This window comes from Hyla sarda, chromosome 2 (genome assembly GCF_029499605.1).
Source record: "Hyla sarda isolate aHylSar1 chromosome 2, aHylSar1.hap1, whole genome shotgun sequence".
Classification (NCBI taxonomy): domain Eukaryota; kingdom Metazoa; phylum Chordata; class Amphibia; order Anura; family Hylidae; genus Hyla; species Hyla sarda.
This window is the reverse complement of record NC_079190.1, coordinates 292,255,560-292,327,648: the sequence shown is the minus strand read 5'-3', so window position 1 is coordinate 292,327,648 and position 72,089 is coordinate 292,255,560. Positions and strand designations below refer to the sequence as shown.

The 72,089-nt window shown below is 43.9% G+C and overlaps 1 protein-coding gene across 1 annotated transcript; it reads right to left on the bottom strand.

Moving 5' to 3' along the window:
- Positions 1–27,935: 27,935 nt before the first annotated feature.
- LOC130357449 (pancreatic secretory granule membrane major glycoprotein GP2-like) lies at positions 27,936–43,883 on the bottom strand. Its single transcript, XM_056560144.1, has 10 exons — positions 43,835–43,883; positions 35,083–35,274; positions 34,863–34,964; positions 34,335–34,555; positions 31,787–31,941; positions 31,408–31,650; positions 30,145–30,301; positions 29,970–30,036; positions 29,835–29,864; positions 27,936–28,072 (listed from the first exon to the last, which is right to left on the bottom strand). Exons 1-10 carry the CDS (start codon positions 43,881–43,883, stop codon positions 28,008–28,010), a joined length of 1,281 nt encoding a protein of 426 aa, XP_056416119.1. The 3' UTR covers positions 27,936–28,007.
- Between the last annotated feature and the right edge of the window lie 28,206 nt (positions 43,884–72,089).

Sequence of the window (72,089 nt, the reverse complement as noted above, 5' to 3'; positions counted from 1 at the left end):
GTCTTGCTAATTGCCTATAATTTCCACCTGTTGTCTGTTGCATTTGCACAACAGCATGTGAAATTGATTGTCAATCAGTGTTGCTTCCTGAGTGGACAGTGTGATTTCACAGAAGTGTGATTGACTTGGTGTTACATTGTGTTGTTTAGGGGTTCCCTTTATTTTTTTGAGCAGTGTATTTTATATTGTTATATGCTTTATCTCTAGCACAATATACATTCAATAAAACTAAAACTTAACTTCACTAAACCAGACTGACTACACAAGTTCATACAGGTAAATGATAAAAACTGTTAAAGCTTTGGTACAATTTACACCAAAAAAAAAAAAAAAAAACTGGCTCACATGAGTTGCATCAAATTTTCATTGTGTTTTAGACACTTTTTACATACTTTTATACCTATTTGGCAAGGGGCAATTGTATGCCAAAATTAGGCATGGCTTCAGTTTAAAAGAGACATGACTTAAATGCACCAAAATGTGGTGACCACGGGGTGTTGCAATGGATGTAGCAGGGTCTGGTGGTATTAACCCTGGGGGCAAGATGTTGTTAACCCCTTAGAGCTCGTGACACCAGGATGTGGTTGTTTTGGTATAGGGACCGCCGACAACCAGCCCAAAAACGTCATGCAATGAATGATTGTCCATACCAAGGGTTTTGAAGTAACTGGAACTTTTACTTGCAATATGCAGAAAACAGTCTTTACAATAATGCAGTTTCCTCATAGGTAACCAGGACACAGGGAACCTCGCAGGCTTGCTTGGACTGTTATGGTGAAAATGCAGCAGGCCACTGTGCTACTAATATATATATTTAGCTGAGTAGTAATCAATCACTTGATTTGTAGAGATAGAAGTGGCTGCTGGACTTTACGCTTTGGCCTAGATAAGATGAATTTGCAGTATACAGGACTTTGTGCTTTCTTTTAGGTCCAGGTCTTAAGAGAGGGAGAATATATACTTATATACTAGGGGGCTGGACTAAAGCCCATTGGTTGCTAGTGCCTGGGGTTCCTGTCCCCATGGAACTCTGGGTATATCACATGACAGTAATTCACATGACCAACACTTTATACACTTCTGTACAACTTTACACATATGAACAATAGATATACATCATAAGGCAACAAGAGGGGGGGGAGCCTTGCAGGAGAGCACTATGGACCTAAGGGACTCTTCCTGAGGGGACTTACGGATGGTACAGGACAGGTCCTGTACCGGGACACTACAAACCCCCTTACTTAATGAAAGTCGCCCTCGACGTCGGTCCCCTTAGGGAGAGGAGCAAAGTGGCCATTAGGCCGGATGCAGTCCTGAAGCATTTATTCATAACGTCCAATTTCAGGCTGATGAACGAGAAAACAATGAAGAAGTGAAAAGTCTCTGTACACATGAAAATGTCCATACATGCTCTACAACTTTACGAACAGGATGATATTGGATAATTTTAGCACTTACAGGATAATAGGAACTTTTTAATGGTTAAGATAAGGTTACTTAAGTATACAAACATGACAATGGTAACATTACCTTTGCGCTTTATAACAAAACCTTTCTTTTTCTTTTTTTTTTTGTAAGTAGACCTATATATTATCCACATCTAAGAACTATGCATATATTAGACTATACAGCAGAAACTGACTAGTACATTTTTGTTATGACTATAGCATATTTTATGAGTACTATCACATTTGACTATGACTGACATTTTTATTGACATTTGACTATTATATATGGTATGCATGATGACTGCAATGCTTATACATACTCTTGACATTATCTCACCCTTGACATTAGATCACTGTTACTGTTGCTGATAGACATTTGACATTATACCACTAGTTATTTCTGCTGTTATACACTGGTCGTGGATTGGGTTACCTGAGGCTTTCTGCTCAATGCCTTGGCTACTAGGGTCTATCGATACTACACACTTGCCCCTAGAACACTTTATTCTACAGTAGATAACATTTGACATACTGTTACCTTACTTTAAATACGTGCCTTTGGTTAGCAACAGGAATACCTTCTGGCTACAAAAGTACCCTGGACACGCAAAGACAAGAAGAAATAACATTAATTACATGACATTTAGTGCATAACAGTAGTGTGTACTGGCATAGAAAGGTTACAGACCCTGAAATACATTTAATTAAATGTTAGTGTGACATGTACATGAATTTAATGATCTATGTGTACTAGACTTATGGATGTACACTAATAAAGTTTTATGTGTACTGAATTTATGTGTACACTAATGGAGTCAGTCTTGGTATCTGATTGTTAGGCGTTAGTGGAAAGGTGGTTTTCTTGTTTCTCCCAGTGGAGCTGGGACAGCACCTAAGTAGAATTACTACAACACCTTTAAACAACTTTGTACTTGTGCACAGTAAACCATTTTCACTTTGTTAACCGTTGCTGATGGTCCTTTCTCATGCTGAGCTAACAAAGTCACGATTCTGTGGAATAGTTATCATTTCGAGTGCTCAAGGATGAGAAATGTCGAAAAGGTCTCATTCAGCCTCCTTTGCTTGATTTGTTACAGTTTGGCTCCCCTTTGTTTTTCTTCAGCAAGCACAATTCTTCAAATATTCGTTCTAGTTTGGTTAAGCAGTTTCTTGGATCCATCATTGGGATCCTTGGCATTATATAAGACATTGCCAGCTTCTTGACTGAAACAGCTGATGACTGATAGTTTGTTTCAAATGAAGATGGTGTAAAAACAAACCAAGAACCTGACATAAGGATAGAAACTTGCTGCCGATTATATCAGTTACTGTTGAACCAAGAAGGTACACTTCAGTTTTAGATCTAGTTTCTGCTGCTGCCATAGTTAATCAGTTTGCAAAAATTATCAACAATGTATTATGTTATGTATTTGAGCAGTTTCTGGTTTATATAGTCTATGCATCTGATGATATCAGCAGTCCTTCAGAAGCAACATACCTGAAATTGTCCATACAATAGGTGCTGATGTAAGCAGTATATGAGTCAGCCTCAGTCTAAAATAGGGAAAAAAATTGCAGCAAGACTTGATGATGTCAGCAAAATAATGATCACGTGTCATGATAGAAATTAATGTTGTGGGGATTTCATACAATTAATGTGTGTTTGTTATACTGGTTTATTTATTTAGATGATCAACTACAGTTTTACTCAGATGGATACATTGTGGTTCAAGTCTGTGGTTGCCCTATGCTGATCCTTGCTATTTGGAACCTATATAACTTATTTTTATAGGTTTAGCTACCAGTGAATATTTACCAATAGAGTAGATATTTAACCTGAAATTTTTCTTTATATATCTGAACAAAAATAGAGGGTAGGAGGTTCACATTTATATAAATTGAAAATAAGCTCCACCTTATTACCAATAATACAACTAAATACAGTGGGGATCAAAAGTTTGGGCACCCCATGTAAAAATTTGTACTAATATGCATAAAGAAGCCAAGGAAAGATGGAAAAATCTCCAAAAGGCATCAAATTACAGATTAGAAATTCTTATAATATATCAACAAAAGTTAGATTTTATTTCCGTCATTTACACTTTCAAAATAACAGAAAACAAAAAATGGCGTCTGCAAAAGTTTGGGCACCCTGCAGAGTTAATATCTTGTACTGCCCCCTTTGGCAAGTATCACAGCTTGTAAACGCTTTTTGTAGACAGTCAAGAGTCTTTCAATTCTTGTTTGAGGTATCTTTGCCCATTCTTCCTTACAAAAGTCTTCCAGTTCTTTGAGATCTCTGGGCTGTCTGTCACGCACTGCTCTTTTAAGGTCTGTCCATAGATTTTCAATTATGTTAAGGTCAGGATATTGTGAAGGCCATGGCAAAACCTTCAGGTTACGCCTCTTGATGTAATCCCCCGTGGATTTCGAGGTGTGTTTAGGATCATTATCCATTTGCAGCAGCCAGCCTCTCTTTAACTTCAGCTTTTTCACAGATGGCATCAAGTTAGCATCCAAAATTTGCTGAAATTTTATTGAATCCATTTTTCCTTCTACTCGGGAAATGTTCCCTGTGCCACTGGCTGCAATACAACCCCAAAGCATGATTGATCCCCCCCCCCCCCCCCTCATGCTTAATAGTTGGACAGAGGTTCTTTTCATAAAATTCTGTTCCCCTTCCTCTCCAAACGTACCTTTGCTCATTCGGGCCAAAAAGTTCAATTATAACATCATCGGTCCACACAACTTGTTTCCAAAATGCATCAGCCTTGTCTATATGTTCATTTGCAAAGTTCAAGCGCTGATTTTTGTGGTAAGGATGTAGAAGAGGTTTTCTTCTGATGACTCTTCCATGAAGACCATATTTGTAAAGTATCTCTTCATAGTGGAATAGTGTACCACAACACCAGTGTCTGCCAGATCTTTCTGGAGGGCTTGTGTAGTCAAAAGTGGGTTTTGAATTGTTTTTCTCACAATCCTGCAAACTGTTCTGTCTGATATTTTTCTTGGTCTTCCAGATCTTGCTTTAACTTCCACAGTTCCTGATGACTGCCATTTCTTAATTACATTCTGAACAGAGGATATTGACATCTGAAAACATTTTGCTATCTTCTTATAGCCTTCTCCAGCTTTGTGAGCATAAACTATTTTCAGTTTCAGATTTCTAGGCAACTGCTTAGAAGAACCCATGGTGCTGATTGTTGGGGCAAGGGCAGATGAGTCTGGGCATTTAAAACCTCTTAGATTGACATCACCTGGTCTTCTCAGATGATGATTGAGAACAATCCATGACACTGGCAGATCTTTGCAAAGGGGGCAGTGCATGCTATAAATTCTGCAGGGTACCCAAACTTCTGCAGACGCCATTTTTTTGTTATTTTGAAAGTGTAAATGATGGAAATAAAATCTAACTTTTATTCACATATTATAAGAATGTCTAATCTTCAATTTGATGCCTTTTGGAGATTTTTCCATCTTTCCTTGGCTTCTTTATGCACATTAATACAAATTTTAACCTGGGGTGCCCAAACTTTTGATACCCACTGTAAGGCTCACGTAATGCTACAACACCAGGAACATTACCATTACGACTAAAAAGTTACTGAATAATACATCCATACTGAATAAAAACACTATACACTGACCCATAGAGTGGTAGATACCAGCTCTACACAGTCCCTGCAGACCTTATAGATGAGTACATTGCAGTGACGCCTTCTCTTAATCATTAACTTTCCCATTTCTTCTTTATCCAGCCCAGACTGCCACGAAGACTTCTCCCAGCCATTATATTACAGCCATATAAGGTCTTTTTTGTATGATTAACTGTACTTCATTTTGTCATAAAATGTACATAAAAAAAACAACAAAACAGGAAATGGGAAAAATGCAATTTTGTGTGTGTGTGTGTGTGTGCGGTGTGTGTGTGTGTGTGTGTGTGTGAGGGGGGGGGGGGTTGTTTTTAAGCAATGCTCTTTAGAATGCTTTAACAAATAGCCTAACTTTTTTGACAAATAATTTCTTAATTCTGACCTCCTCAACTTTTAAAATTTTCTGTATAATGGACTGTATGAAGGCCCATTTTGTGCACCATGATCTGTAGTTTTTATTAATACATTTTCTGTGTTCTATACAGGACTTTGAAAAAGCTCCTGTCTTCAACATATTAAGTTATTTAACCCCTTAACGACGCAGGACGTAAATATACATCCTGGTGACGTGGTACTTAACACACCAGGACGTACATTTATGTCATGAGCATAACCGCGGGCATCGGAGCGATGCCCGGATCTTGCGCGGCAGGTCCCGGCTGCTGATCGCAGCCAGGGACCAGCCGGTAATGGCGGACACCCGCAATCCCGCGGATGTCCGCCATTAACCCCTCAGATGCCGTGACTCAATACAGATCACGGCATCTGCAGCATCGCGGTCACTTACAGGGATGATCGCATCGCCCGCAGCGCTGCCGCGGCGATCCTATCATCCCGCACGGCAGACGCAGGTTCCCTCACCTGCCTCCGCTGCCTTCCGGGAGTCTTCTGCTCTGATCTGCCTTCCCGCAGACCAGAGCAGAAGATGACCGATAATGCTGATCAGTGCTATGTCTTATACAAAGCACTGAACAGCATTATCAATCGAATTATTGCTATAAATAGTCCCCTATGGGGACTATTAAAGTGTAAAAATAAAAGTAAAAAAAGTAAAAAAATGAAGTAAAAAAAATTTGAAAAACCCCCTCCCCCAATAAAAACGTAAATTGTCCAATTTTCCCTATTTTACCCCCAAAAAGTGTAAAAAAAAACATTTTATATACATATTTGGTATCGCCGCGTGCATAAATATCTTAAATATTAAAATAAAATGGTAATGATACCGTACAGTGAACGGCGTGAACGGAAAAAAACAAAAAAAATCCAAAATAGCTGCTTTTTTATAACATTTTATTCCAAATTTTTTTTTAAAGTTTTATATAAGCAAATATGGTTCCAATAAATAGTACAGATCACGGTGGAAAAAATGAGCAATCATACTGCCGCTTATACGGAAAAATGAAAAAGTTATAGGTCTTCAAAATAGGGGGATCTTAAACGTACTAATTTGGTTAAAAAGTTTGTGATTTTTTTTTAAGCGCAACAAAAATAGAAAATATGTTATCATGGGTATCATTTTAATTGTATTGACCCAAAGAATAAAGAACACGTGTTCTTTTTACCGATTGCGGTTTTCTTTTTAATTTCCTCACACAAATAGCATTTTTTTGGTTGCGCCATACATTCTATGGTAAAATGAGTGATGGCATTACAACGGACAACTGGTCGCGCAAAAAACAAGCCCTCATACTAGTCTGTGGATGAAAATAAAAGAGTTATGATTTTTTGAAGGAGAGGAGGAAAAAACGAAAACGTAAAAATAAAATTGTCTGAGTCCTTAATGCACAAATGGGCTGAGTCCTCAAGGGGTTAAAGCCTCCAGCAGCTCTTTTTGACTTTTATATGTAAGGACTTGCTTACCAGTTATATGTAAGGACTTGCTTACCAATCAGATTTAAAAAGTTGACTCGTCTAGGATATTTTAGGTCACCAAGTAGTAAGTGTGTTAGCTGATTGATAAGAGAAATAGCAATAAATTATACAAATAGTGCATGTATGTGATACCTATTTACCAGGGGTCAAGTCCTGGAAAAAAAAGTTTGGGAACCCAAGATTTCTAATACGCCTCCCGGTTTGTGCAAAAAAAACCCCCTCCAAACTGAAACTTGACATCCTAAACAGTTCCAGACTTCTTACAGGCCGCTGGCATATAGCTGTCTATGGTCCATAAGAGTTTAGTAACAGGGCAAGACTCATTGCTCAGTGACAGATTTTATCTGTATACACATTTTTTTTAATAACAGGTTAACCCTGTGTGCTATCCTACTAGGGGGCTGTTTACATCACAATTTAACCTTACGCTTAGAATATACAAGAGGGTTCGGCAATACACACTGTGGTGTACTGGCAGTGGTATATTTCACTTTCTTGGCCTAAACAAAGTCCACTAGTGATTATGTTTTAGTGATTATGTTTAGATCCGATCATCCCTTTTACCGACCGCACTGCCGCAGATGCCATGATCTGTATTGATCTTGGCATCTGAGAGGTTAACGGCGGACATCAGCGCAATTGCTGATGTCTACCATTACTGGTGGGTCCTTGGCTGCTGATAACATGCGGGACCTCCAGTAATCGCAGTCATGTACAGGACGTAAATGTACCACCGCACCAGGACGTACATTCACATCCTGTGTCGTTAAGGGGTTAAAGTAAATGGGAGCACTGCCACTACAACAGTATACGTTGGCATCTCTGTTTGACACGTATCAACTTTTCAACATAATCAGACCACAGGTGTGCACGTAATGGGTGGCTTCCCTATGTCTATCTCAGGGCTCCGTCTCCTGAGTGTAGTAAACCATACGTATAGAAATAGACATAGACTGGGAATTGCACTTAAAAAGTTCTTTATCACCAAATTCATCCATGTACAAAACAGTAGAGAGATATACAGAGCATAATCACCCGGTGCTCAATAGACTGCTCAGAGGTTATTCCACTCGGTGTCTTCAGAACCTTCCATCCCAGACTTGCTGCTTGCTGGACGGTGTGTTCCTGGCCATGTGGACGCTAATTCTGAGGGGGTGTGGAAACGCTCGCTGGCATGCGAGCTGCTGGACGTTTCAGGAGTCTGCTCCTTTTCTCAACATAGTTCCTGTGCACCCACCACCATACATTTATACAGGTACGTTCTCTCGCGAGAATTCATTTCTACATACAAAATATAAAATAATTAAAAACAGGATTCTGATCGGACAGTATTTATAGAAAGACATTAAAATTACAGCTTTCATTAATTCCCTTAGGTGCTAAAGAATCGAGACAGTGTATCCCAAAAACTTCTCTTTGGTTTAGTTTTTTCTTTATCTGTTCGCTATTCATACCCTCTATTTCTTCCAATATCAACCATTTTAACTCACTTATCTGATGTCCATTCGTGACGAAATGTCTAGCCAGACTTGTTTCCCCAAATTTCTCTCTACTATAATCTTCGAATACACTATCTCCACTCTCTATTTTTTTCTTAAACAACCTGATAGAGCTTCTATGTTCATTTAGTCTAATTTTCATTGCACAAACTGTCTGTCCCACGTATGCCATTCCACATGGACATTTTAACATATAAATAACTTGTTTCGAATCACATGTATGAAAACCTTTTAATTTAATTTTATTCCCACGTGAAGGATGTATTACATTATCACCCCTAATTATACTGTTACAATTTTGGCATGACTTACAAGGAAATTTCCCCACTTTCTGTGTTCTTAAAAATGATTGTCTACTCTGCTTTTTCTCTGCTATATCTGCTCTAATCAAATGATTAGCTATGGATCTATTTTTTCTATATACAAATCTTGTTTTTTGTCTAAACATACTTCCATACTTTTCATCTGCTTTAAGTAAATCCCACTATTTGTTTACCACCCTCTTTACCAATTTAGAGTGACCGTCATATGTCGACACATACGTAAAATTTTTTTCTTTATTTTTCTTCATCTTGATTTTCTTCCTTAGTTCTTCCCTAGGAATTTGATCTACCTCTACTGATGTATCAATTAATTATTTTTCCTCGTAACCTCTCTGTACGAATTTTTTAATTAGCATTTCTTTATTTTTAACATATTCTTCTTCCGTACTACAAATTCGTTTAGCCCGTATCATTTGGCCTTTCGGTATTCCTCTGAACACTTGTGGAGCATGGCCACTATTTTTATGCAACAAATTATTACGGTATTCCAGCACACCCATTATCATCTCACGTTAAAAAATGGTTAAGATATGTGGACGATTGTTTTGTAATTTGGACAGGGACCCCAGAGGAATTAATGATATATATACAATTTTTGAATAGCTGCCATCCGCTAATAGAGTTCACATGTGAATATAGCCCAAACCTTATACACTATCTAGATGTTGAGATACGTTATGATAAAAATGGGTTTGAAACCACCTTCTTTTCCAAGAAGAGTGACCGTAAAAATTTGTTGCATAAAAATAGTGGCCATGCTCCACAAGTGTTCAGAGGAATACCGAAAGGCCAAATGATACGGGCTAAACGAATTTGTAGTACGGAAGAAGAATATGTTAAAAATAAAGAAATGCTAATTAAAAAATTCGTACAGAGAGGTTACGAGGAAAAAGAATTAATTGAGACATCAGTAGAGGTAGATCAAATTCCTAGGGAAGAACTAAGGAAGAAAATTAAGATGAAGAAAAATAAAGAAACATTTTTTATGTATGTGTCGACATATGACGGTCACTCTAAATTGGTAAAGAGGGTGGTAAACAAATACTGGAATTTACTTAAAGCAGATGAAAAGTATGGAAGTATGTTTAGACAAAAACCAAGATTTGTATATAGAAAAAATAGATCCATAGCTAATCATTTGATTAGAGCAGATATAGCAGAGAAAAAGGAGAGTAGACAATCATTTTTAAGAACACAGAAAGTGGGGAAATTTCCTTGTAAGTCATGCCAAAATTGTAACAGTATAATTAAGGGTGATAATGTAATACATCCTTCACGTGGGAATAAAATTAAATTAAAAGGTTTTCATACATGTGATTCGAAACAAGTTATTTATATGTTAAAATGTCCATGTGGAATGGCATACGTGGGACAGACAGTTCGTGCAATGAAAATTAGACTAAGTGAACATAGAAGCTCTATCAGGTTGTTTAAGAAAAAAATAGAGAGTGGAGATAGTGTATTCGAAGATTATAGTAGAGAGAAATTTGGGGAAACAAGTCTGGCTAGACATTTCGTCATGAATGGACATCAGATAAGTGAGTTAAAATGGTTGATATTGGAAGAAATAGAGGGTATGAATAGCGAACAGATAAAGAAAAAATTAAACCAAAGAGAAGTTTTTTGGATACACTGCCTCGATTCTTTAGCACCTAAGGGAATTAATGAAAGCTGTAATTTTAATGTCTTTCTATAAATACTGTCCGATCAGAATCCTGTTTTTAATTATTTTATATTTTGTATGTAGAAATGAATTCTCGCGAGAGAACGTACCTATATAAATGTATGGTGGTGGGTGCACAGGAACTATGTTGAGAAAGGGAGGAGACTCCTGAAACGTCCAGCAGCTCGCATGCCAGCGAGCGTTTCCACCCCCCCTCAGAATTAGCGTCCACATGGCCAGGAACACACCATCCAGCAAGCAGCAAGTCTGGGATGGAAGGTTCTGAAGACACCGAGTGGAATAACCTCTGAGCAGTCTATTGAGCACCGGGTGATTATGTTCTGTATATCTCTCTACTGTTTTGTACATGGATGAATTTGGAGATAAAGAACTTTTTAAGTGCAATTCCCAGTCTATGTCTATTTCTATACATATGATCTCTGTTTGACAGACTGCATACCCTAAGCGTATGGTTAAATCATGAAGTTATTATATAGGACCATATACACTAGCTAGAGAAGGAGAGAATACTGGGGTTTAAACCATTCTCACAACCAGAGAACGCTTTAAACCCGGTGGATCCCGACTGCTATCATCAGCCAGGACCCAGGATTAATGCCGGGACAAGCAGGATTTCTGTACACTGAGGACAAGCAGGGCTCTGTACACTGAGGACAAGCGGGGCTCTGTACACTGAGGACAAGCGGGGCTCTGTACACTGAGGACAAGCAGGGCTCTGTACACTGAGGACAAGCAGGGCTCTGTACACTGAGGACAAGCAGGGCTCTGCACTGAGGACAGCAGGGCTCTGTACACTGAAGACAAGGGGGGCACTGTACACTGAGGACAAGCAGGGCTCTGTACACTGAGGACAAGCGGGGCTCTGTACACTGAGGACAAGCAGGGCTCTGAACACTGAGGACAAGCAGGAATCTGTACACTGAGGACAAGCAGGACTCTGTACACTGAGGACAAGCAGGACTCTGTACACTGAGGACAAGCAGAGCTCTTTACCTGAGGAGAAGCAGAGCTCTGTACCTGAGGACAAGAGGGGCTCTGTACCTGAGGACAAGCAGGGCTCTGTACACTGAGGACAAGCAGTGCTCTGTACACTGAGGAGAAGCAGGGCTCTGTACCTGAGGACAAGCAGGGCTATGTACCTGAGGACAAGCAGGGCTCTGTACCTGAGGACAAGCAGGGCTCGGTACCTGAGGACAAGCAGGGCTCTGTACGAGCGAGCAGCCAGGGCGGCGGGCGCACTGATCGGTGGCAAAGTGAACTCTGACGTTGCGCTACTGTGCTTAGATGTGCGGTCACGTCACCCCCACAGCGACGTGACCTCACGTCTAAGCGCAGCAACGCGCCACGCCGGAGTTCAAAGCGCCTCTCCAGGGCAGCCGACCACCCAGGGGCGTAAGTAAGAAGCAGGGCTGGCCTGGGACAGTGCAGGGCCGGCCCTCTTTATCGTCGGTGCCAGGCGGCCTATACGGACCGGCTGTGCAGCCCATTGGACCTATTTTCATGTAGGGGCCTGGAGCCCCTACGTTAATCCGGCCCCGAAGCGGCCCCAGGCCCAGCGGCCCACCGGGATAATTCCCGGTATCCCCGTAGGCCCGCTCCTCGCTGACCGATTGGTGATCTATTGCTCCAAGCCTCCATGCAGGCCGGAGCAGCAGAGCACCAATAACACTGATCAATGCTATGCTATGGCGTAGCATTGATCAGTATATGCAATCAAAAGACTGCATGGTATAGCCCCCTAAGGGGGCTTAAAACAATTGTAAAAAGTGTTAAAAAAAATAAGTTAATAAATGTGAATAAGCCCCTCTAACAAAAGTTTGAATCACCCCCCATTTCCCATTTTTTTTAAATAATATAATAAATAAATAAAATTAAATAATCATATATGGTACCACTGCATGAGTAAATGTCCAAACTATTAAAATATGAGGGTAGCTAAACTGCACAGTCGATGGTGTACATGTAAAAAAAATACCAAAAAAAAGTCCAAAATTGTGCATTTTTGGTCACTTCATATACCATAAAAAGCAATCAAGAAGTCTCATCAAAACAAAATTGGTACCAATCAAAACTGCAGACCATGGCGCAAAAAATTTGCCCTCATATAGCCCATATATGCTGAAAAATGTAAAAGTTATACCGGTCAGTTTGGTGCATGTAGTTATAATTTTTTGATGCATGTAGTTATAATTTTTTGGTGCATGTAGTTATAATTTTTTCAAGTAGTAAAATAAAATAAAACCTACCGTATATACTCGAGTATAAGCCGACCCGAGTATAAGCCGAGACCCCTAATTTTAACCCAAAATCCCAGGAAAAGTTATTGACTCGAGTATAAGCCTAGGGTGGGAAATACATCATCCAGACCCGTCATTAACATCCTCATCATCATCACCGCCTGTCATCATCCAGAACCTCATCATCATCACCTGTCATCATCCCCTTGTCATCATCCCACACATCCCCCCCTCATCATCCCCTTGTCATCATCCCCACCCCCCTTCATCATCCCCTTGTCATCATCCCCACCCCCCTTCATCATCTCCTTGTCATCATCCCCACCCCCATTCATCATCTCCTTGTAATCATCCCACACACCCCCCTTCATCATCCCCTTGTAATCATCCCACACCCCCCCTTCATCATCCCCTTGTCAACATCCCCACCCCCCTTCATCATCCCACACCCCCCCTTCATCATCCTCTTGTCATCATCCCACACCCCCCCCTTCATCATCCTCTTCTCATCATCTGCCCTCAGTGGTCATCTGCCATCGGCTGTCCGGGCTTGCTGGGAGTTGTAGTTTTGAAACCTCCGGAGGTCCGCAGGTTGAAGACCACTGCGGCCTTCGACATCATCCAGCCCCCTCTCACCCCCCTTTAGTTCTGTACAGTACTCACCTCCGCTCGGCGCTGGTCCGGTGCTGCAGGGCTGTCCGGAGAGGAGGTGGTCCGGTGGGATAGTGGTTCCGGGCTGCTATCTTCACTGGGGGCGCCTCTTCTCCGCGCTGCGGGCCCGGGATAGAGGCGTTGCCTTGACAATGACGCAGAAGTACGTTGGCAATGAACGTACCTCTGCGTCGTTGTCAAGGCAACGTGACTATTCTGGGGCCGGGCCCGAAGCGCTTAGAAGAGGCCTCCCCGGTGAAGATAGCAGCCCGGAACCACTATCCCACCGGACCACCTCCTCTCCGGACAGTCCTGCAGCACCGGACCAGCGCCGAGCGGAGGTGAGTACTGTACAGAACTAAAGGGGGGTGAGAGGGGGCTGGATGATGTCAAAGGCCGCAGTGGTCTTCAACCTGCGGACCTCCGGAGGTTTCAAAACTACAACTCCCAGCAAGCCCGGACAGCCGATGGCTACCCGGGCTTGCTGGGAGTTGTAGTTTTGAAACCTCTGGAGGTCCGCAGGTTGAAGACCACTGCGGGTGGAGAGTTCACTCGAGTATAAAAATCGTGCTGAAAAACTCGGCTTATACTCGAGTATATACGGTACATAAATTGAGTATCCTTGTAACCGTATGGACCTACAGAATAAATGTAAGGTGTCATTTTTACAGAAAAGTGCACTGCGTAGAAAAGGAAGCTCTAAAAACTAGCAAAATGGCATTTTTTTTTTTATTTCACCCAACAAATAAGTTTTTGTTTTGTTTCGCTACAGATTATGTTATAAAATAAGTGATGTTATTACAAAGTACAATTGGTGATGTAAAAAAAAAAATCCCTTATATGGGTCTGTAGGTGCAAAATTTAACGTGTTATGATTTTTAGAAGGGGAGGAGGAAAAAAACAAACATTTTTGAGTCCTTAAGGTGAAAATGGGATAAGTCCTTAAGGGGTTAATATATATCTCTCTCTCAATGTCCTTAAGATGTTATCATTCTGATAATTCACAGTAACAAAAACCTTCTTATGTCACTAACATCATGATAACAAACTGTAACAAACCTCTTCCTCATGCAAATACCTTACTACTGAGGTGACACACTGTAACAAACCCTGTCCTCATGTAATCTCCTTACTACTGGGGTGACACACTGTAACAAATCCCCTCCTCATGTAATTATCTTACTATTCGGGTGACACACTGTAAGAAACCTCCTCATGTAATCTCATTACTACTGAAGTGACACACTACAACAAACCCCCTCCTTATGTAATTACCTTACTACAGGGGTGACATACTGTAACAACCCCCTCCTCATGTAATCTCCTTACTACTGGGGTGACACACTGTAATAAGCCTCCTCCCCATGATATCACCTTTCTACAGGGGTGACACACTGTAACATATCTCCTCATGTAATTACCTTACTACAGGTGTGACACACTGTAACAACCCCCTCCTCATGTAATTACCTTACTACTGGGGTGACACACTGTAACAAACCTCCTCATGTAATCTCATTACTACTGAAGTGACACACTGTAACAAACCTCCTCATGTAATCTCATTACTACTGAAGTGACACACTGTAACAAACCCCCTCCTCATATAATTACCTTACTACAGGGGTGACACACTGTAACAACCCCCTCCTCATGTAACTACCTTACTACAGGGGTGACACATTGTAACAAACCTCCTCCTCATGTAATCACCTTACTACTGAGGTGACACACTGTAACAAACCTTATAAAATTATTACTTTTTGTACAAAAATTTGTACCCCATAACTTTTATTTTTCTGTATACAGGAATTTATGAAGTGACATAAAATATGCAATTCTGGACTTTTTGTTACGTGTACATCATTGATTAGAGATGAGCAATTTTTTAAAAAATTCTATTTGGCTGATTTGCTGAATTTTCTGAAAAAAATAGTTTCAGTCTGAATTTATTCGCAGTTAACCGCCATTAAAAATGGCTATTTCTGGGCAACAGAGAGCCTCAATAGGGGTGTAGAACACTTTGCCTTGTCATAACACTCATAGGGAGTGTGCTGTGAAATAATATTGTTATTCAGTATGACATGCAGATTACAGGCATTGCTATTAGAATCACTGTCACAGAGCAGCACAGTGACAGAGCCTGGAGGTGGCATCAGTATGAGGAGACCATATGGCATCAGAATGACACAGCCTGGAGGTGGCGGCAGCATAAGGAGACCATATAGGGGCTGAATGACCCAGCCTGGAGGTGGCAACAGCCTGACGAGACCATAGGGCCTCACAATTGAAAAGATTAAAGATATTTTTTTAACATTTAAAATGAAGATTTCAAATAGATAAACCTAAAAAGTTTTATTTAATGTGCCAGCAGTATGAGGAGACCACATGGCAGCACAGTGACACAGCCTGGAGGTGGCAGCCGCATGAAGAGACAATAATCTGGCAGAATGACACAGCCTGGAGTTGGTGGCAGTAAGAAGAGACCACATAGTGGCTAAATGACACAGCCTGGAGTTGATGGCAGTATAAGGAGACCATATAGGGGCTGGATGACACAGCCAGGAGTTGGCAGCAGCAAGAGGAGACCATATAGTAGCTGAATGACACATCATGGAGGTGGGGGCAGCATGAGGAGAACATATAGTGGCTGAATGACGCTGCCTGGAGGGGGTAGAAGCAAGAAGATACCATATGGTGGCAGAATGAGATAGCCTGGAGCTGGCATCAGCTTGAGGAGAACATATGGTGGCAGAATGAGACAGCCTGGAGCTGACATCAGCATGAGGAGAACATAGGGTGGCAGAATGAGACATCCTGGAGCTGGCATCAGCATGAGGAGAACATAGGGTGGCAGAATGTGACAACCTGGAGCTGGCATCAGCATGAGGAGAACATAGGCTGGCAGAATGAGACAGCCTGGAGCTGGCATTAACTTGAAGAGAACATATGGTGGCAGAATGAGACAGCCTGGAGATGGCATCAGCATGAGGACAACATATGGTGAAAGAATGAGACAGCAGCCTAGAGGTGACATCAGCATGAGGAGAACATATGGTGGCAGAATGAGACAGCCTGGAGATGGCATCAGCATGAGGAGAACATATGGTGACAGAATAAGGCAGCCTGAAGGTGGCATCAGCATCATCAGGAGTCCAGAAAGTGACCCGGTGACAGAGTGGGGCGGTGGGTTGCAATACCAGAACCCAGTGACGAAGGTGGGTGAAAGAAGGAGAACTTGGCTTCAGGTGGGTGGCAGGATAGAATAGTAGCTGAGGCAGGTAGGCAGAAGAAAACTGTCTCTCTTGGAAAAGTGTTAGTGTGCACAAGTAAGTATTGAGGATATGCATTACGTAAAATGTAACTTTTAATAATATTCTTAGAAGTATCAAGAAGAACATTTTCCAGGGAATGTTTTTTATTTATTTTCAACATAATAATAATAAAAGTGGTTCAAGACAATTAGTGAACACATAAACAAAGTTGCTCAGTCTGCAGCCAAGGATAGAGTCAGGTGGGGAAGCCTGATCTTATCCCTATCTGATATGCCTGCCTGTCAAAACTCTAGGTCCCCTGTCCTAATGACCTGGGCCTACACCAGAACTTCCTAGTTGGCCCTTGGTTTTGTTGGGGATATATATAGTAGATATGGTATACAGTTATGATTGGCTGCAGCAGGTAAATACCCCTAAATCATAAAATATCAATACAGACGCACAGATTTGATTACATATATAGCACAGTATTCATACATAAGACATGAATAAATGTCTGCATAGCATAACTTAAGATGTTATTATGCAGATATGAGTAATACCATACACATCCAACACGTTTCACTACTCTGTATTACTGCAGGTAGCTCCTCAGGAATTAATCAGGAATAATTAGAGAAAGGTCAGCAGGACCCATGCACGGCAATCAGTGTGCCTTCACATGTATAACTAAACATCTGCTACTTATCCTCTTCTATAACCAAAGTGAGGATTATCTATTGTACTCACGCCATCAAGCATAATTTAGCTATACATGTGAAGGCACACTGACTGCCGTGCATGGGTCCTGCTGACCCTTCTCTAAGTATTCCTGATTAATTCCTGAGGAGCTACCTGCATTAATACAGAATAGCGAAACGCGTTGGATGTGTATGGTATTACTCATATATGCATAATAACATCTTAAGTTATGTTATGCAGACATTTATTCATGTCTTATGTATGAATACTGTGCTACACCCCTGGGTAACACCCACGGGTACATATTGCTACTTTATCTACCACATATTATTGTCTCCTATGTAATCAAATCTGTGCATCTGTATTGAAATTTTATGATTTAGGGGTATTTACCTGCATACCATATCTACTATCTGTATCCCCAACCTAGCCAAGGGTCAACTTGGAGGTTCCGGTGAAGGCCCAGGTCATTAGGACAGGGGACCTACAGTTTTGACAGGCAGGCATATCAGATAGGGATAAGATCCCCACCTGACTCTATCCTTGGCTGCAGACTGAGCGACTTTGTTTATGTGTTCACTAATTGTCTTGAACCACTTTTATTATTATTATGTTGAAAATAAATAAAATGTTTCACTGGAAAATGTTCTTTTTAATATTTTTATGACTAACATAACATATTTCCCATATTACCTTAGACCAGTAACGTCTATGCAACTTACGTCTATGCACCCTTTAATAATATTCTTAGGATAAAATATATTTATTAGGCACCTCTTTGGGCATAGGATTGTTATGTATGGTATGTCTTTCTTGACACTCGTGCACTTTATAAATATGTCCCTTATGGTTTGCCTGTCTCTTGTTTTACGTATTAACATATTGGGGGACATGTATCATTTCCAGTGTATAATAGAAGTTTTTTATCCCTCTGCCTGTTGTCTAAATTTGGCGCAGCTGCGTTAAATTTATCATTCTTGTGCAGCTACTTTCTTGAATTGCGTTTACATTTAGAATTCTCCTCAGAGCATAAACTTGCACCGCAGCTCTATTTAGTAGGAGCTTTGTCTGCAGCGTATCTGCACCTAAACAGTAAGTGTGTCCTCGTTATTAGTTTTAGAATTTTTTTCTTCATTATATAGAGTTTTAATCTCACAATAATACCACTTTTTGCACCCAATTATAACACATCAATTATACCAATGTCCTTATTCTTCATTTAACATCTGTGACACCCCTGTGCAAATCACCTCAAATGTACTGTTATGATTCGGCTAGCTGGATGTGGATCCAATGTGTCAGCGAGGGATTGGTGTGGACCGTGTCGGGGAACCGGTTCTAGGGTTGCTACTGGTTTTCACCAGAGCCCGCCGCAAAGCGGGATGGTCTTGCTGCGGCGGTAGCAACCAGGTCGTATCCACCGGCAACGGCTCAACCTCGCTGACTGCTGAGAAGACGTAGGACAGAAGGACTAGACAGAGGCAAGGTCAGACGTAGCAGAAGGTCGGGGCAGGCGGCAAGGTTCGTAGTCAATGTGGATAGCAGAAGATCTGGAACACAGGCTTTGGACAACACTAACGCTTTCTCTGGCATAAGGCAACAAGATCCGGCAAGGAAGTGCAGGGAAAGTGAGGTAATATACACAGGGAGCAGGTGGAAGCTAATTAGACTGATTGGGCCAGGCACCAATCACTGGTGCACTGGCCCTATAGATATTAGAGCGCTGGCGCGCGCGCACCCTAGAGAGCGGAGCCGCGCGCGCTCCGGGGAGGAGCAGGGACCCGGAGCGCTAGGCATAACAGTACCCCCCCCCCCCCTTAGGTCTCCCCCTCTCTTTGTCTCATTGTCCCTTTAACTGAGAAGAGAACATAGGGGGCGTCTCTTGAGTTTCCTTCCGGAACAAAAAACAGTCCTGGGTAGCTACATCAGCGGAAGAAGTGGGAATGGGGAGGGGAGGCAGAGGGTGAAGCTTGTCACGGGGCAGAGTGTCACCAGGACAGGGGCTATGAGGAGGCACTGCACAGTCCTGATAGGCCTTGGGGAGACCAGGCACAGGAGGAGACACTGAGGCCCAACAGACAGGACTGGGAGCAGATGTGAGGCATTTCTTGCTGCTAGCAGGGCCCCAATTCTTGATCTCCCCGGTGGTCCAGTCAAGGGTGGGAGAATGATGCTGGAGCCATGGCAGACCGAGGAGGACTTCAGAGGTGCAGTTGGGAAGGACGAAAAATTCTATTTTCTCGTGATGCAGTCCAATGCTCATAAGCAAGGGCTCTGTGCGGTAACGCACAGTGCAGTCCAACTTCACTCCGTTGACCGAAGAAATGTAGAGCGGCTTGACGAGACGGGTCACCGGGATGCAGAACCTATTCACCAAAGAGTCCAGAATAAAATTTCCAGAAGCACCAGAGTCCAAGCAGGCCACGGCTGAGAAGGAGGAGTTGGCAGAAGGAGAAATCCGCACGGGCACAGTGAGACGTGGAGAAGCAGACTTTGTACCAAGAGACGCCACACCCACGTGAGCTGGGTGCGTGCATGCGTTTCCCAGACGTGGAGGACGAATAGGGCAATCCACCAAGAAATGTTCGGTACTGGCGCAGTACAGACATAAATTTTTATCCCTACGGCGAGTCCTCTCTTCATGGGTCAGGCGAGACTGATCCACTTGCATAGCCTCCTCGGCGGGAGGCACAGGGGTAGATTGCAAAGGATACTGTGAGAGAGGTGCCCAGAGATCAACGTCTTTTTCCTGGCGGAGCTCCTAGTGTCTTTCAGAAAAACGCATGTCAATGCGGGTGGCCAAATGGATAAGTTCTTGCAGGTTGGCAGGAATCTCTCGTGCGGCCAGCACATCCTTGATGTTACTGGATAGGCCTTTTTTAAAGGTCCCGCAGAGAGCCTTGTTATTCCAAGATAATTCGGAGGCGAGAGTACGAAATTGGATGGCGTACTCGCCTACCAAAGAATTACCCTGGACCAGGTTCAGCAGGGCAGTCTCAGCAGAAGAAGCTCGGGCTGGTTCCTCGAAGACACTACGGACTTCAGCAAAGAAGGACTGGACTGTGGCTGTGGCAGGATCATTGCGGTCCCAGAGCGGTGTGGCCCAAGACAAGGCCTTTCCAGACAGAAGACTCACTACGAACGCCACCTTAGACCGTTCTGTAGGAAATTGGTCCGACAACATCTCCATATGTAGGGAACATTGAGACAAGAAGCCACAGCAGAGTCTAGAGTCCCCATCAAATTTGTCCGGCAGGGACAAGCGGAGGCTAGGAGTGGCCACTCGCTGCGGAGGAGGTGCAGGAGCTGGTGGAGGAGATGGTTGCTGCTGTAGCAGTGGCAGAAGTTGCTGTAACGTGGCGGTCAACTGCGACAGCTGCTGTCCTTGTTGGACAATTTGCTGCGATTGCTGGGCGACCACCGTGGATAGGTCAGCGAGACTAGGCAGCGGCACCTCAGCGGGATCCATGGCCGGATCTACTGTTATGATTCGGCTAGCTGGATGTGGATCCACTGTGTCAGCGAGGGATTGGCGTGGACCGTGTCGTTGGACCAGTTCTAGGGTTGCTACTTTCACCAGAGCCCGCCGCAAAGCGGGATGGTCTTGCTGCGGCGGTAGCAACCAGTTCGTATCCACTGGCAATGGCTCAACCTCGCTGACTGCTGAGAAGACGTAGGACAGAAGGACTAGACAGAGGCAAGGTCAGACGTAGCAGAAGGTCGGGGCAGGCGGCAAGGTTCGTAGTCAATGTGGATAGCAGAAGATCTGGAACACAGGCTTTGGACAACACTAACGCTTTCTCTGGCACAAGACAACAAGATCCGGCAAGGAAGTGCAGGGGAAGTGAGGTAATATACACAGGGAGCAGGTGGAAGCTAATTAGACTGATTGGGCCAGGCACCAATCACTGGTGCACTGACCCTTTAAATCTTAGAGCGCTGGCCAGAACATGACAGCCGGGGCCCGGGACGGGTAAGTGGCTTGGGATGCGATTCGCGAGCTGGCGCGTCACGCTATGCGAATCGCATCCCCATCGCGAATGTCAGTGCAGCGCTCCCGGTCAGCGGGTCTGACCGGGGCGCTGCAGAAGGGAGAACGCCGCGAGCGCTCCGGGGAGGAGCAGTAACCCGGAGCGCTCGGCGTAACATGTACATGGTGCACTCTACCTTATGGGCCTTGTTGTGCGCCCGCAGAGCACTTTGCGCCCCACATATGTGGTATCTCCGTACTCTGGCTAAATTGTGTCCCAAAAAATGGGGATCTTTTTTCCCCTTTACCTCTTGTGAAAATGTAAAGTATGCGGCAACACCTGCATGTCAGTGTAAATCATTTTATTTGTATACACTAACATACTGGTGTAGACTCCAACTGTTCCTTTTCATAATGGGTAAAAGGAGAAAAAGACCCCCAAAATCTGTAAGGCAATTTCTCCCGAGTACGGCGATACCCCATATGTGACCCTAAAATGTTGCCTTGAAATACGACAGGTCTCCAAAGTGAGAGACCGCCATGCGCATTTGAGGCCTAAATTAGGGATTGCATAGGGGTGGACATAGGGGTATTCTATGCCATTGTTTCCCAAACAGGGTGCCTCCAGCTGTTGCAAAACTCCCAACATGCCTGGACAGTCAATGGCTGTCCGGCAATACTGGGAGTTGTTGTTTTGCAACAGCTGGAGGCTCCATTTTGGAAACAGTGCCGTACCAGACGTTGTTCATATTTATTGGGGAGGGGAGGGGGGCTGTGTAGCAGTATGTGTATATATAGTGTTTTTTACTTATTTTATTTAAGTGTAGTGTAGTGTAGTGTTTTTAGGGTACAGTCACACGGGCGGGGGTTCACAGCGAGTTTGCTGCATCTCAAACTTGCAGCACTCACTGTAAACCTCCGCCCATGTGAGTGTACCCTGTGAGTGTACCCTTGTATTTCGGCAATATTTGAAGGGTCAGATGTTGACGAACTACAACTCCCAGCATGCTTGGGCAGTCTGGGCATGCCTGGAGTTGTAGTTTTGCAACAGCTGGAGGTCCACAGTTTGTAGACCACTGTACAATGGTCTCCAATCTGTGGTCTTCTAAATGTTACAGAACTACAACTCCCAGCGTGCCTCGACAGAGTGGGCATGCTGAGATTTGCAATTTTGGAACATCTGGAAGAGCACAGATTGGAGACCATTATACAGTGGTCTCCAAACTGTGGCCCTCCAGATGTTGCAAAACAACAACTCCCAGCATGCCCAGAAAGCCAAAGGCTGTCTGGGCATGCTGGGAGTTGCAGTTTTGAAACTCCCAGGGGCAGCAGTGAGATCGCTTTACGGCGATCTCACTGCTGCCAATGAAGATGCCGCCCTGCTGCAAGAAACTCACCACCGGGACGCACCACCTCCGGGACCGCCTGGAGGACGTCGCTCGCACCGGGACCGCTCTGGACACCGCATGGCCGGGTAAGTGACGCCGGGGGATGGGTAAGGGACAGCAGAGCGGTGTGTGTCCCGTTCCCCGTGATCCAGACTCACACACCGCGCTGCTATCAGCTAGTCAGCTTTGACTAGCTGATAGCAGCGATCGCTGGGGATGAAACCCCCCCGTGGTCACATGGTAAGATGGCTGGCTATCAGTGATAGCCACCATCTTACCGGGCGCTGGGGAAAAGTATAACGGAAAGCAGTAAATTTTAAAAATAAAAGGAGAATGATCTACAGTGTTAAGTGGATTACAAAGCTATTTTAATGTGACGGAGCTTGTTCAATGATAAGTTATCAAACATTTCCTATGTAAATGTATTACATTGTTGGATCATAAAATAACAATATACAAGTGATCTAATGAATAACTGAACTGTAAACAAATATTCTATATGCAAATTATTTTAAAAGTGCTTTGGAATAACCAAGGAGTAAAAAGCAATATAAAGCAACCAAATGAGGAATTGAGATAGGAAAGTAAAAACATTCTGGTGGTTCCTTAGTAGAACTTTCCTTCAGAAATAGAAAGGATTGCTACGTGCAGTTAAAGTTGGCTTATATTTGCTGGGAAAAAGTCGCACTTGCGTCAAAATTTTTGGTGCAAAGGAAAAGTACGCAGGTAATAAATCCATGTGTACTATATATGCAGCTCCAAGGTACCCTGATTCAGCCACATCTGGACGACATGCTCTACCAAAACGTGCGCAAAAAAATGTGCAAAAAAAGGGCTTGCGCAAAATTTTGAGCAAAAAAATACACACAAAACAGGGGTAAAATCTTTGATACATGTCCCCCATTGTGTATATATCAGTGACTGTCTTTTATTTATTTGTGCAATATTTAGACCACCTATTAGAGAGTCTTTATTTATCTATGGCTGGCCATCTGCATGTTCCTGCTCCTGTAGTGTTTTAATATGTCTCATGTTACATGTTTTTTATGAGATCTGTTTGGGGTTTTCATTTTTTGTCTTCATCATTTGTATCAATAAAGATTTTTAATTCTTTTCATGCTATCAATAGTTTTTTGGTTGTTATTACAAGTGAGGTCATTTGTAGGATTACATATATATATATATATATATATATATATATATATATATATATATATATATATGTGTGTGTGTATTGTAAGGATTCCTCCTTGGGGATTAGCTCCGGGATCGTCCTGGACACTGCCATGGGACACGTTTCCACTCAATAAACCCGCAGACAACGGTTATTCATGCAAGCCTTGCACCTTGCCAGCTTTATTTAGACAGGTTGCAGGTAAAACAAAACATAACTCAGGAACAAACCAAAGTCCTAGACCGTCTGGTCACTGACTACACATATTAGCATGCCCTGACTACTATCTGGTGAGCTACCCTCAGCCAGCATAAAACATGTGCCCCTGCAACCTGTTACTCACAGTTCACACCACTTCTTCACTTCTTGGACCGCTCACAGTTTGCTGTGTGTTTCCTCAACAGGGTCCGTGTGTCTCCCCCTACAGCAACATGCTGTTACCCAGGGAGAGCCCCAACTATTCTGTTTCTTTTCCTTTTAAACACACTTTACCTTCCTGATACCTCATTAATCAGGCCACAGGTGGAGCATTCTGCAGAGATAGCAAGGGAAATACACCCTTTCCTTGTCACACTGCCACAGTATATAAATATAGATAGATAGATAGATAGATAGACATACTCCAAATTTTTTACATAAAGAAAAAAATGTCTGGTAAAGGAATTGTTGGATGGGGTATGGGACAGACTACCCCTGCCATGTCCTCTTCCAGTGAGAATGTTGTTGGCAGTACCAGCACCAGCACAGGTTGAAGCAGCATCCAGGTGCCTGGTGGAAGTAGCAGCAGCTGTGTCAGCAAGCAAAAGGTCTCACTGTGTTCCAGGGGTTGTGTAGTTTCAAAGAATTGTATGGCCCTTGTGAACTGGTTGACTCATTCGAGGTCTTCACAGGAGAAGGAAGAAGAGTCTGACCATATGACATTGAGACTGGTGTCAGTGGATTCCTCAACTGGTAGAGTTACAGTGGAAATGTCAGTCCTAGATGATCTGTTCCATCACATTTGCCTTTGCTCCCCCCCCCCCCCCCAAGTACTAAGTAGAAGGATAGCATCAGGCCAGAGGAGGAGTTATTTTTACAGTCACCTATACATGATACATGATTCAAAAAGCATTTTCTCTAGTGTCTACAGACCGGTTGCAACTCCAAAAAAGGGAAAATTTTGTCTCACTTTTTAAATTTCCTAAATTTATAAAACCATGTCTTTACTGTGTATATGTTCTTCAGTGTCCTGTTGCAACTCCTATATAGGGAGAATTTTCTATCATTCTTAAAAATTTTCAAAATTTCAAAATCCATATTTTGAGTTAATCCTGTTAAAAACTCACAAAAAGGGAGAATTTTATGATCGCTTGACAAAAAACATTGCATCATCTGACACCTTTTAACACTGGCAGGCATCTTTCAACAACCAGGGATATGTTATCCCCCCTCCAGTGTAGCATCAGGGAGAGTGTTCAGTATGGCAGTCGGCTTTGTCACCCCTTTGTGAACAAGATTGTCCAGAAGATATCTGGGAAAACCCATGTTTATTAAAATGTATCAGGCATGGAGTAGTGAGGAATTTAAACCTCTTGTGCCAGATGCCACTGATTGGACAGTACTCTCACCACTTCTGCTGTCCGCTGTCTACTACAGGTCCCAGCACTGCCTGCTGTCATGTCCACTGTCTAATATAACTCCCACCAGTCTGCCACCTTCAGCTGTATGCTGGCTGCTACAACTCCCACCAATCCGCCACTGCCCGCTGTCCACTAACTCCTACAGCTCTCACCAGTCCACAATCTTCTTCTGTATTCTGAATACTAAAATGCCAACCAGTCCGCCACCTCTTGCTGTACACTGGCTACTACACCCACCAGTCTTACACTGCCTGATCTCTGCTGGGTACTGAAACTCCCACCAGTCCACCACCCTTGCTGCTACTGCCAGTCAGGCCTACACACACACACACACACACACACACACAACCCATGATTCTGAAAAAAAGGGATACAAAAGATATTTCCTCTTTACTATTTTGGGACACCAATGCTGTTGCAACTCTCAAAAGGAAGAATTTTTGGAATGCTTGAAAAAATCCATGGCATCTTTACTTGCCAGACTCTAAAACTGTTGCTTTTCCCAAAAAATGATCATTTTTCGAACTCTTGGAAAAAGCAATTATGTCTTCCAATACCTCAGTCTTCATTTTGACACTGGCAGGCATCAGCCAACATAAAGGGATACCTTATAACCCTTTATTATAATGTTAAAAATTATACAAAATCCGCTAGTGTAGTGTGTTCTTAAAAACTGTTAGTTACCCTGGGTTACAGCATGTCCCCGCAACTTTGACATTAACTTTGCCTTTTAGACACTTTTGCTCTGCGATACTCAAAAAAGAGTGTGGCTTGGTTTAAAGGGGTTATCCAGGAAAAAACTTTATATATATATATATATATATATATATATATATATATATATATATATGTATCAACTGGCTCCAGAAAGTTAAACAGATTTGTAAATTACTTCTATTAAAAAAAATCTTAATCCTTTCAGTACTTATGAGCTTCTGAAGTTAAGGTTGTTCTTTTCTGTCTAAGTGCTCTCTGATGACACGTGTCTTGGGAACCGCCCAGTTTAGAAGAGGTTTGCTATGGGGATTTGCTTCTAAACTGGGCGGTTCCCGAGACACGTGTCATCAGAGAGCACTTAGACAGAAAGAACAACCTTAACTTCAGAAGCTCATAAGTACTGAAAGGATTAAGATTTTTTAATAGAAGTCATTTACAAATCTGTTTAACTTTCTGGAGCCAGTTGATATAAAAAAAAAGTTTTTTCCTGAATAACCCCTTTAAAGTGGGTCTTGTTTTGGTAAAAGGGACAGAGCTTAAATGCTCCAAAAACATGCTACTTTTTGGGGCACACTTTAGGCCTAAAACCTGGTGTGCATTTTCAGACTGTCTAGTCTAAGTTTACACCATCTAAGAATTAATCATTTCAGATCATTTCCTCCAATATTGTGCATAGTAGTAACTATAAAGCAGAAAGCATGTAAATATCTTATCATAGTCTTATGTTGGGCTTCTAGTAACACTGTTCTTTATTTTGTCTAGAAATAAATTATGGATCCTATTAACTTCTCATTTGAGCCTTGTTCAAAAAAATTAAGACAAACACAGTTTTTTATGTTTAAGATTTACTTCACATTACTTTTAAGTCATACTTTAAATTATACATGAGAAGGATTTTTATTTCATTTTACTGTTGTTTTGGACCTTTACCAGCATTCCATGCGACCAGAGGTAATATTTTATGGTCTTGCATGGTCCCCAGGGGGCATGGGTATGCTGCAATGGGTTGGGGGATACTATTACTTCAATAATTCCCTTCCACCTTGCTATTCTCCCTCCTACTGCAACATAGCACCCCTAGAACCATGTGACTTATAACATATTGTCTCTGGCCACATGGAATGCTGAGAAAGAGCAGAGACAACAGTAAAATAGAAAGACTTGCACTACAGCACTTCCAGCTGTAGGTCCCTTGCAGAAAAATGGGACAAATTATATAATACAAGCGTAGTTAATACCTTAGCATCATGGGCTGAAAGTCTGAAGAAAAAAAGCCTGGAATCCCCTTTAGGACTGCTTTTTGTAGTTTAACATTAGCTATGAATTTGCAAACCTACTATCTACTATTGAAATTGTGAGTTCAGGGTTGAAAACTTAAACTAAAAGTTATCACAAATTCAGGGACAAACATATACAGACTATTTGTACTTTTATGCACTCTTTATTTTCTCCACTGATATAATGCAAAGAAACACCACCAAGATTATATATTACAAATGTATTTATTTATACATATATAAGAGCTAACAGACAAATCATATACTTTATATAGACCTAATACTCTTTCAATAACATTAATAGAAATGGAGAGCCAGAGGACTCGTGCTGTCATGGTCTCTCAGAACAATATTCAGTCTACATAATGAACTGCATGGTAAGAGAATTGTGTGACCATAAAGGAGCCATGTGGAAGCCTACAGTGTAGAAATAATTCTAGAAAGCTGAATAAAAATAACTTAAGTTCCTGATCATATAGAATTTATTGTAAATGAATCCCAAGATCACTTTCTTCCTCTTCTCATTCAGTTTGATATTCTCAGAAGAGCTTAACAGACAGATATACCAGAAAGGAGCTGACCAACAAGGCCCTGGAGGACACAACTAGATGGATAAATGAAATAAAGAAGGTTATGTTATGTTTCATTTCCTGTGTTTCTTATTCCTGTCCTTCTAATGCTTTATAAATCTACAAATACATTAAGGCAAGCCCTGTGCAGTAGCTTCTATTGACACCCCCTTATTAAGTAATACAATTATATAGTGTAAAACTAAGAATTTCATACAGTGCCAAAACAAAAGGACTAGATACTTGAATACTTAAGAATCTACTAAATAAAACAACATCTGTAGGATCAAGACTTAATTATGGGATCTCGGGTGAAATCCTAGTCAATTAGGGTCAGTGGACCCCCTTTCACTAGTACTAGGTGATGTGTCTCTATAAATATTTTTCAGTGGTAGAATAGCAAGGGTAGTCAGCTCTCAAGATCCCCAACATGGCTTTGAACTCCAAGGCAACAGCAACAAACAGCAAAGGTAGCCAGTGGTAGCGATGAATACTTTATTCGGATCCCATTAAAACCGCATAAAAAGCTGAGAACAAACAACTCACATTAAGAGTGGACGCGTTTTGGGTAACACCCTTCATCTAAGCACTTAGTGCTTAGACAAAGGGTGTTACCCGAAACGCTTGCACGCTTATTGTGAGTTGTTTGTTGGCTGTTCTCCGCTTTTTATGCGGTTTTAATGTGATCCGAATAAAGTATTCATCACTATCACTGGCTACCTTTGCTGTTTGTTGCTATTTTTCAGTGGTAATTTAGGTCTACAAGCTGATGCTGTTCCCTATAAATCAGAATAGCACGTAAGCCAATGCACAGAACTTGTGGAGGGCAAAAACTTATTGTAAGAATCTAATAAATAAGCATCAAGTTAATACCGTGTTTCTCCGAAAATAAGACCGAGCCTTATATTAATTTTTGTCACAAAAAACACACTAGGGCTTATTTTCAGGGTAGGGCTTATTTATTTACGGTATGTACCTTGAACAACATGGGGGGCTGTAGCAGTGTGGAGGATGGGGGGCTGTAGCAGTGTGGAGGATGCCGCACCCCCCATCCTCCACACTCCTACAGCCCCCATCCTCCCCTTCCCCCGTCATCCTCCACACTCCTACAGTGCCCCCCACCCCTCTGCCATAATACACTACAGTACACATTTCATCCCCAGCAGAGACCAGCACTTCCCCACCTTCATACGGTAGCGTCCGCAACTTGTACTGTACGGAAGCTGCAGCTCTCGGCGGCGGGATCTCCTTCTGTTGCTTAGCAGCCGGGGGCAGGGACATGTCCGTGACGTCGGCCGTGGGACGTTTTAAAGTGACAGTGTCCCTGCCCCGGCTCAATTACTGTAACTTGCCGCGGGACCAGCCAAAGGAGGGGGGCTGGCCGCTGTCCGCCAGTTGATTACCCCTGGGGTAGGGCTTATATTGCAGCCCACCCTGATAATCCTGCTAGGGCTTACTTTCAGGGTAGGATTTATTTTCGGGGAAACACGTGTACATATGGGTTGCCTCAGATTACTGCATTCTCTGGACTTCAGGCTGGTTTCAGAGGAGCATTTCGGCCGTTTTGACATAAGCAGTCTACTAGAGCTTGCCTGCTGGACTGCGAAATTGACATGAAAATCCAGCTGTATTATGCTCGCCTACAACCAGACTTACATTGGGGTTAGTGAAATTCCTAGACTCTATCTAGGGCACACACACCTCTTAGGTTTCTCTATAAAACAGGTACATTAGCTAAATGTACAGTAATTTCATAACCAAACAGATTATCTTTGTAAACCAACATATCAGTCTCACCTGTGTTTGATGCTGAACTGCTGAAATCATCTGTAAGCAATATTAGAGATGCATTAATTTTCCTAATACATAATGGGTGCCATAAACCTCTCAGTCAATCCAATCCATCTCAAATAACTGTACAAATATACATACCTAAGAAATTCAGTGGGATTTGTAACATTGCTGTTCCATCATCACCATTGGAACGACTAGCACCACACTGTAAAGCAGAAAACAGGGCTGCTATCATTTGCTTCATAACTGGACAATAGGGGGTCTTGGTGACAACGCAAATAACAGATACTGTAAAACAGAATCATTCTCTCACCCCAGTACATGTTGTATTTTTGTCGCACATTCGCACTTGGCATGTAATATAAACTAAAGGTTGTCCTTGAAAGGCAAATGAATTAAACTGAATTCGGGACTCAAGAGATACTCCATTTTCCTGCACCTGTGCAGTTATTCCCTGGTTGGCAGGACACCTAGAAGATAAATTCACATTTGAAATGACTTCTCATGGGATTACTGATATCAATGACATAGGAAGATATGCTGCATTACAGATATCAAGAATACTAGGCAGCAAAAATAGAATAATAAAACATTATATCATCATAATAATATAACAAATAAAAGATTTAAAAGGTCTGTTCGTCATACTTCCTCTACCTTAGTAAGTTATAAAAATAGAACAGTTATGTATATTATAAAGCTCCTTTTAAGAAATGTGAAGCTATCACCCACAGCCTAAGTTCACATCTCATCTTCTGCTCCATTTAAGGCTATTTAATGTTATCCTGTCAAAAAAGCCTGATAGCACATAGCCTGATGTATTGCCAGTGGCCTCATAGGCGTTAATAGAAAGAATGTAGTCTAATAAGTGATTATGATCTGTTTATTTGTCAAACATATATGCTGTAAGGGCGGCACTCAAAAAACATGGTAGTCCTACACAAAAACAGTTGAGAAATGGACAAACCATAGATACTATTAGACCGTGTCCTGCCAAATCAAATCAGTGGGCCTGTTGGCAACATTTTGGCTATATCTCATTATCTTCTTTTGACAGGTTGCCAATGTAAAGCCCAACATGGAACTTAGCATTAGCTGTGTTTGAGGCTTGGTCCACTATGTTCCTTTCTTTGTTTAGAAGCCAATACAGAAAAATGAAATAAACTAAACTATTATGTGTTGTGTGAACAAGGCTTTAGTGTGCATTTAAGCTTTGCTCAAGGCCATGTGTATGGGCACTATTACACACTTGTATTGTCCATATTACATCTTCAGACTGGTATCAAACATGCACTTTTTGGTGCAGTTTTTGAGCCAAAGACAGAATTCGACGGAGACTTATAAGTTCTTTATTTTTATTTCACATTCCTTGTGAATACACTTCTGGCTTTGACTCAAAAGACTGATTGAAAAACTGCCACATAAATCGGTGTGTGAACCCCCTCCTATTGTACAGTATTATTTTAAAAATGGAATTGAAACCATCAAGGGAAATTGCTTTTTCTTTTAACATGGTGTGAAATTATAGAAAACAATCATAATCTTGTAGTACAATAAAAATTCTAAAATAACATACCCTCCAAGCACAATTGCCACCCTGTTGACATTGTTGACATTATTATCGGGTGTTGCATAGCAGCTCTCTGTTCTCAGAACAAATTTGCTTACATCCTGAGCATCTGAGAATATCCCCAAGTAGATGTTTGATCCAACTGGAACATCTTGATTATCTTGCACTGGTGTAGTATATTGTTGGTCCCAATATGCTGCCATTGTAGTGAGTATTGAGCCTTCACCACTTACTGAAATGTTGACAGTGCTGTATACAAATAAATGTAAAATATGAGCTAGACAGTCTATAGTGAGCAGTGGAAGTTATATATTAACTCTTCTTGCATTGATCCACATTGTATGAACTCAGAGCAATCTGATTGTATAAAAAGATTTGGACCTACTTAAATGAAGGCTTGAAAGCAGCTGCCAGACTTGTCTGCATGGTCAGATTGTATGAGCAGGAGAAGGAGATGTTGGTGGGGTTGACAGTAATAATGGATTTGTTCTGAATTCCAATGTGAAGCACGTTGGAGTAATAAACTTTTAAAGAATCATTCTAAAAACAAAATACATTGCTAAGTAAGAAAGTACAACTTTTTTGCAGCATATTTTCCTGCAGAACAGAAACAGAACTTTGATACAAAGTGATACATGGATAATCTGCAGCATTTCTATGGGTAAAAATTTTGCTGAATGTGCTGTGGATTTGTTGCACATTTGCTGCTGCGGATTCAATGGGTTCAATGTGTAAAAAGTGTATTTGAAATTTGCTAATTCGGTTGAAGGTTTGCAGCGTTTCCACAGCACAGTCTGTAACAATGCAGACTTACGGCAGATTTTAACTTCCCGTTATGTATCCGCAACGTAAATGGACATGCATTGGCTTATGTCACTCATATTGGCATATGTGAACATACCCTCATATCTACCTTTTCAGAAGAGTTGGTTGTGATGCAATAAGTGTAGCGCATATTTGGCACTTTAGAGAGAGTGTGCCACCAGGACAGACATAATACATACTGTTTTGGCACCTGCTAAATTCTCATTTATGGCCCATCAGAAAGTACTTTGCTTAAATGATTGGCTATAGAGGACCATATGACAGCATGACAATGTTTTAACTATAGCTAAGATGCCATACATGACACAACATTTGCAGTCTTTAGAAACATAGAATGTGTCAGCAGATAAAAACCATTTAGCCCATCTAGTCTGCCCAATATTTCTGAATACTATGAATAGTCCTTGTCCCTACCTTATATAATTATTCTTATTCCATGCATGTTTAAACCCCTTCACTGTATTTGTAGCTACCACTTCTTCAGGAAGGCTATTCCATGCATCCACTAATCTCTCAGTAAAGTAATACTTCCTCATATTACTGCATAAACCTTTGCCCCTCTAATTTAAAACTATGTCCTCTTGTGGTAGTTTTTCTCCTCCTTTACCGTATTGATTCCCTTTATGTATTTAAAAGTCTCTATCATATCACCTCTGTCTCTTCTTTCTCCCAAGCTATACATGTTAAGGTCCTTTATCCTTTCCTGGTAAGTTTTATCCTGCAATCCATGTACTAGTTTAGTAGCTCTTCTCTGAACTCTCTCCAAAATATTTATATTCTTCTGGAGATATTGTCTCCAGTACTGCGCACAATGCTTCAAGTGAGGTCTCACCAGTGTTCTGTACAGTGCATGAGCACTTCCCTCTCTACTGCTAATACCTCTCCCTATACACCTAAGCATTCTGCTAGCATTTCCTGCTGCTCATTGTCCACCTACCTTTATAGGGGTACTGGGATGAAAAAATCTAATCAACTGTACTAGAAAGTTAAACAGATTTGTAAATTAGTTCTATTAAAAAAATCTTAATCCATCCAGCACTTATCAGCTTCTGTATACTACAGAGGAAGTTGAATTTCAGTCTGACCACAGTGCTCTCTGCTGACACCTCTGTCCATGTCAGGAACTGTCCGAAGCAGGAGAGGTATGCTATGGGGATTTTCTCAAGCTCTGAGCAGTTCCTGACTTGGACAGAGAGAGCACTGTGGTCAGACTGAAAATAACTTCACAACTTCCTCTGTAGTATACAACAGCTGATAAGAACTGGAAGGTGATTTTTTTTTTTAATGGAAGTATTTTACAAATCTGTTTAACTTTTTGGATCCAGTTGATATTGAAAAAAAAAAAATTCACACCAGAGTACCCCTTTAAGTCTTCTGAAATAATGACCCCTATATCCCTTTCCTCAAATACTGAGGTCAGGACTGTATCACATATATCTGTATTCTGCCTTCCAATCATTATTATCATTGATGCATCTACACTTCAGTTCATGAAAGTCTATGCAACTTTTTCATAAATCAGTCCCAACCACGTTAAATACACCACAAGGAAAACAGGTTAAAAAAATGTACAGAACACACAATGTTTAATTCTCCCCTATGAATTGTGTTCTAGTTTCAGGAAGAAAATCTCTAGGTACTGTTAGGGTATGCTCATACAGCGGAATGTTTCGGCAGGATTCTGCATGGACATTCCGCTTCAGCCAAGTCCCTTTGATTATAATGGGAGCCTGCTGCATTTTTATATGGTGGAATTTCCACGGCAGAAACATCTCAACATCAGGAATCCCAATTCTGGAGTCCGCAATAAGAATGGACTTTTTGAGGATTTTCTTCGGAACTGCATTGCCGTCTACAAGACGGCACATTTCCAAGCAGTCCTAGTGCCTGCCGGATTATTCAAATGTGGGGAATGTCTTTACGCACATTTTACGCCATGTCAACATTGCCTTAAGAGGAGTTCATTTTTTAATTGTCCTTTCAAGAATCTAGGTCAAAGATCACAGTCTTTACCAATGAAAAAATTATTTTGGCTGAATTTCCCTTTTAAAATTTGATACGTAGTAATGTCATCAGTAGCAAATCCCCTTTCAAGTAGGAATTCTTACCGCCACTTCATTGCCACACCATCCTGTCTGTGGTAAAGCCTGGATGCTCTGCATAGTCACGTTGCTGATCGTCTGAGTGTATGTATTAACACAGGAGTCCGAATTGTTGTTCAGCTGGAAAGTTGTGGAGTCATACCCGAGAGCTTCAAGTAAGCATTTACTCAGAGAAACTGTCATTACACTTGATTCACATTTTACAAGTGGAGCAATAGATGATGTGTCTGGGGGCAAAATCATCTGCATATTAGAATACAAAAATGCAATGTGTTTTGTCAGGATAGATGGGCAGACACATTAGAGAAATATGGACCAAACCCACTGATTTCAATGGGATCAGTCAACTAACATATATGAGGAAAGTCTGACTCATGAATGACTGCATTAGTTTGCATTTCATAAAACTGAATAGGACCTATCACCAGATCCATCACAATTTGACAGTCTAATACAATGTTTGTTAAAAAAAAAAAACACACAGGAGGGAAAACCAGGGGACCACAGGAAACATGAGTTTAATGGGGCACTTACTCATTCCACTGTAGAGAGCAGTGTTACAGCCACAGGTTGCTACACCATTTACATTTTTACAAATCTGATCATTCTGGCAGGAGGGGTTGCAGATCAGTGTAGCTGTAACAAAACAAAAACAACATAATAGATTTAGCACTAACAATAACTGTAACTGATGCAAGAACTGTTCAGTTCCACTGACTTCACTTATACAACTTGAAACCTGGTGTTTTGTTACCTGTGCAGCAGTTGTCTGCCGAGGACCAGTAGTAACCTGTTGGGCAACAAATGTTGGTTCCCACAATAGCGCATTCAGATTCGGGAACACAGGTAGCTGTAACATCACTGTAGCATGAACATCCATTGTCGGATGTACAGTAACCACCACCACAGGAACTGCACATTGGTGTGTCACTGGTAGAAAGTGCCTCTAGAAAAGAAGAAACATTTTGAATTGTAAGTGCTAGCTATTTATTAAGTACTGTAACTATTATCAGACAGGGAGATTTATCAGAAGTGCAGAAGTAAAACTGTCCAGCCAATAGTAGTATCTATAGATTACATATGCTGCTGTCCCTTATTAAAGAAAAAAATAAGATCACTGTTTTGATTCATTGTAGAGATATTCATTTAAGAAACAAGTTTGGGGAATACATTAGCTATATTGCCTTGTTATATCTTTAACAATAATAATAATAATTATTATTATTATTTGTATAGGACCAACAAATTCATTAGCACATTACAATTATGAGTGTACAATGAAAGACAATTATCAGACATTACAATATTACACACGCACCGGCCTATAACACGCACCCTCATTTTACCAAGTATATTTGGGTAAAAAAAGTTTTTTACCCAAATATCCATGGTAAAATGAGGGTGCGTGTGTGTGCGCGTGTAAACCCCGATACACCCGCATGAAAGGCAGGGGGAGAGAGGCCGTCGCTGCCTGCTTCTCTCCTCCTGCCTTTCCTGGGGTCTAGAGCCCTGCTGCCGCCGCTTCTCTCCCGCTGGCTATCTGTGCCGCTGCATGTTCTCTCCCCCTGACTATCGGTGCCGGCGCCCCATTGCCGAAGCCCCAATGCCGACAGGTAATTATGCAACCGGGGATGGGGGAGGCAACGGGGCAGCGGCGCCGGCAATGGGTGTCGCTGTCCCTTCTTTCCCCCTGTCTGTCGGCGCCGCTGCCCCATTGCCGGCGCCGCTTCTCCCCCCCTGGCTATCGGCGTCGGCAATGGGGCGCCGGCACCGATAGTCAGGGGGAGAGAACGGGCAGTGGCGCCGATAGCCAGGGGGAGAGAAGGGCTGGCAGCAGGGCTCTAGACCCCAGGGCAGGCAGGGGCAGAGAAGCCGGCAGCGCTGGCTGTCTCTGCACCTGCAAAGCCACTGCAGTTTATTGATTTAAAGCGCCCGCTTTAAATCATTGAACTGCAGCGGCTTATCGGCGTATAACACGCACATAGACTTTAGGCTAAAAATTTTTGCCTAAAAAGTGTGTGTTATACGCCGATAAATACGGTATTCAAGAGGAGCAAGGGCCCTGTTTACGAGAGCTTATAGTCCAAGAGGAATACAGTATTAACAGTTATTTAAATCAAAAGTTCATAAAATCTTTTGAAGTGGTTACATTTATTAATCCACTCATGACCCTTGATGTACTGGTATGTCATAGGTTGTGTATGGGCAACAGGGCGTGGGCCCACGACTTAAGTCCACATTATAACTGGTGGACAGCTACTGTCTGTAATGATGGAAAGCTCCGATGTCTGTCATTTAAATGGTTCAATGCACCATGTGTACTGATCACTGGTGTCTAGTGGTTCCATCGGCATCCTCACAATGTATTCGCTGGGAGCCGATGGGTTTATGGGGAAGCTGGGGCTTTACCAGTTTCTCTGGTTTTTCAATGAATTGCCGATTGTTGAAGCAAATGAGTGCCAATAGCATAGATCAATGTTATGCACTAGCATTACATTGATCTAGGTAAGCCATCTACAGATGGCTTATAACAGGCCCCTAGGGAGGGTCAAACAAGTGTACAAAAAGGTATAAAAATGTTTGTAAAAATATATTTTAAAAACATATATAATAATATAAAAAAAATAAAAATTTAAATCATCCCCATATTCACATTTTTTCAAATAAAACTGTAAAAAAAAAAAAAAAAAAAAGATTTGTTATCACGTAATTGTCCAAACACTCCTGATCCTGTACAGTCAACGGTCTGAGTGCAAAAAAATTCCAAAAGCTTAAAATTGTTTATTTTTGGTCACATCACATTCCATAAAATAAATGTAATAAAATGTGCTAAAAAAATCTGAACTACCCAAAAGTGGAACAGTTAAAAACTAAAGCTCATGGCACAAAAAATAAGCCCTGATACATGTCCATAGGAGGAAAAATAAAAAGTTATAGGGGTTAGAACATGACAATGAACAGATTTTTTCTTCAAGTTTTCAAAAAAAATTTAAAATTCTCTGTAAAACTAAACTTCAATTATCCAATCTTAGTATCTTTGGAATCATACTGACCCATAAAATAAAGATAGCATGTTATTTTTACCTTATTGTGAACTCTGAAAAAAATGTCACACAAAACTAGGGTATTCTATATATTTAAATATTTTGCCCTACATACAATTTTTTTTCTGTTTTGGTAATACATTATATGATAAAATAAAGTGCACTAATGAAAAATATAACTTGTTCTACAAAAGAAAATCTCTAGTACAACTTTGTCAGTGCACATATATAAAAAACTATTCTGGGTCCTAGAAAGTGAGGAGGAGGAAAACATAAACCACAAATCAAAATTTGAGAGGTTGTGAAGGGGTAATGTTTACCTACTTTTCCTACCTTCCCTCTTTCCCCTTTATATAATTTATCTTGGTTATGGTACTTATTTTTCACCTGTTGGGGACGGAGGGTGTACGTTCCCCTTCTATGACGCGTGGTCAGGAGTCATAGTGGGTCGGTCCTGGCAGTTTTCTGCTGCCGGGACCCGTGTCTAATGCCGGGCATCACCAATCGAGGTGATGCCTGGCATTAACCTTTTAGATGCGGCAATCAAAGTTGATCGCCACGTGTAAAGTGAAAATATCCTGGCAGCTCAGTCAGACTGTTCGGTACCGCCGCTGTGAAATCGTGGCATCCCGAACAGCTGAGAGGACAGGGGAAGGGTCCCTACCTGCCTCCTATCTGTCTGATAGGTGACCTGCTGCTCCATGCCTGCTCAGCAGGCTGTAGCAGCAGAGCGCCGATAACACTGACCACCAATGCAATGCTATGGCATAGCAGTTTATGCAATTTTTTTGTGTAAAAAAAGAAGAAAACAAAAGTTAACAAATAGGATTTAACCCCTTCCCTAAAAAAAGTTTAAATCACCCCCCTTCTCATTTAAAAAAAAAATATGTTAACAAAATAAACATAAACCTATGTGGCATCGCCGCACGCGAAAATTTCCAAAATATAAAAATATAATGTTAATTAAACCATACGTATACTGAAAAATAAAAAAGTTATAGGGGTCAGAAGAGGACACTTTTGAACATTCTAATTTACATACACAAAGTTATCATTTTTAAAACAAAATCAAACTTATATAAGTTGGGTATCATTTTAATTGTATGGATTTTTGGTCATGTTTACCAAAAAGTGCACTGTGTTTAGTTGGAAGCCCCCAAAATGTACAAAACGACGCTTTTTTTCAATTTTGCCTCACAAATATTTTTCTTTTCTGGTTTGGTCGTAGATTTGGTGGTAAAATGATTGATAGTATTACAAAGTAAAAGTGATTTTTAGAAGGAGAGAAGGAAAAAACAAAAGTGCAAAAATGAAAAAAGGGTTAATTTAACTTTGTATGTATCATCACCTTGTACCTGTGTTGCAAAATGTACTTTTGCAACAGAGTAATGCTACTGCTACTGCTTATGTTGCCCTTCACTTAGATTTGTATAAACAGTTAAAAACAATTAAAAAATTCTATATCCTTGAATAGGTTATTCCACAAAGCTTTGGAGTAATACACACCAATACTCAGTAACACACCATTTAGGCTGGGTTCACATATATCAGGTGTCTGGCACAGTTTCCCTCCAGCGTGCATTGGAGGGAAACTGATGCTAGAACTGATCCTATTAATTTGAATGGGACAGTTCACAATCATCCAATGTCTCAATGTTGACTCTGGAGGGTTGGACACGCCGTAGAGAACCGAACAGGGGAACGCAGCCGGATGCCATACAGCTGATGACAACTTGTCATCAGTTGTGGCATCAGTTGTGTCCAGATCTAGGCTGAGTTCACCTATTCTGGATGCCGGACATTTGTGAACCCAGCCTTACACTATCCATGCAAAAAGAGTGGCTTTTCATATTTTTCAAGCTAATTGCGAGTGATAAAATTCTTATTTTCATACATGCTGTGAAAATATGTACAATAGGTCTCATATATCAAATCTGTCAAAAAGAAGAACTGCAATACTTTGTAGAAATCCAGCACTTATAATTAGTGTTGCTCGCCAATATTCGCAATTCGAATTTTATTCGCGAATACCGCATATTCGCTAATTCGCGAATATTCGCGAATATAGCACTATATATTCGTAATTACGAATATTAGTTTTTTTGTTTTTTGTTTTTTTTCACACAGTAAACATCACAGTGATCACCCCTCTCTGCTTCCAGCTTGTGTGGTGTAAAGAAGGCTCTAATACTACTGTGTGATACTGGTGCGCAAATTTTTGCATAAGCGAAAATTAGCATATGCAAATTTTCGCATTTGCGAATTTTCGCTTATGCTAATTTTTGTATATGCAAATTTTCGCATATGTAAATTTTCGCACACGCAAATTTTCGCTTATGCGAAAATAAAACGAGAATATTACGAATATACGAATATTCGCGAATATATGACGAATATTCATTCATATATTCGCGAATATTCGCGAATTCGAATATGGCCTATGCCGCTCAACACTACTTATAATAAAGGTAGTTTATTTCTTGATCCAAAATCAATTGCTTGACAAAAGGCTGTTGAGGCTCCATACATATGGGATTCTATATATGGCATATTTTGTCAGCAACATTTTACTGAAGGCATATTTTTGAATTAAGAAATAAAGGACTTATTTGTATTACCAAGGAATATAGGATTTCTACAAAGTACTGCAGTTTTTCTTTTAGACAGTTTTGAGGTCTGCATTATGCTACCCAGCAAAAAATACAACAAAAAAAAAAAACAATGAAACGTCTAGAGACACGTTTTATACTAGAAACCCTATGTATCTGTTAAAGGGGTACTCCACTGGAAAACATTTTCTTTTAAAGCAACTGATGCCAGAAAGTACAGATCTGTAAATTACTTATATTAAAAAATCCCAATCCTTCCAGTACTTATCAGCTTCTGTAACACACAGGAAGTTCTTTTCTTTTTGAATTTCCTTTCTGCCTGACCACAAGTGCTCTCTGCTGACACCTCTTCCATGTCAGGAACTGTCCAGAGAAAGAGAGGATTGCTATGGGGATTTGCTCCTACTCTGGACAGTTCCAAAAATGGACAGAGGTGTCAGCAGAGAGCACTGTGGTCAGGCAGAAAGCAAATTCAAAAAGAAAAGAACTTCCTCTGTATTATACAGCAGTTGATAAGTATTAGAAGGATTGGGATTTTTTTTTAACAGAAGTCATTTACAAATCTGTTTAACTTTCTGGCACCAGTTGATTTAAAAGAAATGTTTTCCAGTGGCGTACCCCTTTAAACAGCTGTGTCACAAGGGTTTTTATGCTCTTGAGATGTCCAACAGAAACAGAAAAAAGGAATTGTAAAAAAAGAGCCTTATAATATAACAGATGATTGTATTGATGATTTACTCTATTACAAATTTTTATATATTTAATGTTGCAGATAAGCAAGTACTTACGGTAGCATGTGTATGTCTCTCCTGAATGAAAAGAAAAAAATATTGAGATCATTATAGTAGAATAATGTAAAACAGACATTCTAATCTACATCACAAAACATTTATCAGACTTCAAAATAAAAAATACACATTTAAAAAAAAAAGACTAAAAGGCCCTGCTACACAGGGCTTTATCAACATTTCTTGTAATCTGTTTATCCTGTATAGCTTAACCTTAAAGAATACATAGTAACTAACTATGATGTCCCAGATGTGCTCAATCGGATTCAGGTCTGGGGAACAGGCGGGCCAGTCCATTGCATCAATGCCTTTCTCTTGCAGGAACTGCTGACACACTCCAACCACATAAGGTCTACCATTGTCTTGCATTAGGAGGAACCCAGGGCCAACTGCACCTGCATATGGTCTCACAAGGGGTATGATGATCTCATCTTGGAACCTAATGGTAGTCAAGCTACCTCTGGCAATCACGTAGAGGGCTATGCGGCTCCCCAAAGAAATGCCACCCACACCATTACTGACCCACCGCCAAACCGGTCATGCTGGAGGATGTTGCAGGCAGCAGAACATTCTCCACAGTGTCTCCAGACTCTGTCACATCTGTCACATGTGCTCAGTGTGACCCTGCTTTCATCTGTGAAGAGCACAGGGCGCCAGTGGCGAATTTGCCAATCTTGGTGTTCTCTCGCAAATGCCAAACATCCTGCACAATGTTGGGCTGTAAGCACAACCCCCACTTGTGGACGTCGAGCCCTCATACCACCCTTATGGAGTCTGCTTCTGACTGTTTGAGTGGACACATGCACATTTGTGGCCTGCTGGAAGTCATTTTGCAGGGCCCTGGCAGAGCTCCTCCTGCTCCCCTCTGCACGGTCATGCTGCTGGGTGGTTGTCCTCCTACGGCCTCCTCCACATCTCCTGATGTACTGGCCTTTCTCCTGGTAGCGCCTCCATGCTCTGGACACTATGCTGACAGACACAGCAAGCCTTCTTACCACAGCTCACATTTATATGCCATCCTGGATGAGCTGCACTACCTGAGCCACATGTGTGGGTTGTAGACTCCGTCTCATGCTACCACTAGAGTGAAAGCACCGCCAGCATTCAAAAATGACCAAAACTTCAGCCAGTAAGCATAGGAACTGAGAAGTGGTCTGTGGTCACCACCTGCAGAACCACTCGTTTATTGGGGGTGTCTTGCTAATTGCCTATAATTTCCACTTGTTGTCTGTTCCATTTGCACAACAGCATGTGAAATTGATTGTCAATCAGTGTTGCTTCCTGAGTGGACAGTGGGATTTCACAGAAGTGTCATTGACTTGGAGTTACATTGTCTTGTTTAAGTGTTTTCCCTTTATTTTTTTTGAGTAGTGTAGATAGATAGGTAGCACCATAACCCTGAGCTGCATGCACCCAAATCCTTACTACTACTTTTTCCTGTGCTGTATTTCTCTTTTTGATATATTGGTTATAGTCCCTGAAATAATTGTACCTTTCTCGGTGTGGTGCTATTCTCCATATAATTTCTATTGCAGTATTATGGATCATTGCCTATATTTACCATAGAAATTAACATGACAGTTTGCAATCCAGTGAACAGATATTCTGTTGCAATACCTCTATTTATATTCTTTTCAAACAAGTCTTGAATAACATAGTGTTCTATGGTGTTATGTTTTATAAATCTTACAGACTGCATGAACAAAATGATAAAATAATTTGCAATTGAATTTGTGTTGGATTTAGTCAAGTAAATACATTTTAATTGTATTTATTATAAGGAGCCATTTATAAGACTCCCCAGTGAATATTTTGATCTGCAAGTTCACTGCTGGCCAAGCAGTTATCCACATATGTTGAATCCATGAAGGGCTTAAGATACATCTGTACATCTTTTCTGCACTTACTGGAAGGGAGATGAAGATTTTAGCTATGACCCAGATCTAAATATCACATTAAAAACTGGTATCTATGATTGTTCACTCTGCAGGTCCTTCGGAGGATACCAGGCCATAATTGGTATATGTGGCAAAAAAATATATGAAAAAATACTGCAGAGGCGCTATCATGGAGGATCCAGATTCCAAGGAGTTTGATATGAAGGTCTTTAATAATATTCCGTAACACAATACGTATAAAAATAAATAAAACAGGCTATTTATTTTTATATGTATTGTTTAATGAATACTATTAAAGACCTTCATATCATACTTCTTGAAATCTGGATCCTCCATGAGAGAGTCACTGCAGTTTTCTTTCCGTATTTTTGCAACATTGTATCTACACTTCCCGTCACAGGACCCCATCATCCTACTGCTGGCTTGCAATTCCTGGATCCTGATGATACCCCAAATCAGGGGTGTTAAGCCTGAACCCAAGTATTCTCACAGGTGAGAGACCATCTGTTAGAGGGTATTGGGGTTTCTTTTATCTCGCAGGATTACACGAGGTGCCGGCTTCTTTTTTGTATTTTTCTTCTTGCTATAATTGGTATATAGGCCATCATTTTTCACTGCAGCAGTGAATGCAGTACTGGAGGCCATTGCAAATTGTATATTGTATACCATATGCTTGTATCCTACAATATATCATATGCTTGTGTCCTACAGAGGGATAAACAGGGTGCTGATCAGGAGGATTCCCTCTATTAGCTCATATTTACAACTCTCTGTAAATAACATAGGAGGTATTTTATGATGTTTAGGATATAAACTGTTGACTTGTTTTTTTGCAATTATGAAATCATAGTTAAATAAAAAAAATCACACTCACAAAAACAGCAACTATAATTAATAGAATAGAGAATTGGATATTTTGTGTACAGGAGAGCATTTTCAGGGCTTTTTCCCCCATAACATTATGACAGAACAAAAACAAGTCAAAGTGAGTACACAATATTTATATACATGTAAATGAAATGTTATATGCACATAAAATATGATTTAGTTAAAGGTAGTGAGCATTATATCTCAATAAGTAATATAAACCCATTACTATTCATCTATAAAATCCAGTTAAAACATTAAGGTGTTACTAATTACAAAAATTTCTCTAAAAAAACATACCTTTCTGTAAAAACACAGCTACAAGCACAAGGACATAGAGGAAACCCATGTTGGGATGTTGACTCTTCTAGTTGGATGTGCTTATGGTCACAATTTCTGTCAAGTAGAACATTCGATAATATGGTCGGATTATATAGGAAGACATGGGAGGAGAGTTCCATTGAATAAGTGAGCTGATTGACATCTAAATGGAGTAAATATGTAAAGAAAAAAGGATATTTTAAAAAGGTGCGGTGTGTTTTCTTAGTGTATAACAACATGTACGTCAAAATTCATTTGGAGGATGTGATGACGGAAAAGGTAATATTAGGGTCAGCATAGGCTGCCTGTTGTATACACTAAAATAACACACAAAGGAAATATCTTTAAGCAAGCATTCAGAGTGAAATCTATAAAGGATATCATTTGTTAGATCATATGACAATTACGTAAACCTGGTAAGCATAAAAGAGCTTTTAGTTAAGGGGATAAAATAAGAAAGCTTATTATACTGTAGAAGCAAATAAATACATACAGGTGAGAGTAGGTGGTCCATTGCACTGTAAAGGCTGATCTATCTATTGATGTAAGAAGAGATGGTTTATGTCTGTAGAAGCAGATACGTATGTTAGGGTATGAAAAGTTGGTGTTTAGTACATTGAAGCAAATACACACATGGAGGCAAAAAGAGGTGGATTCCAGTATTGTAGAATGAAACAGAAACATTAGTATAGGAAATGGTTGCTTCTCGTACTGTAAGATCTGTCTTAAAATAAGTACAATGCAACCTTGTAACAACAACAAGTCAAAATGCATTAAAATGTGGTCTTCCAGGGGATGATCTTCTTAATGAATGCATAATAAATGGTGGAACTGAAAATCCATCACAAACAATCTGATATGCATAAGGGGGTGGTCTTTTTAAAGAGTTGGGGGGAGATTTATCAAATCCTGTCCAGAGGAAAAGTTGCTGAGTTTGCCATAGCAACCAATCAGATCCCTTCTTTCAGTTTTCAGAAGCCTTTTCAAAAATGAAAGAAGTGATCTGATTGGTTGCTATAGGTGATTCAGCAACTTTTCCTCTGGAAAGGTTTTGATAAATCTCCCTCATTGTCTTTTGGAAAGGTCTTTCATTAGGTTCTCAAAAAATCTAACTGATTAACAAATTCAACACAGAAGTGTCCCACTGAAGCAGCGCAATTTTGCAGCAAGTGTTACGATCTGCATTCCGACAGCAAGCGCTGGCCGTGAGCGATTGGCCCCGCTCTCTCCTTCAGCCAGCGGGGCTGGTATTTGCATGGCGGGACTCACCTGCATGCGAGTCCTAGCCCGTCACTCACCTCGTTCCTCTGCTGTCACCTCCCCTGCCTCTCAGCTCCAGCATGCATTTCCCCGTCTCCTAGGGTGCGCGTGCATGGGAGCTATAAGATTTAAAGGGCCAGTCTGCCCATAATTTAGTTTTACACCTGTGCCTCACTTATAAATTCCTGCTCCTACCACACAACCCTGTCAGCTTTGTTGCCTTGTGCCATAGTGAAAGCGTTTCTGAGTCTTGCCTTGCCGTGTTTCTTACCCCTTGTTCGGTGACCTGACCTTGCTCCTTTGTCGTCTGCCTACTGACCTCCTGCTACGTTTCTGACTACGCACCTGTGCTGCCGGCCCTGACCTTCTGCTATCCTGACTACAAGTTGCTGTATCCCTCCTGTGCCTCAAATCTCCTCAGCCGCCTATGTGGCGGAGTCATGCCAGGGGTAGTGACCTGGGTGCTGCCTGCTGCAGCAAGACCATCCTGCTTTGCGGAGGGCTCTGGTGAAAACCAGCGGCACCTTAGAATCCACTCCCTGGTACGGCCTGCGTCATCTGCCACACAGGTCCAGTGGATCTACTACCTCCAGTGTTCCTGTCTTCCAACCGTGAGTGTTACAGTAAGATCCGGCCATGGATCCCGCTGAGGTACTTCTGCTTGAAGTCGCAGATCTTCCCTCCGTTGTGGTTCGTCAGTCACAGCAGTTGGCCCGACAGGCGCAGCAACTTACTCAATTGTCTGCTATGATGCAACAGTTACTAGCCATGCAGCAGCAACCGCAACCTGCTCCACTTCATCCACCTGTTCCTGCAGCATCTTCTGGGTCCAAGCTACGGTTACCTTTACCCTCTTAGTATGATGGTGATTCCAAGTTGTGTAGAGGCTTCATTACACAGTGCTCCATGCATTTGGAGCTTATGTCTAACCATTTCCCGTCGGAACAAGCAAAGGTGGCCTTCGTCATCAGTCTCTTGTCCGAAAAAGCCCTGGCCTGGGCTACACCTCTTTGGCACCATGGTGACCTGGTATCCTCTAGCTTGACTGCTTTTCTGGCTGAATTCCGCAGGGTCTTTGAGGAACCCGCTCGTTCTTTTTCTGCTGAGACGGCTCTGCTGAATCTCTGCCAAGGGAATTCCACCGTTGGTGATTACGTGGTTCAATTCCGCACTCTTGCCTCAGAACTGGCATATAACATGAGGCCTTGTGTGCAACTTTCAAAAAAGGACTGTCTAGCAGGATAAAGGATGCTCTCGCTGCACGAGATCCATCGTTTTCCTCGACTGAACTAATCCACTTAGCTACATATGTTGATGTGCATTTTGCTGAGATGCAGGAAGAACTTCGCTTGGAGAGAGAACCTGCCCGAACACGGTGATATCCTCGCCTGGGACCCGTGTTCCAACGTCCACCTCTACAGTTTCCTGCACCTCTTGCCGAAGAAGCTTTGTGAGTGGATCTTTCTTGCTTGTCGCAAGAAGAAAGATCTCTCACACCTAGGGCACGTGGGAGAAGCGTCACTAGGTGTAAATACTACCTCTTTGTTTGACCATTTCAGTACAAATCTACTCTTCAGTCAAGACTTCATTCACCGCTACTGCATTTTTGGACTCTGGTTCCGCAGGCAACTTCATTCATATCATCTTCCTGTTACTCGGCTTGCCAAGCCTTTATTCATTTCTTCTGTTAATGGACAAAATCTGGACTGTAAGGTGCTATTCCGTACTGAGCCTCTTGTCATGCATAAGGAAAAGATTGAATTTTATGTGCTACCTCACTGTGCTTCAGAGCTTCTTGGTCTTCCTTGGCTCTGACATCATTCTCCGCAACTTGATTGGAGAACTGGAGAAATTACTCACTGGGGACAGTTCTGTCAAAATCTTTGTCTTAGGCCAGTCAAAAGTTTCTCGTCTTCCTCCTTTGCCTGGTCTGCCTCTACCCTACCAAGATTTTCCTTACGATTTCCCCATTGATTTACAGCCTGGAACCACACCTCCTCATGGAAGAATTTACCCACCATCAGTTCCTGAGACCCAAGCCATGGCTAAATATATCCAGGAGAACCTCCAAAAGGGATTTATCCATAAGTCCTCTTCTCCTGCCCAAGCAGGATTCTTCTTTGTGGGGAAGAAGGATGGTTCTCTCCGACCTTGTATTGACTACAGGGGAATTAACAAGATCACGGTAAAAAATTGTTATGCACTTCCTCTGATCTCTGAACTCTTTGACTGTCTCCGGGAAGCCAAGGTCTTCTCTAAGTTGGACTTGCTGGGAGCATATAACTCGTATCCGTGAGGGAGATGAATGGAAAATGGCCATCAATACTCGTGATGGACATTTTGAATATCTTGTGATGCCTTTTGGTCTCTGCAATGCTCCTACTGTGTTTCAAGAATTTGTCAATGATATCTTCCAAGATCTTCTCTACACCTGTGTTGTCGTATACCTAAATGACATCTTGATCTTCTCTACCAACTTAGAGGAGCATCGTACTCATGTTCATCAGGTTCTTTAGGGCCTTCGGAAGAATCACCTCTACCCCAAACTGGAGAAATGCCTATTTGAGAAGTCTAGTCTCCCGTTTCTTGGCTACATTGTCTCTCATCAATAAATCCAGATAAATTGTCTGCGGTATTGGATTGGCCTCATCCTTCTGGCCTGGGCTATTCAACGCTTTCTGGGATTCGCAAACTATTATCGTCAATTTATCCCACATTTCTCTTCCTTGATTGCTCCGAATGTGGCTCTCACTAAAAAAAGGCTTTAATCCCAAAACTTGGTCTCCTGAGGCCGAACAGGCCTTCTCTCATTTAAAGTCTGTGTTTGCCTCTGCTCTCATGCTTTCTAGACCTGATTCAGAGAAGCCTTTTGCCTTGGAGGTTGATACCTCAGCATTTGGAGCTGGTACTGTTCTTACTCAGAAAAACGCCAAGGGCAACACTGTAACTTGTGATTTCTTTTCCAAGACTTTCTCACCTGCCCAGAGAAACTACTCCATTGGAGAGCGAGAACTCCTCGCTATCAAGCTTGCCTTGGAGGACATTTATTGGAAGGGTCTTCTCAACCGGTCATCATCTAGTCAGATAATATTCTGTATCTACAGTCTGCTCAGCGATTGAATCCCCGCCAGGCAAGGTGGTCTTTGTTCTTTTCTAGATTCAATTTCTTCATTAACTTCCGTCCAGCTAGCAAGAACATCAGAGCTGATGCCCTCTCCAGGTCCTCAGACTTCATAGGTTTGGACTCCACGCCAAGGCATATTATTCCTCTAGATCGCTTTATTTCTTTCACTCCTGCCAATATGCAGCAAGTTCCTCCTGGAAAATTCTTTGTGCCTGCCAGATTGATACGCAAGGTTCTGAAATGGGGTCATTCTTCTTTGTTGGCAGGTCATCCTGGAGTATGTAGGACTTTACTTCTAATCTCTCGGCCCTACTGCTGGCCGCATCTAGAATGTGATGTTTCTGACTTTGTTTGTTCCTGTGACACTTGTGCCAGAGACAAGACTCCTCGGCAGAAACCTGCTGGACTCTTACAGCCTTTACCCATTCCAGAGGCTCCCGGTCCCACGTCTCTATGGATTTTATCACCGCTCGGCCACCCTCCCGTAATAAATTGGTCATTTGGGTCTTGGTTGATCGGTTTTCCAAGATTGCTACTTTCATCCCTCTACCTGGTCTCCCATCTGCTCCTCAGCTGGCAAAGTACTTTTTGCTACATATTTTCCGTCTACATGGTCTTCCACAGCATATCGTTTTGGACCACGGAATTCGGTTTGTTTCTAAGTTCTGGAGAGCTCTTTATACCCGTCTAGACATCAATCTGGACTTCTCTTCAGCCTACCACCCTCAGTCCATCGGTCAAGTGGAGAGTGTTAATCAAATTCTGGAGACTTATTTTCGTCATTTTGTCGCTGCTTGTCAAGTTGATTGGGTCGATTCCGAGTCCACGAGGTCTTCTCCCTTTTTTGTTGTTAACGGACTCCATCTTTGTCCTCCTCTTCCACTTCCAGTTTCTTCCGATGTGCCAGCTGTTGATGAGATTGTCCGTGACTTTTCTTCCATTTGGCAACAAATTCGACAGTCTTTATCTCTAGCTTCCTCAGTGCATGAAGCCACAGGCTGATAAGAGTAGAAGACCTCCTCTGTTCTTCTCTCCTGGTGACAAGGTTTGGCTTTCCTCCAAATACATTCGGTTCAGGATTTCCTGCTACAAGCTTGGTCCTCGCTTTCTAGGCCCCTTCCAGTTGTTGCAAAAGATTAATCCAGTCTCCTACAAACTCTGTTTACCTGCTTCTTTACGTATTCCTAATTGTTTCCATGTTTCCCTCCTCAAGCCTCTAGTCATCAACCGGTTTTCTCGGAAGACTTTTGTCTCCACACCAATCTCCGGCTTTTCTGATGTCTACAAGGTCAAAGAGATTCTTGCCACTAAGACCGTGAGAAGTAAACAATTCTTCCTGGTTGACTGGGAAGGTTATGGTCCAGAGGAAAGATCTTGGGAGCCGGAGGAGAATGTCCTGGACCGTGACCTTGTCACGGTACCTGTACGATCTGTGCTCCTGTCAGAAGTGCTGGCCGTGAGTGCATTTCCCCGCTCTCTCCTACAGCCGGCGGGGCTGTGATTCGCATCGCGGGACGTGCCCGCATGCGAGTCCCAGCCCGTCACTCACCTCATTCCTCTGTTGTCTCCTCCCCTGCCTCTCAACTCCGGCATGCATTTCCCCGTCTCCTAGGGCACGCGCGTGCCGGAGCTATAAGATTTAATGGGCCAGTCCGCCCATAATTTAGTTTTACACCTGTGCCTCACTTATAAATTCCTGCTCCTCCCACACAACCCTGTCAGCTTTGTTTCCTTGTGCCATAGTGAAAGCATTTCTGAGTCTTGCCTTGCCGTGTTTCTGACTCCTTGTTCTGTGACCATACCTTGCTCCTTTGCCACCTGCCTACTGATCTTCTACTGCTTTCCTGACTACATATCCCTCCTGTGCCTCAAATCTCCTCAGCCGCCTGTGTAGTCGAGTCGTGCCAGGGGTAGCAGCAAGGCCATACCACTTTGCGCTGGGCTCTGGTGTAAAACCAGCGGCACCTTAGACTCCGCTCCCCGATATGGCCCGCGTCATCTGCCAGACAGATCCAGCGGATCCACTACCTCCAGTGTTCCTGTCTTCCAACCGTGAGTGCTACAGTAAGGGGGAGAAATGGGAGAGAAATGTCTGAATTAACATTCTCTTCCCATAGCTTTGTCAGGAAAGTATGGTGGCTAATGATTTTCCTGACGAAGCTGGGGTGCCAGTGAAACGTTGGAAGGGCTGGCTAATTTTTGGTGATTTTAATAAGCAGTAGCCACCGGCTCCCAATAGGTAGGAGATTGAGCTATCAAAATGCTCACTCTGTAGTATTCAAGAGCTTATAAAAGACAAGCACAGGAGTCAAGGAGTCCGGTTGCAACTGTGGTTTTAAAGTTAGTGGTGGTGTCATTACATCAACTTGTAGAATCACACAATTATGTATATTATAGTTTACATTTTAAACGGATTAATAAAAGGTACATTTTAAATTGGGGGGTACTTAGTTTAAGGGTTCCCCTAGGGGGGTTCCCCTAAAATTGTTGTGAGTAGATTGACCCTAGTACCTCCTTTTGGGGTTTTGTTGTTTGGTTGCCATCTTAACTGCTTGGTGTCCAGCAGTTGCATCACTAGCAGGCTATCGGAGACCAGAAGGGATTGTTACCTGGCATCTAATTACCTAGATGCCACATTCACTATGGAATGCAGCATTTAGATGGTTAAACACCAGCTAAAATCAATAGCAACAGTAAGCAGCCAGCACCCACCATGTGTGGAGCCAACTCTGATTCAGAGGCTGCTCCATACACAATTCCCTGCATTGTGATCAGGACCGGATTATCATTGGAGCTCCTGCTCCGGCCCCGCGTGGCTAGGAAAGAAAGGAGGCCCCGCTCCCTCTGCATCATGCAGGTCCTGTTCTGCAGTCACTAAAAAACAGGCATCTCCACACAGAACATAATGGCAGTGACTGCCTTATCAGGACCTCCTTTGTACCTTCTGAATGCTGAAGAGGGTGATTGCTTTGAGGACCTGTGGTGATGTGATCATGTGACTTGGGGGTGGTGCTAAAGTTCCCGGAGCAGCCAGGAGAGGAGTGTGGTGAGTTCTTCCTGCAATCTGTTGGTGAGAAGCCACTGTATACGGCAGTGTTTCCTAACCAGGGTGCCTCCAGCTGTTACAAAACTACAACTCCCAGCATGCTAGAAGCACTCTGGTTGGAAGACACTAATATACAGTATATACATGTGAGCTCCAGAGCTGCACTCACTATTCTGCTGGTAGGGCCACTGTGTACATCAGTGTTTCCCAACCAGGGTCTCTCTAAGTGTTGTAAAACTACAACTCCCAGCATGCCTGGACAGCCAAAGACTGTCAAAGGCTGTTTAGGCATGCTGGGAGTGGTAGTTTTGCAACATCTGGAGGCTGGTGAGGTCACTGTGTACATACATTACTTACCATGTACTGATCCTGAGTTAAATCCTGTAAATATTTTATTAAAATTTAAACATAACAATAAATAAATACAAAACATAAACATACCATATCTGACATACATATCAATATAATGAATCATAAAACTAACACCATAGCATAAAATACAACACCGGTCTACCCCACACTCATTCCTCCACACGAACAAATATATACAATATTTACAAGACATTTTCCTTTAATACCCATAACATACTAATAAATTATATATACTACTATTAAATGTGAATTCCCTGTTGCAATGAGAGAGAAAGAGAGGCTACAGAGCGCCAGGCCGCAGAATGCCAGGCTGAGAGAGAAAGAGAGGCCGCAGAACGCCAGGTCGCAGAACGCCAGGCTGAGAGAGAGAGAGAGGCAGCAGAACGCCAGGCTGAGAGAGAGAGTGAGGAGCGGCAGGCGGACAGAGAACATAAACTGAGACTGGCAGAGTTGGAGAGGTCAACTGCTTCTCCTATCAGTGTTGACTTAAGAGGCTCATCTGCACCCAGACCCCGGGCAGAGAATTTACCAACCCTGGACAAAGATGGGGATCTGGACATTTTTCTGTGCAGTTTTGAAAAACTTTGCCGCCAATTTCAGCTGCCACGAGACCAATGGGCAAAGTTCCTCACCCCTGGTCTCAGAGGTCCAGCACTGGAAGCATTTTCAATGCTACCAGCAGAATCTGACCAGGACTATGACGCCATTAAGGCTGCCCTGAAGAAACGGTACAACCTTACCCCTGAGGTTTACCAAAAAAAATCCAGAAGAAATACACCGAAAGTTACACCGCTCTTGTGGGAAACCTGACCACCGCATTTGGACAGTGGACCAGAGGGCTGGAGATTAACACCTTTGAAAGCCTGGTGGATTTGATCATCAAGGAGCAGTTTTTACAGCTGTGTCCAGCAGACGTACAGGAATGGCTACTGGACCGGGGACCCAAAACAGCATTGGACGCTGGGGAGATGGCAGATTTCCACACGGCCAACCGGGCAGCCACAGACCAGATCAGAGGATTAACCAAGGGATGGAGGACCCCTGCACCACGACCTCCCATCACCCAGCCTACTGTGCCTTCTTATGCACCAGCTTCTACGCTGAGGAGAGTGGGAACTGGTTCCAATGCTATGCCTGGGGATAACCGCAGGTGTTATGTTTGCAATAAAGTGGGGCATCTTAGTTCTACGGAGAAAGTTCTGCCCGGAGAAAAGGAGGCTTACACCATCTACCGTTGAGGGGCTTCCCTCAGGATTAACACCTTCAGTTTGGTTTGTTTCCTAAGGCAAGGACAGTGCCAATTTGAATAATATGCAACCAGTCACAGTAAACGGTCAGTTAACTGTTGGACTGCGAGACACTGGTGCAGATGTGACTCTTGTGCGGCCAGAGCTGGTGAGTTCTAAGGATTTTATTCCAGGAAAGACTTTAGCAGTCGGAGGAATTGGAGGAGTACGTCCTGCAGTGCCAATGGCACAGGTGTATTTGGACTGGGGAGCGGGGAAGGGTCTCAGAGATGTTGGGGTGGCTGATAACCTTCCTACAAATGTACAACTAGTTATTGACTTAGGTAAATTGTTATCTCAGTATGTGCCAGATGATGAGACCTATGACCAACCCCCACCACATAGGAGTCCTGCTATGGGAAGAGCAGAGTGTGGAGGTTTACATGGCCTAACCTGCTGGGAGGAAGGCCTGAGTGAACATGTGTACCCGGCTTTGCCAAAGCCAGGGGAGATTGTGGTAGCAGGGATGTATGAGATGCCCTGTGAGAATGTGCCTAGTCTGTCTCCAAGTGAGGGAGGCCAGAATAAGCATGTGTACCTGGCTTTGCCAAAGCCAGGGGAGATTGTAGTAGCAGGGATGTATGAGATGCCCTGTGAGAATGTGCCTAGTCTGTCTCCAAGTGAGGGAGGCCAGAATAAGCATGAGTACCTGGCTTTGCCAGAGCCAGGGGAGATTGTAGTAGCATGGATGTATGAGATGCCCTGTGAGAATATGCCTTGTCTGTCTCCAAGTGAGGGAGGCCAGAATAAGCATGTGTACCCGGCTGTGCCAGAGCTGGGGGAGATTGTGGTAGCAGGGACATATGAGCTGCCCTGTGAGAATGCACCAAGGTTGTTTCCCTGGGAGGGAGGGCAGAATGAATATGAGTCTGTGCCTGAACCAGAGATGCATGAGGTGCCAGCTGGGAGTGTGAGCGGACCATGTCACTGGGAGGTAGGGCAGAGCGTATTTGCGCCAGAACCAGAGGTATGTGTGTTGCCGTTTGAAACCAGAAAGGGGCAGTGCCACTGGGAGATAGGGCAGAATGAGTCTGTGCCAGAACCAGGGATGCCAGAGATGCCCTGTGAGAATGTGGGAGGGCCACCTGACTGTGAAGCAGAGCAGAAAGTGATTGATTGTATGTCTATGTCAGGAGTAGTCCAACCTCAAGATCCAATACGTATGCAAGAGAGTGTGAGTGAGATGGGTGGGCAGAATGTCGCCATGGTCACCCGTCATCATGCCGTCAGGAGTAGGGGACCGGGACCAGGACTGACTCAGCCTGCGGATCCAGAAAGGATGTCTGCAGGGGAGCCTCAGTCCCCCTTACCCTCCTTCTTAATTTCCCAGGAGCCTGACTCTGAACTAGAGCCAAGTAGTGACTCTGTAGTGCAGAACCCAGAACTCCTGCAGGTCCAGCAGACAGATTCCACAATCCTTCATAAGGAGTGGGTATACTGGGACAAGGGTACCAATGCGCTCTTAAACATCTCATGTGTGGGGTTTCCCAAAGAAATGGTAACCGACTGGGGGCTCCAGCTGACCTTTGATCCGATAAAGAGTCTGTGCTCAGAGGTTCAGGTGGAGCATCTGGTCACCATCCCTGACCGACCTTAGATGAATGGTTTGATTGAAAGGTTTAAGGGGACCTTGAAAGAAATGTGGAGAACATTTGTGGAGTCACAGGGGGAGAACTGGGGGCGATTCCTGTCACATCTTCCCTTAGCTCTTAGGGAGGTTCCGCGGGAATCCGCTAGCTTCTTCTCCTTTGAATTCCTCTATGGATTTAGAGTGTGTAACCCCTCGTCTCTAGTTCAAGAGGAGTGGGAAGGAAAGTTGGGTACCCCTAGAAGGTCTGTGGTCAGGTTTGTTTTGAGATTTGGGGACTACAGGCAGACCTTAATGGGGGAGGTGACAGAGAGCATGAATACCGATCAGTTCTTGCCGGAGCAGTGGTATAAAATAGGAGGGAGCATATGATGCGTGTAGACCTATGTGTAATAATTGATTAGCAATAGGAAAAACACTAGGATCATAAAAACATACTTTTATTGGTGTACATTTAAAACATAGGAACACAAAATTCACACATTTAAACAATTAAGGTACACTACAATGTTTATAATAGTCTTCACAAGCCCAGCTTATCCTAGTCTGTGGATAGTATGCTATATAGTTAGGCTATACTGGCCCTACTAGTCATATAGGACCCCCTACTTGCTACTGCAGGGAGGCCTTCCTAGAGAATGCCAGCCTGCAACAGGAACCTCCTATCTCTCCCTGGTTCTGGAGGGAATGGAGGCACCGGGTGCAGTACGTATAGCACGTCACAAGCAACAACTCAGCTGGTTTGTGGACCTCAGCTGGATTATTCGGGGAGTATACAACTGTAAGCACATTAAATTTGGTACAATGATTGCATACAAATTTATTACAGTTTAAAGCCACATATTTCCAAGGCGTTTAGTTGCGGCACAGTTTCAAGCGGCACAACTCTTCAGGGACAAGTGTTTGGAGGGCAGGAGCAGTGGTATGACTGGGATACTCGCGAAAGAATGGATGAAGTGGGTCAGAGAATGCTGTCATTGAGTGTCACAATGAAAAAGGTGTGTCCTGTGGTGCCATGTCAAGTGGAAGACTTGGCAAAAGACACAAGGTAGAGGCGTGTTAGCCTCCTCCCTGTGCGTCTCTTATTGGGGGGAGGTGTCATATACAATGGCTAAAATATGTATCCATGTTACATTGTGACTGCTTGTCATTCTTTACTTGTAATATATGTCCTGCCAAATGTCCATCGGTATGCACACTTTTTAATCCAATTACCCTCTTCTGTGTTAGTTTAACATTTCAAAGAATCACCCTGCCAGAAGATGACCATCTAAGCTATGACTTCCAGTGGCCATTTGGGGGCAATTAACATAACTGTGCTAATTACTGGACACTGCTTGCTTGGATGGTAAATTTGACGCTTTCACCAGGCGAATAGACTCCAAGTAGATCAAAGAAATGTTTGGGACATATTCCCCCTGTGTAAATGCCATCTCTTCCAAATATGAAATATGGGGGTCAGGGTAGTATGTATGCAGCCCCTATATTATACGGTTAGATTCTCCATCATACTACCTTTAAAATGAGTCCTTACATTACCCTTGTATGTTGATCCCTGCCTGATCTGCCCGCACTGGGTAAACCGCACACAATAACGGGGTCATGTCAGGTACCCCTAGAGAGAGGATTTGATGGAGAACCAAAATATAACAAAATTATGTGGGTGCCTGACCCATGATAAAAGTTAGGGGTAATTTCCTATTCTTTGGGCATAAAGTTATCATGAGGAAGTGGGCAGCTTCTATCTCTCCTCCTTGTCCTGCCCAGGGACTGAACATAGAGGTGTCACCTGTGTATAGAAGAGTATAAAACTATGGACCTGGGGGGGCTAAGGTGGACTTGCATGGGGGACAAGATCTAATTTTGGATGCCAGACGCCATTTCCTACCAGACCCCATGGGATAGAACTCTGTAACTTTTTGTAAGTAAGGATTATATGTTTTCCCATTTATTTTATTTTCTGTATGGTGAAACTTTGTCTTGTTAACATCTATTTTTTAAATGTACTGTGAATATTTTTCTTTCATAATAAATCATTCATTTATTAAGTACCGCCTTATGTCTGGTAAAACGGACGTACATTGTCCTTGAAGAGATTGAAGTTATAGTCTTAAAGTTATCATTATTTTCGGTCTAGTGTAGACAAATAGTGATTTAATAGATAACCCTACCACCCACTTGTCTCGGTTCGTGACAACGGACACCACAGAAATTTTTTTTTTTTTGCTTTTTATGGGACAAAAGCACTTGATTAGGAAAGTAAATAGGAAGATTTGGAGATTATAATCTGTTTAGATTAATGGGAGATGTGGACGTTATCCCTTTATTGTGTTTGGATTTTTGTTGTGCTCCCGCTCTCTATGTGTATAAGGTGTTTGAAATGAAAATAAAGAATAAAAAAACAAACAAAAAAAAACAGCATAATAAGCTAAATAGTTAAAAAGTGGTTAGAAAAATAGTGAGACGTGGGCCCTCACCACCCGACATTTCACCAAAGAATGGCTTCTTCTGGAATAGGCTATTCTTTGGTGAAACATCGGAATAAGTACCATTAAAAACCACCCTCTGTTTCCTATCACTGAGCCAGTTACTTACCAACTTGCACACAAGTGGTGTTCTCTGGATAATGCCAAATGTCCTGCACGGTGTTGGGCTGTAAGCACAACCCCCACCTTTGGATGTCGGGCCCTCATATCACCCTCATGGAGTCTGTTTCTTACCATTTGAGTGGACACATGCATATTTGTGGCCCGCTGGAGGTAATTTTGCAGGGCTCTGGCAGTGCTCCTCCTGCTCCTCCTTGCACAAAGGCAGAGGTAGCGGTTCTGCTGCTGGGTTGTTGCCCTCCTTTGGCCCCCTCCACATCTCCTGATGTACTGGCCTGTCTCCGGGTAGCGACTCCATGCTCTGGACACTATGCTGACAGACACAGCAAAGCTCCTTGCCACAGCTTACATTGATATGCCATCCTGGATGAGCTGCACTACCTGAGCCACTTATGTGGGTTGTAGACTCCGTCTCATGCTACCACTAGAGTGAAAGCACCGCCAGCATTCAAAAGTGACCAAAACATCAGCCAGGAAGCAAAGGAACTGAGAAGTGGTCTGTGGTCACCACCTGCAGAACCACTCCTTTAGTGTTACATTGTGTTGTTTAAGTGTTCCCTTTAAGTGTATTTTTTTGAGCAGTCTATATAAAATGTTATCTGTCACCACCCTCCTGCATTTATTTAATGGTAGAATCATTCTTTATTAATATTATTTTAATAAAAAAATAATTTCTATTTACAATCATTTACATATGTGGTGACCACTGGGTGTTAGTGACAGTACCTGTTCATGTTGTGACGCCGGGGCACAGTTTTTTCGATCTATGGTCCAAAGGTAGGGAGACAGCTTCTCCTGGGCCAGACACGATGAGCGAACAAACGCACCGATGTCAGGTTAAGGATAACTTTCTTTACTGAGCTTGTGCAGATGTTAAAAAACAGACAGCTGGCCTTGGTGTGAGAATGCAGCTTACCCCTGCGAGTCTTGTTGCCGTTCTGAAACTTGTGTTGCTTTCCCTGGACGGAATTGTAGACTGTAACTTGAGATTCTGATTGCTAGGGTCCTTCTAAGGCACTGTAGACTATTCTGCAAGGGCATGTATTCCTCCTGCGAGTGAACCTTGTAGGATGACCAGTAGAAAGATTAAAGGGATACTCCGGTGGAAAACTTTTTTTTTTTTAATCAACTGGTGCCAGAAAGTTATACAGATTTGTAAATAACTTCTATTAAAAAATCATAATTCTTCCCGTACTTATTAGCGTCTGTATATTACAGAGGAAATTCTTTTTGGATTTCTTTTCTGTCACAAACACATTGCTCTTCTGACACCTCAGGAGCCACTCTAGGGTAAACTAACTAACTCATCCCCTGTACCTCAATATACAGGGGAGACTTTAAGGGTCTCATCGGCTTACATGGTCACATGGGGTTCACTGCTTACATTTTAAAGGCACAGTAACATGTTAAACATATATGCAATTATAAAATTCATTTAGAAAAATATATTACATTGATATTACAGTATACACATAATCAATATGACAGTGGGCCTAACACCTCGTGCTGCCAGGCTGCCCGAGACAGTCCAAAACCACAGGTCAGCCACTGGTGCTGGGACACCACATATATAAGTAATGAAATGGAAGTATGACATGTACCGTATTTATCGGCGTATAACACGCACTTTTTAGGCTAAAATTTTTAGCCTAAAGTCTATGTGCGTGTTATACGCCGATACACCCCCAGGAAAGGCAGGGGGAGAGAGGCCGTCGCTGCCCACTTCTCTCCCCCTGCCTTTCCTGGGGTCTAGAGCGCTGCTGCCAGCCCTTCTCTCCCCCTGGCTATCGGCGCCGCTGCCCGTTCTGTCCCCCTGACTATCGGTGCCGGCGTCGACAGCCAGGGGGAGAGAAAGGGCAGCGGCACCCATTGCCGGCACCGCTGCCCCGTTGCCTCCCCCCATCCCCGGTGGCATAATTACCTGGGTCGGGTCCGCGCTGCTGCAGGCCTCCGGCGTGCGTCCCCGGCGTCGTTGCTATGCGCTGCACGGCGCGGCGCATGACGTCAGTGCACCGCGCCGTGCATAGCAACGACGCAGGGGACGCGCGCCAGAGGCCTGCGCGGACCCGACCCAGGTAATTATGCCACCGGGGATGGGGGGAGGCAACGGGGCAGCGGCGCCGGCAATGGGTGCCGCTGCCCCTTCTCTCCCCCTGGCTGTCGGCGCCGCGGCGCCGGCACCCATAGTCAGGGGGACAGAACGGGCAGCGGCGCCGATAGCCAGGGGGAGAGAAGGGCCGGCAGCAGCGCTCTAGACCCCAGGAAAGGCAGGGGGAGAGAAGCGGGCAGCGACGGCCTCTCTCCCCCTGCCTTTCCTGGGGGTGTATCGGGGTATACACGCGCACACACGCACCCTCATTTTACCATGGATATTTGGGTAAAAACTTTTTTTACCCAAATATCCTTGGTAAAATGAGGGTGCGTGTTATAGGCCGGTGCGTGGTATACCCCGATAAATACGGTATATAAGTAAATTGTATTACTAGTGATTCATAATGGAATGTAATAAATTGCATTGCTACTATAACTAGTAGTGTTGAGCGGCATAGGCCATATTCGAATTCGCAATATTTCACAAATATATGGACGAAAATTCGTCATATATTCGCTAAATTCGTAATATTCGCGTTTTATTTTCGCATATACGAAATTAGCATATAAAAATTAGCATATGCGAAAATTCGCACGCCAGTCTCACACAGTAGTATTAGAGCCTTCTTTACACCACACAAGCTGGAAGCAGAGAGGGGTGATCACTGTGATGTGTACTGTGAAGAAAAAAAAATAATAATTCGGAATTACGAATATATAGTGCTATATTCGCGAATATTCGCGAATTCGCGAATATGCGATATTCGCGAATAAAATTCGCTTTGCGAATATTCACGAGCAACACTAATTACTAGCTATAGCCCTGCTAATAATAAATCAGGACAGAAGTGATAACTGCAACCATAATTAGCAGAGGCTAGAATATCTAATGTATCATTACTGTATACCTTTTACCAACAGTAAAGAGTTAGTAAGAAGTAATTATAGAGAACTAGTTGTGCTAGCCATTCCATTCACACTACCAACAAACAACAAATTAAAAAACAACCCTACGAATCTAGTTATTTGACAACTAGCATGTTATTTAAGTTGTTATGTTATATTGAACACTAGTACCCCCTGACTCCATCTCCTCCCTCCCCTGCAGCGGATTGTGTTATGATCTGTCCACTAGATTCAATTCCACACAATGATCCGCAGCGGTGAGTCGCCGAGTCATTTATTGCTTTACATTTGCCTATTGCGTTTCTCCATTATTCAGAGCAACACCAAGTTGTTTATTTGTGATCCGGCATGCAAGCCTCCTAAGCTCACCTGGATTTATATTGGCGACATTTGTTCTTCTATGCAGTCTACAGTATATTTAAAGGGGTTATCCAGGAAAAAATCAACTGGCTCCAGAAAGTTAAACACATTTGTAAATTACTCCTATTAAAAATTCTTAATGCTTTCAGTACTTATGAGCTGCTGAAGTTGAGTTGCTCTTTTCTGCTGCCTACACCTACTGTGGAGAGGTTCCTGCTGCCTACACCTACTTTGGGGGGAACCCTGCTGTCTACACCTACTGTGGGGGGACCCTGCTGCCTACATCTAATGGGGGGAACTCGGCTGCCTACACCCATTGTGGAGGAACTCGGCTGCCTACATCCACTGGCTACCTATTTGACTAACTACCTGGCTACCTAACTTTATACCTGGATGCCTAACTACTTACCTACATACCTGGCTATCTAACTATGTACATACCTGGCCTTCATACATGGCTGCCCAACTACATACTTAGCTATCAACCTACCTACCTACATATCTGGTTTCCTGATCTACCTACCTAGTTACCTATTTACCTGGCTAGCTACCTACCTGCCCTTTTACTGTGCAGGAAACCAAGAAGGGAATTATTACAATTTGGGGGGCTATAGATGGGGAGATTGTGTAAATGAGGGTAGGGCACTGGAAAAATGCAGAGTCTAACATGTTTATCCTGCAGATGCTGAAGAAATGATTTTTGGTTGGAAGAAGTTGTGATGGCAATCCACTCTGAACAGAGAAGAAAAGGAAAGAGGATGCCGCTAATCAGAAAAGACATCACCTGGAGGTAACGATAATCCCTTATTTGGTATATAGATCCTGTGTACAGCCTCAATCTACCTCTTTATGGTCTTGTATATAATCACTCTATAAAGTAAATGTATGTGGGAATATTGGTCTTTTATACAGTGGATTGTTTTTTGGTAACAATATAGAGGTATAAGTCAGTGATAATGGTGGTGGTGGTCATAGTATGGCGGTATTTTATGTACTTTACTGGTAACACACAACTAGCAATGTGCACCTGTGCATGAATTTCATATTGTTTGAAGATGCTGACAATTTTTGTTTTTTGTGGTAAATAAAAAGTTCTCCAATGAAGGCGCTTCTCCCATAAAGTGGTATTCTTTATTTCTTCATCATTCACATAAAAAGAGGGGTAGTAGCACTTTCAACGCGTTTCTAGCTCAAACAGAGCTCTTTATCAAGATGCATAGTTTAACTTGACATAGACTCACTACATATAGGCATACAATTAAATTACCGGGCCGTGGATTTGCCCTGGAATCCAGTGCACCCAGCTCCTGGCTTCACTAATGGGAGTCACAATATGGCGGCTGAATACTTCCTGTGATGCACTCCGATATAAATGATAAAAGTAAAATGCATAAAATGGTTCCAATAAAATTGCAATAGTAGTGTACATATCATAAAAATACATAAAAAAATAGTATGAAGGTAAAACAATGAATGAATAAAATCAAAATAAGAATACATCCTGATACTATGTGATAGGAGGTTGAAAATGAAATACGGTTAGATGCCCCATGATCACTGCTTACTAGCGTATCGTCCAGTGGCAGCGATGTCTAAATACTAGAATAAGAAATTAGGCTATAATTATGTTCACTTAATACTCCTTTTCAGTGCATCCTCTGATATAACAGTGCATGCAAATAGTGGCGGACTGAATGCAGGCGGTTATATCGGGCCTGTAGTCGCACGTCTTGTCACGACTATTTGATCCACGCATTGCTTGGAAGCGTTGGCGTCAGATTGTTTTGTGAGCGAACGGACTGTAGCTATAGCTGTATCCAAGATATGTTACGATTGGACTGTGACTGCAACAGCTATGCCGGCAAATAATTTCGTAAGTAAATTGTATCCAGAAAACTGTTACGAACTAACTGTAACTGTAGTTGTATCCAGGGTACACTGCGGTCGGACTATAACTTTAACAGAAATGTCTTTTTACTAGATGGTGAGCCTGAGATGGTGGACCAGGTACATAGTTCCCGGTTGTGATTAGCTGTTTAGAAGATGCGGATACGCATATTGGGTAGAGATGAGCGAACTTTTTAAAAATTTGATTTGGCCAATTCGCCAAATTTTTCAAAATAATTTGGTTCGATCCAAATTTATTTGCGGCAAATCTATATTAAAAACAGCTATTTCTGGACTACAGAGAGTCTCAATAGGGGTGTAGAACACTTTGCTTTGTTCTAACACGCATATGGAGTGTGCTGGGAAAGTGAAATAATACTGTTATTCAGTATGACATGCAGATTACAGGCATCACTTGTAGAATGACTGCCGCAGAGCAGCCCAATGACAGAGCCTAGCGGTGACATCAGTATAAGGAGACCATATAGTGGCTGAATGACACAGCGTGGAGGTGTTGGCAGCATGAGGAGACCATAAAGTGGCTAAATGACACAGCGTGGAAGTGTTGGAAGCATGAGGAGACCATATAGTGGCTAAATGAAACAGCGTGGAGGTGTTGGAAGCATGAGGAGACCATATAATGGCCGAGTGACACAGCTTGCATGTGGCTGAAGCATGAGGAGACCATATAGTGGCTGAATGACACAGCGCAGAGGTGTTGGCAGCATGAGGAGACCATATAGTGGCTGAATGACACAGCGGAGAGGTGTTGGCAGCATGAGGAGACCATATAGTGGCTAAATGACACAGCGTGGAGGTGTTTTCAGGAGGAGGAGACCATATAGTGGCTGAATGACACAGCATGGAGGCGTTGACAGCATGAGGAGACCATATAGTGGCTAAATGACACAGCGTGGAGGTGTTTTCAGCAGGAGGAGACCATATAGTGGCTGAATGACACAGCGTGGAGGTGTTGACAGCATGAGGAGACCATATCGTGGCTAAATGACACAGCCTGGAGTTGGCTGAAGCATGAGGAGACCATATAGTGGCTGAATGGCACAGCCTGGAGTTGGCTGAAGCATGAGGAGACCATATAGTGTCTGAATGACACAGCCTGGAGTTGGCGGTAGATGGGGAGACAATAGGGCCTCACAATCTCTAAGAATAAAAGATGAATTTTGAAATTTCCATTGAAGATGTGTGGTACCTAGTGCTACAATAAACATATGTAGGTAATGTCCTAGGCCAAGCAGCATCACTAAACCATGTAGTTGCTGAATGACACAGAATGGAGCTGGCTGAACGTGAACCCGGTGACAGAGTGGTGCGGTGGATGGCAATACTAGTAACCGGTGACGAAGGTGGGTGAAAAAAGGTCTGATGCAGAGAAATGTTTGTAACTGGGGAGCAGCGACTTAAATCTGTTTTGCACTATCCATATTTGTGAAGTGTTGGTGTGGCATCATGGTCAATCTACTCTCATGCATCAGGCATTGGTGGTTGGAAATCCTGGCTGATCCATGCCTGACTCATCTTTACAAAGGTCAGTCTCTTCACATTTTTTGGACTGACGAGTTCTCCTTGGGGTTACTATGGCCCCCGCCGCACTAAACACCCGCTCTGATGGCACACTACTGGCCGGGCAGGACAACTTTTCCAGGGCATACTCTGCTAGTTGCAGCCACAAATCAAGTTTGGCTGCCCAGAAGTCCAGCGAATCTTCAAGGTGTGTTGGCATGGGCATATCAAGGTATGCCACCACCTGCTGGTTTAGGTCCTGCTCCAGGTGTACCTGCTGCTGATGAGTTGCTTCATCGTGCGGGTGAAGAAAGCTACTCATCAGTGTTTGTAGACTCAGGCTGCTGCTGATGGAGCTGGTACTGCTCCTGCCACCCCACCCCTCCCCAGCAGCCATAGCAGCAGGGGCGTACCTAGAGCATTTGGCACCCGGGGCGGACCCTTTGTTTGGCACCCCCCCCCACACACACACACACGCACCCCCCCTTAATTACACCCCCTCCCTCCCCTCCCCCCCAGGGGCGGACTGACAACACTCGGGGGCCCCCGGACCAAAAAAAAGGCAAGGGCCCCTGCTAGGCTCTGCAGCTCTTCAATCTTCTGCCACGCTCCTATTCCACCCAAATCCCACACACAATAAACTAAAATGTATATATGTAAGAAACACTTTAACGTAGGTAAGGTAAATAGGTAAATTTCCATGACCAATAATACTGGTATACAAGGAGTAAATATATACCACCACACAATAACTGGATAGTACTGCCATACTGTACTGAATAAAACCACTATATACAGACCACTATACTATAAAGAATCTGTATACAATATAAGTGATTATATACAGGACCATATGGCGGTAGATATCAGCTGTACACCCACAAACTCACCCACGTTGGCCGCACGCTGGGGACGGGAATGCCGGACAGCCGTCAGCCTATCACCGGCCAGAGCGATGCCCCGCCCTGGCCAGTGATAGGCTGAGCCCACTGTCATGTATGAAGCCGGCTTCTTACATGACAGTGGGCTCTGCCTATCACTGGCAGGGTCGGGGCATCGCTCTTGCCGGTGATAGGCTGACGGCTGTCCGGCGTTCCCGTCCCCAGCGTGCGGCCGACATGGGTGAGTTAAAAGTTTATTTTCTGTATCTTTTGCAGCCCGGGCATAGGGATACAGCGTACAGCAGTGGTCTCAAACCTGCGGACCTCCAGCTGTTGCAAAACTACAACTCCCAGCATGCCCGGACAGCCGTTGGCCACTAGCGTACAGAGAGTTCCATCGCCAGCTGTCCGGGCATGCTAAGAGTTGTAGTTTTGCAGCATCTGGAGGTCTGCAGGTTGGAGACCACTGGCGTACAGTATAGAGTTCCAGCGCCCGGTGGCCCCCAACAAAGAGGAGGAGGGCAGTGCTTGACATATGTGAGTAGTACCCAGCTGGGCTGATCATTAATTGGGGGGAGCAGAACAGTGCTGGCGGCCCGGGCATAGGGATACAGCATACAGCAGTGGTCTCAAACCTGCGGACCTCCAGCTGTTGCAAAACTACAACTCCCAGCCAACGGCTGTCCGGGCATGCTGGGAGTTGTAGTTTTGCAACAACTGGAGGTCCGCAGGTTGGAGACCACTGGCGTACAGTGAGTTCCATTGCCGGCAGCCCCCAACAAAGAGGAGGCTGTTTTGCACTATCCATATTTGTGAAGTGTTGGTGTGGCATCATGGTCAATCTACTCTCATGCATCAGGCATTGGTGGTTGGAAATCCTGGCTGATCCATGCCTGACTCATCTTCACAAAGGTCAGTCTCTTCACATTTTTTGGACTGACGAGTTCTCCTTGGGGTTACTATGGCCCCCGCCCGCACTAAACACCCGCTCTGATGGCACACTACTGGCCGGGCAGGACAACTTTTCCAGGGCATACTCTGCTAGTTGCAGCCACAAATCAAGTTTGGCTGCCCAGAAGTCCAGCGAATCTTCAAGGTGTGTTGGCATGGGCATATCAAGGTATGCCACCACCTGCTGGTTTAGGTCCTGCTCCAGGTGTACCTGCTGCTGATGAGTTGCTTCATCGTGCGGGTGAAGAAAGCTACTCATCAGTGTTTGTAGACTCAGGCTGCTGCTGATGGAGCTGGTACTGCTCCTGCCACCCCACCCCTCCCCAGCAGCCATAGCAGCAGGGGCGTACCTAGAGCATTTGGCACCCGGGGCGGACCCTTTGTTTGGCACCCCCCCCCCCCCACACACACGCACCCCCCCTTAATTACACCCCCTCCCTCCCCTCCCCCCCAGGGGCGGACTGACAACACTCGGGGGCCCCCGGACCAAAAAAAAGGCAAGGGCCCCTGCTAGGCTCTGCAGCTCTTCAATCTTCTGCCACGCTCCTATTCCACCCAAATCCCACACACAATAAACTAAAATGTATATATGTAAGAAACACTTTAACGTAGGTAAGGTAAATAGGTAAATTTCCATGACCAATAATACTGGTATACAAGGAGTAAATATATACCACCACACAATAACTGGATAGTACTGCCATACTGTACTGAATAAAACCACTATATACAGACCACTATACTATAAAGAATCTGTATACAATATAAGTGATTATATACAGGACCATATGGCGGTAGATATCAGCTGTACACAGGATGTTTATACCATATAAGTGATTACAGTTACATTTTGGGACTCACAATTACGTCTTTTCTGATCAGCGGCGTCCTCTTTACTTTTCTTCTCCGTCCGGATAAGAACGCCATGTGGATCTCTTAACATCTGCAGGAAAAACATGTCAGACTCTGCATATATTCAGTGCCCTCCCCTCCTCTACACAATCTTTCTATAGGCCCACAAACTGTAATAATGCCCTCCTTGGTATCCTGCACAGTAAAAGGGCAGGTAGGTAGGTAGCCAGGTAACCCCCTCTTTCCCATAGGTATATGCAGAGTTACACCCCCCCTCTTTCCCATAGGTATATGCAGAGTTACACCCCCCCTCTCTTTCCCATAGGTATATGCAGAGCTACGCTACACCCCCCCCCTCTTTCCCATAGGTATATACAGAGTTACACCCCCCCCTTTCCCATAGGTCTATGCAGAGCTAAACCCCCCATCCCCTCTTACCCATAGGTATATGCAGAGCTACACCCCCCCCCCTCTTTCCCATAGGTATATCGGTTCATACCGAATACCACATTTTTTGGGCTGCACGATATGAATTTTCCCCCATACCGCAGTACCGGTTGGGCCCCTCCCCCTCGGGAATGTATTATCAGCCTAGCACAGCACTGTCCCCACATCGGGGAACTAATCCTATGTTACCCGCCAGCACTGTTCTGCTCCCCCCAATTAATGATCAGCCCAGCTGGGTACTACTCACATATGTCAAGCACTGCCCTCCTCCTCTTTGTTGGGGGCCACCGGGCGCTGGAATTCTATACTGTACGCCAGTGGTCTCCAACCTGCAGACCTCCAGATGCTGCAAAACTACAACTCTTAGCATGCCCGGACAGCTGGCGATGGAACTCTCTGTACGCTAGTGGCCAACGGCTGTCCGGGCATGCTGGGAGTTGTAGTTTTGCAACAGCTGGAGGTCCGCAGGTTTGAGACCACTGCTGTACGCTGTATCCCTATGCCCGGGCTGCAAAAGATACAGAAAATAAACTTAACTCACCCACGTTGGCCGCACGCTGGGGACGGGAATGCCGGACAGCCGTCAGCCTATCACCGGCCAGAGCGATGCCCCGCCCTGGCCAGTGATAGGCTGAGCCCACTGTCATGTATGAAGCCGGCTTCTTACATGACAGTGGGCTCTGCCTATCACTGGCAGGGTCGGGGCATCGCTCTTGCCGGTGATAGGCTGACGGCTGTCCGGCGTTCCCGTCCCCAGCGTGCGGCCGACATGGGTGAGTTAAAAGTTTATTTTCTGTATCTTTTGCAGCCCGGGCATAGGGATACAGCGTACAGCAGTGGTCTCAAACCTGCGGACCTCCAGCTGTTGCAAAACTACAACTCCCAGCATGCCCGGACAGCCGTTGGCCACTAGCGTACAGAGAGTTCCATCGCCAGCTGTCCGGGCATGCTAAGAGTTGTAGTTTTGCAGCATCTGGAGGTCTGCAGGTTGGAGACCACTGGCGTACAGTATAGAGTTCCAGCGCCCGGTGGCCCCCAACAAAGAGGAGGAGGGCAGTGCTTGACATATGTGAGTAGTACCCAGCTGGGCTGATCATTAATTGGGGGGAGCAGAACAGTGCTGGCGGCCCGGGCATAGGGATACAGCATACAGCAGTGGTCTCAAACCTGCGGACCTCCAGCTGTTGCAAAACTACAACTCCCAGCCAACGGCTGTCCGGGCATGCTGGGAGTTGTAGTTTTGCAACAACTGGAGGTCCGCAGGTTGGAGACCACTGGCGTACAGTGAGTTCCATTGCCGGCAGCCCCCAACAAAGAGGAGGAGGGCAGTGCTTGACATATGTGAGTAGTGCCCCGCTGGTCTGATCATTAATTGGGGGGAGCAGAACAGTGCTGGCGGGTCACATGATTTTGGGGGGGGGGGGGGAGCCCAACACCGCGCGCGGGTCACATGATAGGGGCGGGGGGAGGGGGGGGGTCAGAACAGCGCTGGTGGGTCACATGATTTGGGGGGGGAGTACCGTTATATACCGTGGAACCGCCGTTAGTTAAAAAAAATACAGTGATACACATATATGGTCATACCGCCCAGCCCTAGGTATATGCAGAGCACCCCCCCTTCCCTATAGGTATATGCAGAGCACCCCCCCTCCCCCTTCCCTATAGGTAAATGCAGAGCACCCCCTCCCTCTCCTCTATAGGTAAGTGCAGAGCACCCCCCCTTCCCTATAGGTAAATGCAGAGCACCCCCCTTCCCTATAGGTAAATGCAGAGCACCCCCCCCCCCTCCCCTATAGGTAAATGCAGAGCACCCCCCCCTCTCCCCCTTCCCTATAGGTAAATGCAGAGCACCCCCCTCTCCCCCCCTTCCCTATAGGTAAATGCAGAGCACCCCCCTCTCTCCCCCCTTCCCTATAGGTAAATGCAGAGCACCCCCCCTCTCCCCCCCTTCCCTATAGGTAAATGCAGAACACCCCCCCTCTCCCCTATAGGTAAATGCAGAGCACCCCCCCTCTCCCCCCTTCCCCATAGGTAAATGCAGAGCACCCCCCTCCCCCCCTTCCCTATAGTTAAATGCAGAGCACCTCCCCTCTCCTATAGGTAAATGCAGAGCACCCCCCCTCTCCCCCCCTTCCCTATAGGTAAATGCAGAGCACCCCCCCTCCCCCCTTCCCTATAGGTAAATTCAGAGCACCCCCCCTCCCTCTCCCCCCCTTCCCTATAGGTAAATGCAGAGCACCCCCCTCTCCCCCCCCTTCCCTATAGGTAAATGCAGAGCACCCCCCCTCTCCCCCCTTCCCTATAGGTAGATGCAGAGCAACCCACCCCCCCTCCCCCTTCCCTATAGGTAAATGCAGAACACCCCCCCCCTCTCCCCTATAGGTAAATGCAGAGCACCCCCACTCTCCCCCCCTTCCCTATAGGTAAATGCAGAGCACCCCCTCCCCCCCTTCCCTATAGTTAAATGCAGAGCACCCCCCCTCTCCTATAGGTAAATGCAGAGCACCCCCCTCTCCCCCCCTTCCCTATAGGTAGATGCAGAGCAACCCCCCCCTCCCCCCTTCCCTATAGGTAAATGCAGAACACCCCCCCCCTCTCCCCTATAGGTAAATGCAGAGCACCCCCACTCTCCCCCCCCTTCCCTATAGGTAAATGCAGAGCACCCCCTCCCCCCCTTCCCTATAGTTAAATGCAGAGCACCCCCCCTCTCCTATAGGTAAATGCAGAGCACCCCCCTCTCCCCCCCTTCCCTATAGGTAGATGCAGAGCAACCCCCCCCTCCCCCCTTCCCTATAGGTAAATGCAGAACACCCCCCCCCTCTCCCCTATAGGTAAATGCAGAGCACCCCCCCTCTTCCCCCCCTTCCCTATAGGTAAATGCAGAGCACCCCCCTCCCCCCCTTCCCTATAGTTAAATGCAGAGCACCCCCCCTCTCCTATAGGTAAATGCAGAGCACCCCCTCCCCCCCCTTCCCTATAGGTAAATTCAGAGCACCCCCCCTCCATCTCCCCCCCTTCCCTATAGGTAAATGCAGAGCACCCCCCCCTCTCCCCCCCCTTCCCTATAGGTAAATGCAGAGCACCCCCCCTCTCCCCCCCTTCCCTATAGGTAAATGCAGAGCACCCCCCCTCTCCCCCTTCCCTATAGGTAAATGCAGAGCAACCCCCCTTCTCCCCCCCTTCCCTATAGGTAAATGCAGAGCACCCCCCTCTCCCCCCTTCCCTATAGGTAAATGCAGAGCACCCCCTCCCCCTTCCCTATAGGTAAATGCAGAGCACCCCCCCCCTCTCCCCCCTTCCCTATAGGTAAATGCAGAGCAACCCCCCTTCTCCCCCCTTTCCATATAGGTAAATGCAGAGCACCCCCCCTCTCCCCCCTTCCCTATAGGTAAATGCAGAGCACCCCCCCCTCTCCTCTATAGGTAAATTCAGAGCACCCCCCTTCCCTATAGGTAAATGCAGAGCACCCCCCCTCTCTCCTCCTTCCCTATAGGTAAATGCAGAGCACCCCCCCCCCTTCCCTATAGGTAAATGCAGGTCAAAAAAAAAAAGGATGCTCACCTGATATCCTACGCAGCGATCTCCTCAGCAGCAGGGGCCTGCGTCTTCTCCCCTCCACCATACAGGCGCCGGATGAGTGATGTCACCGGCGCCTGTACTGCGTGCTGCGTGGGGGCGGAGGTCACGTCTCCTCTGTGTAAGCTGCAGATGCGGCTCACACAGAGGGGACGCCTTCTCCTGTATGTGCGTGTATCGTGCATACAGGAGAAGGCACCGCTGTCTGCTGGGGATCTGGGACGAGTGTCCCGGACCTCAGCAGCGGCGGCGGCGGGTCAGTCCGTCCCTGGCACCCCCCTTTAGAGTGGTACCCGGGGCGGGGCGGGCCGCACCCCCCGCCCCCCCCCCCCCTTGGTACGCCACTGCATAGCAGGGGAACATGAGCACAGGGGGCCTCCCGATTCAGAACTGCGAGAGGATGGACGATGGTGTCGATAGGCATCGGCCAACTGACTACATAGGATGTCTCTGTAGTAGGTCACTTTGTCCTCCCTCTCAGTGGGTGTAAAAAAGGCCCCTATTTTGTGGCGGTAGCGAGGGTCCAATAAGGTGGAGATCCAGAAGTCATCCCGCTGCTGAATGGTGACAATTCGGCTGTCCCTACACAAGCAAGTGAGCATGCATCGTGCCATTTGTGCAAGTGACTTGGAGGAACTCCCTGCCTCCATCTCCACTGTATGCTGCCATGGTGTGTCTGGGTCCTCTATCTCGCCTTCCTCATAACCCTCTAGCTCCTCTTGGCAAAACCTAAACTGTGCTCCACTGTGCCCCTCCCCCTCCTCCTCCAGTTCAGTCCCCACAGGGCTCATGTGGGCGTGAGATGTAGGTTCCACGTCTCCAGTACCCTGACCAGCCATTGTTTCCAACACGTGTTGTAAGAAATAAAGCAGGGGAATGACGTCCTTCATCCTGTAATGCTGGCGATTTACTAATAATGTGGCTTCGTCAAAAGACCTGAGCAAACGGCAGGTGTCATGTATGAACTGCCACTGGTTCACATTGAAGTTACACAGGGGAGTACCCCTATGCACTTGGATCCTTAAGAAATCAGTGATGGCTTTTCTCTGTTCGTACAGTCGGTCCATCAAATGGAGGGTGGAATTCCAACGTGTGGCAACATCACAAATCAGACTATGTTGGGGGATACCTTTCTGATGCTGCAGCTCAAGGAGGGTGTGCTTTGCGTTGTACGAGTGGCTGAAGTGCATGCAAAGTTTCCTTCCCATTGTTAAGATGTCTTGCAAATGAGGGGAACACTTCAGGAACTGCTTCACAACCAGATTGAACACATGTGCCATGCAAGGCGCATGTCTCAGCCTTCCCAGTTGAAGTGCATTCAAGATGTTCTTCCCGTTGTCAGCCACCATGGTTCCCATTTCCAGTTTTCGCTGAGAAAGCCAAGCTCTGATTTCTTTACGAATGACTTTTAGCAGTTCCTCCCCTGTGTGATTCTTTTTGCCAAGGCAAACCATGTGAAGAACAGTGTGACACTGCCGTG

What these genes read in the sequence shown, in the direction of transcription:
- LOC130357449 (XM_056560144.1), bottom strand. Translation starts at nt 43,883, where the DNA reads ATGGGTTTCCTCTATGTCCTTGTGCTTGTAGCTGTGTTTTTACAGAAA. An exon ending in AGCTGTGTTTTTACAGAAAG is followed by an intron (nt 35,275 to 43,834) that starts GTATGTTTTTTT and finishes CTTCTTTTCTAG; the next exon opens with AGGCACTTTCTACCAGTGAC. An exon ending in GGCAGACAACTGCTGCACAG is followed by an intron (nt 34,965 to 35,082) that starts GTAACAAAACAC and finishes GTTTTGTTACAG; the next exon opens with CTACACTGATCTGCAACCCC.